Here is a 72,089-nt window from a genome sequence, read left to right on the forward strand (position 1 = left end):
GCAATACCATACCGCTGGGGGGGAGGGGGAGGAGAGGATATGTGGGAAGGAAAGGGCAGAAGAGGAGATGGGGGGAGTAGAAAAAAGCAGGGAGAAGAGGGAGAGAATATACAGTTAGTTAGAGAGATGAGGGAACTGAGAAAATAGGGTCCTATAGAATGGTTTAAATTTGGAAAGAAGAAAATGAAGGAAGACGAAAGAAACGAATAAAGAACATATAAAAGGGCAACGAATAAGGATGAAAGGCAGGACATGAAGAGGAGAAAGAACCCAACAAGAAAGAAAAAAAAAAAAAGTGACTATGGATAAGGAATTACATCAATGACTATGGATAAGTAATTACATCAACAAAAATCAAACAACATGGCGGGTGGGAGGGATCAAACGGACAGAGAGGGGTTCGGATCCTATTACCAATACCAAACCGCTGGGGGAACTGGAGGGTGAGGGAAAAATGAGGGGAGTGGGAGACTCAAATGGAAGACCGAAGGGAAAAAAGGAAGGGAGGGAGAGTAAAGGAAGAAGGAAGAAAAGGAAGTGAGAGCCGTGGAAGGTAAAGTAAGGGAGGAAGGGAGAGAAACATACTCAAAGGAAAAGAGAGAAAAGCGAAGGACCAAGAGGAACATAAATGAGGAAAAGTTCTGAAGGATGAAGAAGAAAAAAGGAGATAATTTGGAAGGAAGGATGATGGAGATAATGGACGAGAGGTATAGAATGAACTGAAGAGGAAGGAGAAAATATGGAGAGAGGGGAAGGACACGCAGAAAAATGAGATAGAAAAAGGACGGGGGGGGGGAGGGGGGGAGAGGAGATACGGAGCAAATAAAGTATGCAGGACGACAAAGGAGGAAGTCAGGAAGAAAATATAAGACCATAAGAACATAAGGAGAGGATAACTGCAGTAGGCCGGTTGCATGCTAGGCAGCTCCGAGAAGAGTAACTGAACTACTAGAATGAGATAAGGACAGCAAAGACAAAGGCTCTCCCCCGCCCTCCAGCCGAAGCCGGCAGGAAAAAGTCAGAAAGAACACGACGCAGTATAGAAAAACTGGCGTGGACATTTTATAGGAAAGCGTGAAAGGAGAATAGAGACCATCGTAGTGCAACTTGAAATGGAAAAAGTATGAATTAGTATTGGTTATAAGATTTGTTTTTTCTATACCCATCCATTATTTGTCATATGCTTATCTAGCCTATGCTTGAAACTCTCAATGGAAGAGGCAGCAACTACTTTACTAGATAGCTTATTCCATTCGTCTACTACTCTATTACCAAACCAATTTCTACTTATTTCCTTACTGAAACGGAAAATTTCTAGTTTGAAACCATTACTTCTAGTTCTATCCTGTATGCTCACTTTAAGTACCTTGCTAATCTCTCTCTTATTTATATCCTTCATCCACTTAAACACCTAAATTAAGTCTCCCCTTACTCTACACCTCTCTAGTGAATGCAGACTTAGTCTTTTCAGTCTGTCTTCATATGACAGGTTCCGAACATCATGTATCATTTTTGTCATTCTTCTCTGCACATTGTCTAACGAGTTAACATCCATTCTATAGTAAGGACACCAAAATTGTACTGCGTAGTCAAAATGTGGCATTATTAATGCTAGATAAAGTTGCAGTATTACTTTTGATGACATATTGCTCATGCTTCTCGAAATAAATCCTAGGACCCTATTTGCTTTATTTCTCGCATTAATACACTGTTGCCTTGGTTTAAGGTCGTTACTAACCATAACTCCTAGATCTCTCTCGCATTCCGATTTGTTAATTTCTTTATTTAAGCTGTATTTAGTATCTCCAGTGGTCTTACCTACGTTAAGTATTATACATTTTTCATCGATAAATTCCATTTGCCAAGTTTTAGACCATTTGATCAATACATCGAGGTCCTTTAGTAAGTTGTGGCAATCGTCAGTCGAGTTAATGATACGCCCTATTTTTGTATCGTCGGCAAATTTTCTGATACTGCTAGTGATTCCTAAGTCTAGATCATTTGTATATACTGTATATAATAAATAATATGGAGATACGGGAGAGGAAAAGTCAGGAGGAATACGAAAAGGAAAGATAAACATAACATGAGAGAGAGAGAGAGAGAGAGAGAGAGAGAGAGAGAGAGAGAGAGAGAGAGAGAGAGAGAGAGAGAGAGAGAGAGAGAGAGAAATTCCAGTGTGAATGAAGACATAAAAAGGACGTAATCTAAATAAAAAGGACCAAAGACGTCAGGGAGAGTGAAAAAAAAAATGAGGGGGGTAAGTAAGGGAGGAAGATGTATTATGTATGAGATGATGATAAATGTACGTAAGTATATATGCATACGATGGATAAGCGGAGATAGAGAGGGGAAGAGAAGAATACGAGGGAGAGGAACTGGTGGGAGGGAGGATAAAGCGACACAGGAAGACGACGAAGGGAGAGGGAGAGGGAAATGAAAGGAAGAAAATGAAGAAAAGTGAGGAAAGACGATATTGAAAGGTAGGAGAAATGGAGGAATGAAATAGAGGGAGGAAGGAAAGTTAGAGAAGAGGTTAAGAAAAGGGAGAGGAAGCAAAGGATAGAAGGAGGAGGAAACAGCGATGGAGAGAAGGAAGGGATTTAAGAATGGGTGAGGGAAGAAGAAAAGGGCAACGAAGGTGATAAGGGAGAAGGAGAATCGGGACGAGACATTAAAAAGTTAAAAGTAGGGGAGGGGAGGAAGAAGGGACGAAAGGGAGAGGGAGGAGAGGAAGACATATATATATATATATATATATATATATATATATATATATATATATATATATATATATATATATATATATAAGACGTTAAGAGAAGCAGGAAGGATGGAGGAAATGGAAAGGGAGAGGAAGAATAATGAAAGAAATATCGGAAGCGGTGAGACCAAAAGTGTATTATTTTCATCTCTTAAGGATCATACATCCCTCTCCACACTGTATCTTCCATCCACTATACATCCCTCTCCACACTGTATCTTCCATCCACTATACATCCCTCTCCACACTGTATCTTCCATCCACTATACATCCCTCTCCACACTGTATCTTCCATCCACTATACATCCCTCTCCACACTGTATCTTCCATCCACTATACATCCCTCTCCACACTGTATCTTCCATCCACTATACATCCCTCTCCACACTGTATCTTCCATCCACTATACATCCCTCTCCACACTGTATCTTCCATCCACTATACATCCCTCTCCACACTGTATCTTCCATCCACTATACATCCCTCTCCACACTGTATCTTCCATCCACTATACATCCCTCTCCACACTGTATCTTCCATCCACTATACATCCCTCTCCACACTGTATCTTCCATCCACTATACATCCCTCTCCACACTGTATCTTCCATCCACTATACATCCCTCTCCACACTGTATCTTCCATCCTTCTCCTCATATCTTCCTTCCTTCATCACTGGAATATTAACTACAGCCTTCATTGTACAGTATTCTCTCCTCCGTCAATTTCAACTTGCATCTTCCATACACATTCCATCATATTATTCATCACACTTCACATTATGTAGCACCTTACCCACAACATCACTGTCGCACATCTCGCCAACCACCTATATCATCATCATCATCATCATTCCTATACTGTAACACTGATGAAGACTGCATTACTTCCTTCCACCTCGCATTACCTCATCTCGCCTCACCCAATTCCACCACATCCTTCCACACCTCACCTCATCAATCATCATCTCTTACCACAATACCTCACGCCACCTCACTGTACCACACTTAACCCAACGCGACCATGCCGTACCAAACCTCACCTCACCTCAACACACATAACGCCACCTCTTTCAATTCCCTCACTTCAATACACCACACTTTACCTAATCCCACCTCGTCCTACCACACCCCACCTCACCAAACGTCATCTCATAGCACAATACCTCAACTCACTATTCCACACCTAACCTTATCTTACCTCAGCGTACAACAGCTCACTTCACCTCCAACCTAGCCCTAGTTACTTTAACCTCCTCACCTTATTATACAACACCTCACACAACTCAACCTCAACTGGCCTCATCCTAACTATACTTCACCTCATCTCATCCGGCTAACTGTACCTTAACTTGATCAATTCCAAGCCATTCAATTCATCCTATGGCATCTCTAAATTCACCTCTCAGCATCAAAACTCACTATACGGTATTTCCCTTCATTCCACCTCACCTCACCCCACCTGGCCACACACACCTTCACCTGGCAGTGCTGTTGGTATGCTTTGAGTCAGGTATTTTCTCTGGCATCAGTTGTATACACTTCAAAGTCCATCCGTAAAGAAAAACACTGGTCAGAGGTCGCCTGTTATTCACCTGTTTTTTTGTCATCTGTGTTTTGACTCGTTCTTGCCTTTGTGCAGCAGCGGTGATTCTCTGCCACTCTTTGGTCGGTTTAACTTCCACTCACTGACTCTTGTCGTAGTTTTTTTTATTTTTCCATCATTTTGTAAGGCAATTCGGTGTATTCATTCTCACTTGCCTCCGAATGAGTGACTGTCTAGCAAATAATTAAAAAAATTAATAATAATAATAATAATAATAATAATACTGATAATATGTGGTAGGTGGGGGCGCTCACCATCCACTCGGTCGATGAAGAGCTGCTCTCGGGTTTCTGCCCTTTCCTCTCCTCCATCCTTCTTTCCTTCCATCCTCTTCTGTCTGTCTTTCCTTCAGGGACAGTCGAGTATTATACTGACGGGTCAGTCACTGTTGAGGGGTCAGCAGGTGCTGCATTTTTCAGTGATGGCCGTGTCGAGACCTGGAGACTCCCCTCTGGGGCCACCGTGTACGAGACAGCTTGTTGCCATCTTAGGCGCACTCAGACATGCTAGTCTTTGCCACAGACGAATAGTCATACACTCAGACTCGCTCTCGTCTCTGCAAAGTCTTCGAGCACGACACTTCACTGACAATGTAGGTCTACTAACCTCTATTACAGCGGTGGTTGATTCCATCTCACGTAACGACTTGGACATCCTCCTGCACTGGCTGCCCAGCCATGTAGGTATAAAGGACAACGAGCTTGCTGACGCCGCGGCTCGCGCTGCCACTACACTCCCTAATGTGACCTTCCCCCTCAGGCCCAATCTCTCTCATATCAAATGACGAGCACGTGTGGCAACTGCCAGACTCACGCGTGCAAATCATGAGGACCAAGTGGCAGAAGGTCACGCTCTGCCACTTGGTATGCAAGGGCCACTAATTACGAGCCCCTCACTGCCCCTCCGCATACCCCTAACTCTTTCACAGTGCGATGACGCCGCCTAAGGCTGGGATATCCGTGCCTCACACAGACTGCCTGCAGGGATCCTGAACCATGCCCCCACTGACACCACTGTGATGAGTGGACCCTCTTACACTATCTCTAAGACTGCCCCTCCACCGCTGCCCTTCGTTCCACCTTACGAGGCAATCTCGCCAGACGAGGGTCGCATTTTGACACCGTTGCTGAGATCGTTGCACCATCCCCCATCTCAGCCCTCCTCAACACTATCTCCTCTTATCCACCACCTCGACAGTCACCCACCCCCTCTAATCCATTAGCCATTAGTTTCCCTGACGGGCTTCATCTGGCAGTGTCCATGCTATTTTAATAGATGGACGAATCTATACAAACAAACAAACAATCCTCGTTCTTCTGCCAACGGGTGACTTTACATTCCCTCTTCTGTCTTTCTTTCCTTCACTTTTTCCTCTTCCTTCTGCTTGTGGGTGACTCTACACTGTACACTAGGAAACCATTTACTACGCTGGGTGGTAACCACATAACCAAATTATGGCGCCTGGTGGTTTAGTGGGTAATTACGGCGCTCCAATCGGATTGAGCCGGTGAAGGTTTATATCCAAGGGGTGGTTGGGGTTTATTGTTCACGTAACGCCACTTAGGGATGAATGAGGCTGGTCACTCTCATCTTAAATGTCAGGACCAACTTGCCTAGCCCCGGGCTCCTACGCTCCTCATGAGGAAACGTAGAATCGGATGATGAATGAATGAATAATAATAATAATAATAATAATAATAATAATGATAATAATAATAATTCAGACGGTCTGTAGTTCGCTGCAATATATATTTGTCGTATACTGTTGGGATATGCTGAAAGTACTTTAATAGCATTATTCTGTGCAGACAGATATGGCATAGTTCTTTATTTAGCCAGACTCACCTGCATATGGAGTGGCATACTGAAATGTTGGGAGGATTGATATTTCAATGCTGCAACAATAGGGTTCGTGCAACATTTTTGGATATAGAGATAAACAGAAAATCAATTCTGAGAGTATATGCTTAAAAGCGATCATAGTGACGTCACTACTTAGCTAGCAATGACGTCACATCTCAGCAAGTGATGACGTCACTGCTACATCAGCCACACAGTTTGGAACCTTGTATGCATTTTTCTTTAAATTCCTGTAACCATTTTTAAAAAAATGTTCTGTAGTTTCATGACCTTGAAAGAAAGTGGGTTTTCGACTGCATGCCATACCATTCGAGGTTCCAGAACTTTTATGCACCCTATTGTTAAAACAAAAATCGAACACGGTTTTATGACAAAAATTATTCAACATCGCAAAAGTACGTAAAATATTTCACAACACTGGAACTATGTGGTCGAGGCAGCCACGCCCTTACGTGTAGCCCTCACGTGGACAGTGCAAGTACGCAAAATTCATTGGTATTTTGGAGACAAAATTGCCATCAGACTGAGTGGTGTTGAGAGGAGTAAGGGTGTTAACTCATGTTACGGATCCGCGCCTGCCATCACAGCGGCCACTGTGTGTGTAACCTCGCCCTCACACTGCGGTCACCGGGCACAGACACCACCACCCAGGACGCATACTTGTAGTTCAGTGCTGGAAGCCTTCATGTGCTGGCACTGATATAACCGGTCGGATCCGCTGCCTTCTTATACAACGTCCCTAATCTCTACTTGGTCCACGTTAAGAAGCGCCTGGGGCAACAACAACAACAACGCTAAATTTTCTCCTTCCAAGATGACCAATTTATACACGATTAACAAACCAACCCAACCCAGGCCAAACCAAACCTACCGTACCCTACCCTAACCAACCTAACCTAACTTACCTTACTCAACGTAACCTAACTTACACCTTACTGGTAAAGAAAAGTGCCCAACTCAACTATAGGTTGGAAACTGCTTCTAGTACACAAAATTGGGAGGAAAAGTTAGTACTCACTGATTGCTCGCTACAACACAGTTCCTTTTGTACTCACCTCTGCGTCTCCATTTCCTCTGTGCCTGTGTTATCAAGCCAAATCCATCCCACGCTTATAAAACCTAACACATTTACCTAACCCTACTTTAACCTCATCTAACCTAACTCAGCTACACTTCACATTACTAAACCTAACCTAACCTAACCTAACCTCACCTTACCTTATTTACCTCACTTATCATACTTAAGCTACTCTGACATTACTAAATCTAACTATATTTGCCTTATCCTACGAAAAGTACCCTAATCTATCCTAAACTATCAAAAGTTACTTGACCAACAGCAATCTAGTCACTTTTACCTCAGTTTGTTCTCGTACTGCACCCTCTTCCTTTTCTCACTATTTATATACATGTATTTACTTGCATTCTCTTTTTATTCAGCTTCATCTCAGTCTACTTCTTCTTTACATGTACGGTATTTATTTGAACTTCCTTTGTCTTCACTTTGTATTCAGCCTCTTCCCACTGTATTCCTTCCCCTCACCATTTCCAGGCATTTATTTGTATTCCCTTGGTATCTAGCCTCATCCCTTTGTATTCACCCCATCTGTAAAAATACCCCAGATATCCCCCAGAGTGACTCGCCGACAGGTAACAGGGGCTCCGGGGCATGACTGATACCTAAGGGGAGGAGCCATAGACATTCCGCCTGATTCCACACGACAGGTTACGAAGGGCGGTCACATGATGGGGAAGTGGGGAACGAGTGTTGGAAACAGAAGGGTGAGAGAGGAAGGGAGAGAGGAGGATGGGAGAGAGGAGGAGGGAGAGAGGAAGGGAGAGGGAGGGGGGAAAGTGGGGGTGAGAGAGAGGGAAGAGAATGGGGGTGAGAAAGAGTGGAGAGAAAAGAGGGGGACAGAGAGGGGGGGAAGACAATGAAGAGATGAAGGAGGGAAGAAAGAGAAAGAAAAGGAGGAAGGGAAGGCAGGGTGGAAAATGTAGGAAAAGAGGGGAAAGAGAGAAGAGAAAAGAGAGAGAAGGAAGAACCGGGGGGGGGGGGAGGAGAGTGGGAGGAATACAGGAGAGAAAGGAGGAGAGAGAATGCGAAGGAGGAGAATGAGGAGAAGTGAAGAGAAAGGGATGGAACAAGACGGTGGGGAAAGGAGAACTGGATGAAACACGAAGGTCGGGGGAGGAGAATGCGAAGGAAGAGAAAGATAAGTAGACGGAAGTGGCATGGAAGAGGTGAGATGAGAAGGGGGGAGAGGAGGAAGAGAGGAATAGGGGAAGGAAATGGAAGGGAACGAAACGGAGAGTGAGGGAAAAGGAAGAGAGGGGGTATGTGATGGAAAAGAAGGTAAAAAAGAAAGAAGAAGGCAAGGAAGAAAGAAAGGTTTGCAAGGAAGAAAGAAAGGTTTAGGATAAGAAAGAGGGGAGATAAAAACAAGGAGAGCAAGTCAAAAAGGAAAGAGTCGTACGAAAGACAGAATAGGGAGGGGAGAGAAGACGGTGAGGAAGGGAAGGGAGAAAGGAGAAGGAAGGAGGAGATAATGGGAAGAGAGAGGTGGCCTGCCTTGTAGATGAAAGTGGATGGAATAGAAGTTCGATATGTATGTTTGTTCTGGGAAGGGATTTGTGTGTGTGTGTGTGTGTGTGTGTGTGTGTGTGTGTGTGTGTGTGTGTGAGAGAGAGAGAGAGAGAGAGAGAGAGAGAGAGAGAGAGTGCAAATGGCAGGTCAACTGAGGTTGTGTTACCTTTTTAAAGTAACTCGGAGGGTACGGAAAGAGTGGGAAAAACGAAACAATACGAAAGAAAGGAATTGCAAAATAAAAGAAGGGAGGAAGGACGTGAAGGGGAGAGATGAATCATGGAACTCAGATGAATGGTGCAAAACGCATGGAAGGGAGAGGAGAATGAGTTAGGATGCATGGTTTTAGGGAAGAATATGAATGTAGAAAAGAGGAAGGATGGAAGGAGGAAATTAAGGAAGGGATGAAAGAAGCGACAGAGAAAGAGAGGAGGGTCTGAGGCAAGGAAAGAGAAAAAAGAAGGAAGCAGGAGTACCCGTAGGCAAGAACCTCCTGGCAAGGAATTCTAACACCTGTAGTACTCCAGAATGTATTACATTTATCCACTTTACTCCGTCAACCACGGACAGGAATGCCAGAAGAACAGCAACAACAGGTACATAAATTACAGCCACTACTTGTCTATACCACGGCCCATGAAATGTGTACGGGAACAGTAACAAGTACAGCAATCACAGCCGGTATCTGACGACTTGTATCTGTACTTCTATCTATGTCAACATCAGTCTATATTAGGTCCACTGCAGGACCGGACCAGAGGGAGGGTGAGAGCAAGAAGCAACCCTTCCCCATGTTGGATGGGTGCGAAAGGAGAAGAGGTGTCTGCAGAACGCATGTCAAAGCTGAAATGTTGTAATGGCGATGACAGTGTGTGCCAAAGTGTGTAGAACCAACACGGTGGGAACACATGCACGCATATAAGAGGCCATACCACCGAAATCCACTTTAAATGCCCGCCAGGGTTTAGATTCGAGCCTTAGTCTTAGGGTACACGCACCGCAAGACTAATGCGCCACCGCAGTTCACAGGCTACGAATGTCTACAATAACAACAACATTAAGAAGTAGAATATTACCGCAGATATTACAGCACTAACACTGCCTGGTAATGTTGACAAGAACAGTCACATCCTGTATTTCACTGCTGCGTTCAGCAATCCAAAGTCTGAGAATGTCCACAAAATAGTAACAATAAGAAGCACAACAAGCAATGCCTTTATTTAACTAAAGTACAGTATAATATCTCGCTCAGTAGTCCACATCAAGACAGTACCCACAAAATCAGTCAAAAAGAATGACAGCAATTACCCACAAAATCAGCCAACACGGAAAGCAATTACCCACAAAATCAGTCAACAAGATCAAAATCAGCCAACACGGAGGCCATCACCAACAGATCGTCCCACAATGACATAAACTCCTCAACACAAAGCTTCCCGGAAAAGTATCAGCAAAGCCGCCGACATGCCGTAAAAGCACCCCCAGTCCTGTACCAGACAAACCCTAGAATGTATTCAGTATGGATGGTGGGTATTAGTCTCGAAGTGGTAACATGTGGATGTGAAGTACTAAGAAGGACTACTGGGCCACAGGGAACAGGCTGTGAAATCTTTGTCCAAAGTCGGACACATAAGAAAGGTCATACTTTATCATTACTTCAACAGCTACCAATACAACATACACTAATATATATCTTAAAATTAACCACACAATACTATAATACCCAAAATCGACCACTCACAAGGCCTTACCCAATAACAGACCCTAAAATCAGGCCTTCACGGATAAAGCTGAATAGCCCACCATAATCCCCCGCCCCCCCAGCACACGCAAAAGTTTGAAGGACTCGGCAAAGTGGAGCCACAAACCCGCTCACCCATCAACAGCAGACACAAAAATGTCTATATTCACTTGTTGGGGCAGAAAATTTGGAACAAATGTGACTGACAAAACTATTATCACAAAAGGAAACTGGGAGAGTCCACTGAGGCAGCACATACAACAAAACCAAGGAAGAGAGGGGAAAGGGGAGAAGTGGGAAGGAGAAAATGGGGTGTGGGGTAGTAAAATGGGGAAATTGGAAGTAAAAATAAAAGAGGAAACGGGGATTGGGAGAAAAAAAGAGGGAAATGGTGAAAACGTGAAAAAAAGTGCAGTTGGGAAAGGGAGAAGGGGCGAACAAAGAAAGCGCTGCTATATAAAGAGAGTTCCCTTAGCCTTCTCACTATAATGAAAGACTATATATATATATATATATATATATATACCGGTATCTATCTATCCATTGCCAGACGCCATAATCCCGTAAGGGGTGGCCATTTGACTTTGAGTTACTTGTTTTACGGAGAGGGGCACTAACCCTCCACCAACCCACTTGTTGACACGTAGGGAGCACGTATGGTTTGGCTATATGGTTACCACCCAGCGTTGTAAATGATTTCTTGGCTTACAGGAAACCATTTGGCTTGTCACTCAGTGTAAAGCCACCTGTAAAGGAAAGAAAAGCAATAAGAAGTGACAGGAAAGATGGGAGAAATAAGAAGAGAGGAGGGCAGGCACAGAAAAAGAATGATAAAGACTAAGGAAGAAGTAGGCAGCACTACATCAAGTGAGTGGATGATGGTCGCCACCACCTACCACTATATATATACTAATTAAACACATACAAACACACACTAATAAATGCATGCAGAAATTTGCAGGCGTCGCACGACGCATTTTCGACAATTTTGCGTCGTCACGTCCCACGCGCTCACCAAAATTTTTGCTTCGTATTTTTCCTGACATTCCCTGGCATCGCTCCCACCCACTGCAAAAATAATTAGGTTGGCATCCATTACCGCTCTCGTGAAAGAAAAAGATAAATGCTCACACACATACAGTACACAGTTTTCCTTTATTATACCGTATAATATATACCGGTATATATATATATATATATATATATATATATATATATATATATATATATATATATATATATATATAATATTTAGTCTTTCTGATCAATGGCAGGTTTCACTGTTATCTCAATCAGTACTACGACACTGTTAGGACATTTTTGCTACTACCAGACGATTTTCTTCAATTAAAGACACTCCTTAGTGAAGGGGTTAATGAAGGCTGTAGCTGATTTCTCCATTTCGATAAGTCCTAACCTCCCACTCCCTATCCTCCTCCTAATCCTAATCCTCCCTCGTTCCTTCCTAACCTCTTCAATCCGATGAAGTATTTTTCATTATAACGGCACTGTCACCAGACGAATTTATTCCAGTACGGAAGAACCTCTTGCAGACAAAGGGGGTTAGTAAATGTTGTACTTACACTCCATCCAGTTCTAAGCTGCTCCCCCAACCTAAATAAACTTAAAACGTCATGGGACTGAAGGGGTTAAACCTCTCCACTGTACATTCAACACTGCATCTCCACCTTCCACTTCTCTTTCTCCTACTATCCTTCAACAATTCCCTCTATTAAATCACTTATTACTTTTCCTCTCCTACCATCTCTTTCTTCCCTCAATCCCTCCTCCCAAACATCTCTCACCTTTCATCTCTCCCCTCCTGTTTCTCCTCTATTTTTTATTACCTCGTTTTTTAACTCTCTCTCTCCACAATCGTAAATACCTCCATTTTCTTCTTTCCTTTACCTATCATCTTTATCACTTTTCACTCTCTTCTTTCACTCTTTCTTGTCTTTTCTTATTCCCTATTCACTCCAACTTCACTTCAGTCAAGTCTGTCCCTAATTCACTCTTGTAATTTACCCCTATTCAATCTCTCATACTCTCCTCTTGTTAAACTCTATTCACTCACTCTTCCTCTTGACACTGCACTATTCCTTTCCATCCTCCACCTCCTCCGTTTCATCTTCTCCTCCTCCTCCGATTCTTCCCTCTCCTCAATGAGTTCTTTAATTTTCTATCTTGCTTTTCTACCATTTTCTATAATTTTTTTTCTTCCCCCCTCTTCTGTTCCTCCGTCTTCCATATTCTCTTCTCTCCCCTTCTTCCATCTCTTCCTTTCTCTTCCATCTCCCCGTTCCCTTTTGGCTTCCCATCCTCCCTCTTCCATCCTCTCTTTTTCCTTTTATTTTTCCTTCCTTGCTTAGTTTCTTTCCTCTTCATCTTTGCTTGCCGCCTCTCCACCCTCTCTTCCTCCCTCCTCAGTCTGCTCATCCCTTCCTCCTCCCTCCTTAACCCTTCTTTTCCTCTTGTCCCTTTAATCTTATCTTCCCTTCCTCCTCCCTCTCTACCCTTCCCTTCCTCCTCCCTCCAGAATTTTCTCTTCCCTTCCCCCTTTCTCTTCAGTCTTCCTTTTCTTCTTCCTGCCTCATCCATCAAGACGCTCTTTCCTTTCTTCTCCTCCATCTCCATCATCTGCCTCTTCCCTCATGCTGTATCATAATATCTCCACTCTGTACCTTATTTCCTATTCATCCTCCTCCTTCCTCTCCGTTCCTTCCCTCCTCTCCATCCTCTCCTCCTCCTTTATTGTTCTATTTTGCAACACTTCTCTTCCTCGTCTATCATTCCTCTTTCTCTTCTTCGTCCTTCCCATACATTTCATTCCCCTGCTTCTTACTTCTCGCCTTTCATCTCCTCTTCTTCCTTCTCTTCCTTTCTGTATCTCCTTTTCCTTACACTTCTTTCTTCCTCTAAAATCCGTTTCTCTCCTCTCACCTCTCCTCCTTCCTTCGTAACTTCTCTCCATTCTTTCCTGTATTCCTGTGCTACTTTCCGTCTATCCCTCCTCCATTAATCATTATTCTCTCTCTCTCTCTTGCTTATTCTTCCTCCTCTATAATTAACTGCTTTGATTTTAAGTTCCTCCTCCCTTCTTCCTACCCCCATCCTCTCTCTGTCTCCCTCTCTCTCTCAACCTGTTGCTCGGGGATAAGGAAGTGAAATTCTGAGGAGGTAAAATGAGCCGGGTAAGCGAGAATGAGGAAAATGAAATGGGGAGTACGGAGAAAGAAGAAGTAAGGAAGTTGAGCAGAGTGGAGGGGGAGAGAAGGGGATGAGAACTGGGAAGCGAGAAGAAGAGAAGGGAAAAGGGGGGGGGGGAGAATAGAAGGGACAGATGGGAATGGACTGGAAGGGAACGGAAAGGAAGAGAGGGGATGGGAAGGGAATGAAAGGAGGGAATGGAACGGAGCGGAGAAGAAGGGAAGGGAAGGGGAAGGAAACAAGAAATGGGGAAGGATGTAAGCAAGGGGAGGAGAGGAGAGGAGAGGAGAGGAGAGGAGAGGAGAGGGGAGGGGAGGGGAGGGGTAAGGAAGAGGAGGGAAGAGGAGGAAAGGGATGGGAAGGGGGAAGGAAGGGAGAAAGAAGGTAAAGACTGAAAAGACGACGGAAGGGCAGGGTTATAGGACAGATTAGGCTGAATCTCAAGAGATGAAAAAGATCCAAGGAAGTGAAGTATCAGGGAAGAGGAAGGAGAATAAGAGACGAGAACCAACTAAATAGGAAAAAAGAATTGGCTAGGGGGAAATTGATGAAACAAAAGAAAAACAGATGGAAAAGGGAATGAGATAACGTGATGGACGGGAAGTAATGGAAAAAGATGGAAGGCTGGGAACGAAGGGAGTGGAAATCATGAAAGAGGGACAAATATAAATCGCAGAGATCAACACCCGCCCCTACTGTACGTATCTGGCTTTGTCCCGAGTGTTCTCAAAACCTTTACTTCATCCTCAACCTTCCCACCAACTCTGGTCCAAATCAGATCAAAACTGTTTGAACTGGCCACGCCCCATGACCCTCACCTTAACTCAATTGATCTCACAATCTAAAAACTACATCTTGCGTGTGTGTGTGTGTGTGTGTGTGTGTGTGTGTGTGTGTGTGTGTGTGTGTGTGTGTGTGTGTGTGTGTGTGTGTGTGTGTGTGTGTGTGTGTGTGTGTGTGTGTGTGTGTGTGTGTGTGTGTGTGTGTGTGTGTGTGTGTGTGTGTGATATCACACATGACTGAATAAAACATAAAAGGAGACGGAAGAGAGAGGAAGACTAAATCAACAGATGAGGAATAATGAATTAGGATGGAAAGGGAAGGAATGAATGAGTGGAAAAATGAAAATAAAAGGACAAGGGAGAACAAGACAAGACGTAACAGGAGACAGCATGAAAGAGGATGGGGAAGGAAATGAACGGGAAGTTACACAAGGACGAAAAGGAAAGGAAAATGGAGTGTTTATAAATTTGGAGAGCCAGTGTAGATTAATATGTAAGACAGGAAGAGAATGGACGAGGAGTAATGAAAAAGGATGAGGACAAAAAAAGTCTGGATATGATGAAAGACCAATCGAGAAAGAAAAACAATGGACTAATAATGGTGGAAGAATAATAATGATGGTGGAAGAATAATAATGGTGGTGGAAGAATAATAATGGTGGTGGAAGAATAATAATGGTGGTGGAAGAATAATAATGGTGGTGGAAGAATAATAATGGTGATGGATGAATAGTAATGGTGGTGGATGAATAATAATGGCGTTGGAAGAATAGTAATGGTGGTGGAAGAATAATATTGATGGTGGAAGAATAGTAATGGTGGTGGAAGAATAATAATGGTGGTGGATGAATATTAATGGTGGTGGATGAATAGTAATGGTGGTGGGTGAATAATAATGGCGTTGGAAGAATAGTAATGGCAGTGGAAGAATAATAATGGTGCTAGAAGAATAATAGAGTATAATGGCAAAGGAAAAATAATAAAGATGGTGGAAGAATAATAACGAAGAGGAAAGAATAATAATGGTGGTGGAAGAATAATAATGGTGGTGGAAGAATAATAATGGTGGTGGAAGAATAATAATGGTGGTGGAAGAATAATAATGGTGGTGGAAGAATAATATAATGGCGAGGGGTGAATAACATAATGGCGGTGGAAGAATATTATAAAGGCGCTGGAAAAATAATAAATTATAATGGTAGTGGAAGAATAACAGTAGTGATAAATGAATTACAGGGCAACTATGGATGAAATATGAATACATACATTCTCTCTCTCTCTCTCTCCCACACACACGATCTTTATCCTTCCTTACATTTTCTTATATTTCTCTCCCATTCCTTTCCAACCTCCTCTCCTTATCCTCTTCCTATTTTCCCTCCTTCTTCTTCCTCTTTCTAACCTTCCTCACGTTTCTCAGTCATTACTTCCTCTTTATTCCTCCCCTCTTACCCCTTCTCCCAGTCAGTTGTGCCTCTTCTTCCCTCTCCACTTCCCTCTCCTTTTTCCTCATTCTGCCCTCTTCTACTCTCTCACATCTATCCCTTTCTGCTTCCCTCTCTCTTTTACTTCTCACTTACTCTTCCTCTCCCTCCTATAATCTTCCCCCTCTTCCTCCTTACTGTCCTTCTTCCCTCTCACCTCCCCCTCCCTCTCCCCTTCCCTCCACTCTTATTTTCTCCTCTCACTTTATCTTCATTACGAGCACACACCACTCTCCTGTATCACTACTCTCCCTCGCTTTCTCTCACCATATCTCTCTCTCTCTCTCTCTCTCTCTCTCTCACACACACACACACACTCTCTCTCAGAATGTTATGAGAGGAAAGCCCGGAGAATAATTAACAAATATTTTTGTTTATGAAAAGTAAAGGCAGAGGAAAAGAGGGGAGATGGAGGAGATAAAGGAAAGAGGAGAGGGGTGAGGGGGAGACGGGTAGAGGAGGGAGGAGAGGAGGAGGAAAAGGAGTGGAGGGAAAGGGGAAGGAGGACAGGGAGGGGTGAGAGAAAGAGCTAGTGGGAGAGATGGGAGAAGGCGGGGGAGGGGGGAGAGGGAAGGAAGAGAGAAGGAATTAGAGAGTGTGGGAGGAGAAGAAAGAGTGGGAGGCAGAGGAGTGAAGAAAGGGCAATGAAGACGAAAGATCAGGGGTGGGAGGGGGGAGAATGGGAGAAGTGAGCGAAGGAAGCAGAAGGAAAGTGGGAAGAGGAGAGGAACAAGTGGAGGAATAACTGGGAACTTGGAGAGCAAGAAACAGAACTGGGAGAAAGGAGAGGGGAGAATGGAGAGGAGATAAAAATTGGAGAGACGGAAAGCGTAAAAAAAGAAGAAATAGTTGAAGAGCAAAGGGAGTGATAAAAAAAAAAAAAATTATAAAACAGGAAGGGAAAGTAAACATGAAAAAGAATATGATAAAGACAAAACAAATATCGAAGAGGTAAAAGAGGGAAAGAGGACGTTAAAGACAGTGAAAACAGGAACGAACGGAAAAAAGAGGAGAAAGAAGTGGGAAGGACGTAATATTCCAAACAGGGAGAAGGAAAAATGGATAAAGAAGAGGGTGAAAGGAAGATACAGGCAGAGAAAACAGGGAAGCAAAGAAACAAGACAGGAATGAGAAGCAGAAGACACTAAAAAGATGGGGAGACGAAAATAAACAAAGAAACAGGACGAGATAAGGAAACAAAAGGTAAGGTGTGCTGAAAAAATGGTGAAAAAAATGTGAAGGAATTATAAAATGAAGGAGAAATATGGAAAGGGGGAGGATAGGCGGGGGAGCAAGGAAGGAAGGAAGGGGAAGAGGAGGGAAGAGGTGGGGGGAGAGAGGGGAGGAGGAAGAGGGAGAGAAGAGGTGGGGGAGCGAGGGAAGGAGGAAGAAGAAGGGAAGAGGCGGGGGGAAGGAGGGGAGGAGGATGACTGGTGGAGGGTGAGGAAGGAAGGAAGCAGGAGAGACGTGGGCGAGGGAGAGGGTAGAGGTAAGTGTAGGGAAGTGAGATGGACTGGGGTAAGAGAAGAGGCAGGGGAAGGATGGAGAGAGGAGGAGTGGGGTAGGGGGAAGACAGACAGACAGACAGACAGACAGACAGACAGGAGGAGGAGGAGGATAAAAGTGGAAGAGAGAGGGTGGAGAATCATGGGTGGAAAGAACAAGGAAGAAAAGTTGGGAGCACACAAGGAGGAGAAAGTTTGGAGGGAAGGGTGAATAAGGGGGGAACTGAGAGGCAAGGAGGAGAGAGGAGGGAAGAGGGGGAAGAGAGAAGCAGACAAAGAAGGGAGGAACAGTGAGGAAGGAAAATGGCAGAAGGAACAGAGAGGACACAATGACGACGGAGAGGAAGAAGAAAGAAGGAATGGAGAGAGAAGAGAGAATACAGTGAGGAAGGAGGATGAGATGGGAGGAAATAGTGAGGAAAGACGGGAAGGAGGGAGATGGAGTTGAGAGGGGAGGGAGTAGACAGCATGTAAGGAGGGAGAGAAGGAAGGAGACACTGAGGATGGAGGAAGAGAAGGGAAAAGGAACGAGGATAAAAAGGGAAGAGACTGGAAGGAGGAGGAGAAGGAAGGAAAAACAAAAAGAGATGAAAGGAATTACAGTAATAAGGAAACAAGGAAAGACTGGACTGACACAATTAAGAAACTGGGGAGGAGAGAGACAAGTGAGGAGAAAGAGGAGAGGAAAGAAGAAAGTGAAACAAGGGAGGGAAAAGGAAAGAGAAAGCAGGGATGAAGAAAGACACAAGACAGGGAAAGAAGAATGAGAGAGAGAGAGAGAGAGAGAGAGAGAGAGAGAGAGAGAGAGAGAGAGAGAGAGACTGTGACAACACTGTCACGGCTGCCTCGCCTGACTTCCTTAATTAAAAAAGAAACAAAGCAACACTGGAAGGCCAAAAATAGAGCGAGAAAGGATGTAAAGAAAAAGAAAAGATGAAAGAAAGAAACAAGAATAAAAGATAAAAAGGAATTGGAAAAACGAAAAACTAAAACGAAAAAAAAAAGAGGTTAATATACAAGAAAAACTGAATACAAATATATACAGGTACAAGGTTGATACGCACTCCTCATTCTAAACTAATTAAATCATTGCCCCAAATATTAATGAACTGTTAAAATTAGTAAAAGAAATATTATCTGGATGGCATAAAATCGTCGGAAGTTAGGACTGCGTCAATAAAGCCTCCAGGGGACTAAAAGGATTCCTGAAGATTGTCAGACCCAACCAGTAAGATAAACAATTTTTTAGCTGAATACAATTGTCTGTCAGTTGCAAAAAACATTAAAAAACGTCATTAACATTTACATACTTGCCATCTCCAGACGCCTTAAGAGAGACATTTCGAGGAAGCAGCTGAAAAGGACAGTAATTGCTTGGAGGAATCCAGGACTGATTCATTTCTGGTTCTGTCTCTGCCTTAATCTATTCAATACGTTTGGTTCTGTCTCTGCCTTAATCTATTCAATACGTTTGGTTCTTTCTCTGCCTTAATCTATTCAATACGTTTGGTTCTTTCTCTGTCTTTAATCTATTTAATAAGTTTGGTTCTTTCTCTGTCTTTAATCTATTCAATACGTTTGGTTCTGTCTCTGCCTTAATCTATTCAATACGTTTGGTTCTTTCTGTCTTTAATCTATTTAATAAGTTTGGTTCTGTCTCTGCCTTAATCTATTCAATACGTTTGGTTCTTTCTCTGTCTTTAATCTATTTAATAAGTTTGGTTCTGTCTCTGCCTTAATCTATTCAATACGTTTGGTTCTTTCTGTCTTTAATCTATTTAATAAGTTTGGTTCTGTCTCTGCCTTAATCTATTCAATACGTTTGGTTCTTTCTGTCTTTAATCTATTTAATAAGTTTGGTTCTGTCTCTGCCTTAATCTATTCAATACGTTTGGTTCTTTCTGTCTTTAATCTATTTAATAAGTTTGGTTCTTTCTCTGCTTTTAATCTATTCAATAAATTTTTTATTCCTTGTCTGCCTTTTAATTATTCAGTAATTCTTTGGTTCTTTCTCTGCCTTTAGTGGTTTCCTGTAGAGATTTTCACACTGGAGGGATAAGACACTCTTCATATCCCCCTTCAAGACAAGAGGCCTGTCCCATGAGGAATGAAAGGCTGTAGAAAGACGTCATGATTTTCACTTCGTTAAAGAAAAAAAAAAAAAAAATGGAGTGTCAGAGAAAGAACCAAAGTACTCCTTCTGCTGCCCCGTCTATTACCACACACAATTATCCACTAACATGTGCCAGGCTGATTTTTAAAAATCTCTTCATGACCTAATCACGTCAGTACTTTCTATTGATTATATTATTCCTACTGCCACACTGTTTTCATAGAGAAGGGCACAGAAACATATCCATTATTTTTCATTATTATTATTATTATTTTAAACACGATGACGCCTCTCTCTCTCTCTCTTTCTGCTACCGCCGGAAGACTGTTTACCTTAACCTCTACCACAACAGCTACTTTATTATTCCCTATTTGTTACCGCCAGACATGTATTTTCACCAGAATCTCTTCAGTATGATGACTACCTTTCTTTCTATATATTGTCACAGCTCACGCGATGTTACCCAGCTTAGTAAAGAGGTTCTGGCAGTGAAGGTTATAGAATCATTATCTTTCTCTATATTGTCACAGCTCACGCGATGTTACTCAGCTTAGTAAAGAGGTTCTGGCAGTGAAGGCTATAGAATCAATCTGCATTACGGAGCGGCTCTGGTTGTGAACACACACTCGGTAGTTACTGGTGTGTTGGAGTCTGTGGTTATGGTGGTGAGTGGTGGTGGCAGTGTTAAGTGATGATGGTGCTGGCAATGGTGCTGTTAATCGTTGTACTAATGCGTAGTGCTGAGTGGTTTGTGGTGGTGGTGGTGGTAACAGTGCTGATGTAGTGGTTGTGGTCTTGAGTGGTAGTGGTGGTGGTGGTAACAGTGCTGATGTAGTGGTTGTGGTCTTGAGTGGTGGTGGTGGTAACAGTGCTGATGTAGTGGTTGTGGTCTTGAGTGGTAGTGGTGGTGGTGGTGGTAACAGTGCTGGTGTAGTGGTTGTCGTCTTGAGTGGTAGTGGTGGTGGTGGTGGTAACAGTGCTGATGTAGTGGTTGTGGTCTTGAGTGGTGGTGGTGGTGGTGGTAACAGTGCTGATGTAGTGGTTGTGGTCTTGAGTGGTGGTGGTGGTGGTGGTCTGGGACAGCTGGGGTTTCTTTTCAAAGTTTCCTCTTTTGTCTGGTAGTGGGGAGGGAGACAGCATGTTTTTTATTACCTCTTCCACTCTGTCTCCCTCCTATCTACCCACCTACCTTCTTCTCTGCCTTCCTACATCATACCTACCTTCTACCTACCCATCTCAATGCCTCCCTCCTATCCACCTTCCTTTTCGTAGCCCTCCTATCTACCTGTCTCTGCCTGCCAACTTGCCTGCCTGCCTCCTACTTGCCTCCCTTCCTACTTACTCTTCTTCCTGCTATTTCCTTGCCTCCCATCCTACCTAAATCTTTGTCTGCATCTCACATGCATATCTCTTGGGAGTCCTCCAGCCTTCCCACCTCCCTGAATACTTCTTTGCCTCCCTGCCTTCCTCTCTGCCCCCCCCCCCCGCCTCCCTGCATACATCTCTGCCTTTCTGCCTACCTCCTACCAGTATACAGCTCTTCCTCCCAGCCTACCTCTCTGCGTCCCTGCCTTGCTCTTGCGTCTTTACTTACCTCCTTACATACCTACTTCCCTGTCTATCTGTCTCCATGTGAGTAACTCTTTACAACTCTGTCCGATGCCCCTCCTAAGATGGGGAAAAAAAAAAAAAAAAAAAAAAAAAAAAAAAGACTGGTGGCAGTAATAAACAGGTATCTCTCTCCTGTTCCTCTTCCTACTGCGGCTTTCATATTTATAAATCTCCCCTTAATCTTCTTCTTTCCCCTTTTCCTTTTTTCTTCCTATCCCGCTACCTCTCCCATTCATATTACTATTATTATTATTATTATTATTATTATTATTATTACTACTACTACTACTCCTACTGCTAGTATTGTAGTCTCCTCCGTCTCGCTTTCCTTCCTTATTACATATCTCTTCTTCCTTTTAATTATTCCTCTGATTTAATCTTCACCTTCTCCCTCCCTCCCCTGTCTCGCCCTTTCCCCTCTCATCTAAGTTATATTTAAAGATGGTGGCGGTGGGGGAGTGGGGGAAGGACACGAACATGGACTCAGCCCCCTCGCCGGGGCGGAGGGGGGCACCACACGTGTACTAAAATATTTTTCCATTAGGATAAAAAATGAAAATTCACACTCTACTGTAAAATGAGACAGAGACTAAGGCCGCTGTTTTGAAATTGCGAAATTCTTGCAATGTGAGAGCATGGGATTTTATGTATATATTACACAGTTTAAAAAATATAATTACTAGTTCATTAACTGATTCACTATTCACTCAGGCAACGAGCAGTGACAAGAAGCTGGAGGATACACTCAAAGAATTACAACACAATACTTTTAATATGAATCACAATCCCATCCTACCCATCTATAAACGCTCCTGTGCCTCCCCCTCCCATGAATCACTATCCCATCCTACCCATCTATAACGCTCTTGTCCCTCCCCCCCCCCCTAGCATCCCTTCCTAGTTACCCCTTCACCACCAACTCAATCATTAGACTAACCATCACCACTTCACCCTAAGCATCCATCTACCCATCACCCGGACCTGCCCCAGCACCCACTACCAACCACCTAACTCACCACCACTCCCCAGTACCACCACCACCACCACCACTACTTCCCATTACTACCACCATCATTATCCATCACCTCCACTCCGCAGTACCACCACCACCACCACTACTACTTCCCATTACTACCACCATCATTATCCATCACCACCACCACCACCATTCCCATAATTACAACCATCGCCACCATCCATCACCACCACAAATACCATTACCATCACGACCTCCATCACCAAAACAACGACCACCACCACCACCACCACCACCACCACTCCTCTTTCCGTCATACTGATTCTCTTATCTAGGCATTCTTTCAAAGAACTGCAGTATGTTATTTTCTTACTTGGTCAGACTGAAAATCTATATTACTGGTATATACTGACCTACATTTCACCTTCCAAATAGTATGTCTGTCTGTCTGTCTCTCTCTCTCTCATTTCACGAATGCATTTCTTTCCTAACTCACCCTCGTCATCTCTTCACTCTCTAAATCTCACTCATTCACTCACTCACTCATTCACTATTCCAATCTTTTACAACTTATGTCTCATCCAGTTACATTCATCTACTCAATGATTTGCACATCACTGTATTTCCCAGCACTTATCCATTGAAATCCATTAACCCACCATTTACACCCATTAACCCACCCATTTACGTACCCGGTTACAGCCACTTACGCCTTTAGATCCACCTACTCTTTGATTTACTCACCTCCAGCCCCACCACCACCACCATCCTCACTTACACCAACTCACTCACTCATTTCCACCCACTGACTTCCCTTCTTGATCCAACTACCGACCGACTTACCCTCACCCAGCCCAACACACCCATTTAACTCGCTAACCCACCTATTTCCACCCACTAACCCATACTGGCTCACTCATTTAGATCCGCCTACTCAAGAATTTACCTCCCCATATATTTCATCACACTAATGTCTCTATATAAATCTTGTAATCTCCAGTCTTATCCGCTATCACCACAATTATCTCGCCTCTCCATCTTCATACATCAATATCCCACCCCCTCTCTCTGATATTTAGTCTTACTCTTCCCCAATAATTATTTCGTTTCTCCTACTCCTAACCTGACTCCTTCACCTCGTTTTACCTGAAACTGTTTTCTCGCTCTGGAATTCCCTTGCTTATGCTTCTAAACTCAATCGTTTTCCAACTACTTTTCTCCTTCCTTCTTTCCCCTCGCATTTCCTCTTTGTTTCCTAACATCTCTCTCTTTTACAATGTCTCTATGATCCCTTCTCCCATATAACCTAGTTCTTCCCACTCCTCTTCCTCCCTTACTCTATGTCATTCCCTGTCTTCCTCCCTTTTCTAACTATTTTCTCCTTCTGACCATTCCCCTCCGACTCTCTCCTCAGTCTATTCATCTTTTCTTAATCTTTCTCCATGCCTTCCTCATACTCATCCCCATCACACTCATCTCTAATTTTTTCATCCTCCTATGATTACTCCCCTCAATTTTTCTTTCCTTCAACTTTATAATTTTCCGAGTGTCTTATACTATCTCTAGCTCTTCTCTATCACTATTTTTCTTCCTCGTCTTTGCCTCTAAATATTCCTCTTAGGCTTTCGTTTCGTTTTCTTCCCATTCATTTTTCCTTATACTAGCTTTCCCTTCCTAGCCTCTTCTCCCACCTCCCCAACCCCTCTAATCTCAAGTTCCTCTCAGCTCTCTCCATGCGTTTTCCTCATCTCACCACTTTCCTCTTCATTCTTAACTTTTGCAAATGATTTTTCTTCCCCTAAGAAATTTCTCCCTCTTACTTCACCGTGAATGCTTGTCTTCTTCTTTTCCCCCTTCCTTTCTTGCGCCTCCCATCTTTCTTGTCACTGTTCACTTTTCCTTATTTTTTTCTTGTCTTCATCTTTTTATTTTTCATTCACCATTCTTCTTGGACCTTCCTACCTTCGTTTCTTTTGGACATTATTAATTTCTTCTTTCTCCAATTCTTTTCCTTTTCTCCCTTGGAGTTTCCAACTTATATTTTAGTCTCTCGCTCGTGGACCTTCCTACTTTATTTTCCTCCTTGCTCTTGCATTCGTTTTCTCTTTTTCCTTTTTCTTCCGTGGGTTCCCTTACCATCATCTTTCTCTACTGCTTTTTTTGTTGACCTACTAACGTTCCTCTATTCCTTCTTCTTCCTAGGGCTTTCCTAACTTCCATTTCTATTCCTTCCTTTTCCTTTGGCCTTCCTACCTTCATTTCATGCATCTCCTTTGGGTCACACAACCTTATTCCGTACCTTTTTATTTCAGTTCTTCTTCTCATAGGCCTCCTAATTTTATTTTCCTTCTTCTCTCTTGGGCCTTCCTATCTTCTTTTCCTTTTCTTTCTTCACCTTCCGTAAGTCAACCCACTATCTATTTTTTTCCTTGGACAGCCTTCTTTGTTACCCTTGTCTTATTCTACTGTTTAGTTACACTCTTGAATGAGCTGTCTAGCATAAGCCAACTGGTCTATTGCAAATATCCTTCCTTCTTATGCTCTTACATTCTCCCTCAGGCCTTCCTTCTTCTTCTTCTTCTTCTTCTTCTTCTTCTCCCTTCCTATCTTTTCGTTCCTCTTTCTTCTCCTCCTCTCTTTGGCCTTCTTACTTTCCCCCTCCCAGAGGCCTTTCCTAACTTCTCCCCGGTCCCTTTCTGAAGTCCATTTCCACAATCGCTAGTGTTTGTTAAGATGCCAACCAACGAATTACTCACTCCTCTGTTTCTGCTTCCACAGTCAGTTGGTGGTGATACTGGTCAGTGTAAGCACCATTATCCTTACCTGAACGGTTACCATGGAATCCTTTCTGAGATCCATACATATATTAAGATGCCTACCATATCAGAAGATTCTTTTTGTGGAAGTGACCCTAACTCTTCCTCTATTCCATTTTAACCCGTCCTTTATTACCAGTCACATCCGTAAATCTTTCTACCCTTTCTCCTATCACTTTCCTGAACCCTAATCCTCCTTCTATTGTGTTCCAACCTTCTCATTTTCCGAGTCTTCACCTATTCCTAACCTTTGCTCTAGCACTTAAGTGTTTTATTTACCCTTTGCTGATCCTTTCCCTATTCCTAATCCCTCACTTATCCCTATTCCAATTCTTCTTGTCCCTCTCCATTCTTCTACTTCTCTCCAACTATTACCACATTCCATCCTAACCCTTTCAATCAGATGACTTTACTGGACAATCTTCATACTTCCAGGCTATTTGACTCACGCTAACAAAGACATCTCGCACTAAAGGAATTAAGGAAGGCTACAGCTAAACCCTCCAGCTCAAAAAGTCTCTCCTGAACCGAATAAAATCGACAAAATGGAAAGAATAGACAACAAATGATGTCCTTGTGCTGAAGGGGTTAATTATTCTACCCCTTTCCATCCCTTTCTCCCCGACACAACCACAGGCTAACCAACTTTGCCTTCCCGTCCTGTAATCCTTCCTACACAAAACCCAAACTAGGCCACAAGTTCCCGTCACACAGGACAACAACTTAGTCAGATATTCTACGCTTCCATAATTAGTTTCCTCAGGGCAGGGTAGGGGGAAAGAGTTTGAAAATTACATTACTCGTAAAAGAAATGCCGTCTTTGGAATTTTAAGCCCTTCAGCCTAAGGACATCATTTGTATTTTATTCTTGTTATTCCCAAGCGATATTATCCGATTTGCGTCAGACTTCTATCAGACAAGAGGCTGATGAAGGCTGAGTCACTCTCCCCCAGTTTAAGTCTCATCAAAGCTGAATAAACTAATCTGGTGGTAACACTACTAGAATATAAAGCACGCCATCGGAGTGAAATAGTTAACCCCTATAGCCAGAAATTAAGTTTTTCTTCCTGTTATTCCCAAATAATCTTATTTAGCCTTGAAGAGACCTTTAAAGCGCTAGAGATTACTCAAGACTGTTTCTAACCCCTTCCCTGCGACAAACCTTTTCGTACTGAAGGACTTAAAAGACTCCTGAAATAAAGACCCGTGGTGAAAGTTTAGCTGCATATTGTTCACGCCTCATTAAAATACAGTGAAGTCTAAGAGTTTATGTTCTGGACGTTTTTGGTTTGTGAGGATTTGCATACTAATGTATTCTCCGGGAGGATGGATGAAACGGTAATTGTAGCAGTTATAGTGGCCAGCCGTGGTAGGACAGTGATGATGTGTTAGGTGTTTGGGTAGTGGTGCAAAGCGTAAGGCGGTGGGTGTCAGGCTTTAGGTTTGTGGTGTCTGTCTGTCTGTCTGTCTGTCTCTCTCTGTCTCTTCCCCAGTGGCTTTGACCTACAATGGCCACCACTTTCCCCTCGAGTCCCTTCTCGCCTACCTGCCCGCCTCACCACTGCCTGCATCTAGTTCCTCTCAGCCTGTCTGCCTCAACTGCCTGCCTTCCTGCTTTCCAGCCTTCCTAACTTTCCTGCATGTCTGCATCGATGCATATCTTCTTGCCTGCCTTCCTAGTTATATCTGCATACCTACCTACCTATCCACCTGCCTCCCTCTACTCTCTGTCTGCCCTCTTCCTGACTGCCCGCGTGCCTGGCAATCTGCCCGCCTCCCTGGCAATCTGCCTGACTGCCTAGCCTCCTGCCTGACTGACTGCTTTCCTACCCATTTGTCTGACTGCCTACGTGCCTGCCTCTCTGCCTCACTGCTTGAGTGTCTGCCCCTATGCCTGACTGCCTATCCCCCTGACTGACTGACTACCCACCTATGCTCCTACCTGAATGTGTGACTGTCTATTTCCTTGCCTGACTTTTGCATGCCTGCCCTCCTGCCTGTCTATCTCACCCGCCTTCTTATCTACCTGCCTCCTTCCCTGTCTGTCTGTCTACCTGCCTCCCCACCTGTCTGTCTGCCTGCCTTTCTTGTCAGCCGACCTACCTGTCTTCCTGCATCCTAAGTCTACCTTTCTGCCTCTCCTCCTTGCCTAAACCCTGCTTGATTGCCTGCGTGCGTGCCTTGCCTACACCTGAGTGACTTTCATCTGCACAAGATTACCGCCCCTCTCCCCCCCTCTCTCTCACTGTACACACACACACACACACGGCAAAACGGCCACCAATTTCCGACGCTAACACACATACCAAATCTGACAAACTGGGGAACGACAGTAAAAACCGTGAAGAACAAATTAAAGGCACTTTATTCCCTCACACAGGCCTCACTCGAGCTAAATTTAGTCGTACATGCTCATGCCAGACATTCTCACAGGTAAAACTCACCCTACCCCTCACGCTAACACACTCCAAGAACTCACGCACCCAACCTGAACGTCTATCCCCCTCACTCTGTCTATATCTGTCTTCCCGCTGTCACTATTGCTGTTTCCTTTCATCGCTACATTTGTTTAATTCATCTTTTCTTTATCAACCTTCTATGCTTCGTTTTTTACTTCATTCCTTAATTCCTCCTCTCTTCGTCATCTACTATACTGCTTCCTTCTTTCCTTCCTTTTCACGCATCCCTAGTTTTTCTTCCTTTCTTCTTTCCATACATTTCTTCCATCGCTAATTAATTACCTTTACCGGGTATGTCTTTTCTTCCTTCCGTGTTCCATCAGTCTTTTTTCTCTGTATTTTTCCCATTTCTATCTTTTATTATCTCTTATTCGTTCTTGAAACTGTTACCCTTTTTTTCCCTCCACTTAATCCATCCGTATTCAATATTTCTTTTGTGTTTTTCTATCTTCATTCTTCCATTATTCCCCTTTCTCATTCTTCATCCTTCCATCAATTACTTTACTTCTGATTTTCTTTCTTCTATTATCTCCCTCTCGTTCGTAAAACTATTTCCTTCCCTCTCACTCACCTAATCCAACAGTTCTTTCCCCCGACTTTCTTTTTCCTTCTCTCCTTCTTTCGTTCGTCCTCTGCCTCACATCCTGTTTGTCGTTAATTCGTTCGTTTGTTCCCTCTTTTACTCGTTCGTTCGTCCTTTAACTGTCTTCTTTCTGTCATCATTCCTTTTCTAACTTCCTCTTTCCTTCCTTCCTTCCACCTCTCTTACCCTTCCATCAAGCTTCACTTTTTCCTCACTTCTGATCATCTCCCTACCCTCCTCCCCTAAACAACTCCTTCCTTCCTTCCTTTCTGTTATCCTCCCTCCCTTCCTCTCTCACTACCCTTACAACCTACCTTCCTCCCTCACTCCTTTCCTTGATTCTTCCTTCCTCCCCTCACATTCCCTTCATCCTATCTTCCTGCTTTCTTTCCCTGTACTATCACCACTACACCTTGTCCCATATACTTCCTTTTCTTATTTCAGCTTCCTGCCTTCCTTTTCCCTCCCCTATTCCCTTCCTTTCTTCCTCCCTCCTCTCTCATCTTCCCTTCTTCATTCCTTATACTGTCACCACTACACCTTGTCTCCCATACCCTTCCTTTCTCTGACAATTCACCTTCCTCCTTTACCTTCTCTCGTTCCTCTCTTCCTATCCTCCATTTATTTACTGTCACCACTACACCCTGTCTCTCTCACTCTCACATAGTACCACCACCATTGCCACTTCCACTGTTGTGTTATTTGGTCAGGCTTCACACACGAAACAGTATAAGCCATATCCTACAATGATACACACACACACACACACACACACACACACACACACACACACACACACACACACACACACACACACACGTTCTCGCTTGCCATCTGGTAGACGGAGTTCAAGTCTCGCTCAGGTTGCGAAAAGTTTCACTGACAAGGGTGGTTACTGTCCCCCTTGAGCAAGGGGACGGGAGTGTGAGTGTGTGAAAGTCATAGCCTTGCCCTTAGATCGGACTATATGAGCTCTCAGCTCCCTTCCCGGAGGGTAAAAGCTGACGATCACGACCATCAAGTGATCCTGACCGACCCGGTGAATTACACGCACGCACGCACTCACTCAGTCTCTCTCTCTCTCCCTTTTTTTTTCTTGTCTCTCTCTCTCTACTACACCCACACACTCCCAGGCAGCAAAATCGTTCTCCATACCCCAATACCTCCCACTACCAACCCCATCTCATCCACCCCCTCCCCACTAAACTCCCCACTCCCCACCCCCAACATCAACCTCTACTCACATCCCACACCCCACCCCACCCGTCCACCTGGTCCACAACTTGGTCCAGCCAAGAGCCCCGCTTCCAGCATCGAACCCACCAACATTTGTACCCAAAGACCCAGCACAAACCTGCAGCACCGATGGACACAAACGGCACACTTTATGGAATGGGACGACTTTCGACACGCGGCTGGGAACAAATGAGACGACTTCTTGAAACACGACGACTTCTGAAACACCGTAATGACGACTACCATGACGACCACATCTGAATCACCGAGACGAAGATTTCTGGAACACTACCAAGACGACTTTTAAACACTAAAACGAGTTCTGAAACACCAGAACGAGTTTTGAAACAACAGGAAGACTTCTGAGACTAGGCAATTTATTCTAGTTTTAAATACCTAATGTTTAGAGGAAAGGGAAATATGAAGAGCTAAGATAATATTTTTTTGCAGAGAGAGAGAGTACTGAACAAGTATTTACAAGAAAACTTCATGACAATTTCTCTCTCTCTCTCTCCCCATAAGCCTGCAGGAATACGTATAGTGAGGACAAACTGACCGCTGCAGGCGGTAAAACGAACAGCAATATTTTGCGGAACGGGGGACTAAATCCAGCATATAAATTTTAGGATAATCTGCACAGAGGGAAGACGGACGGAGGGGAAGAGGGAAAGCGAGAAAGAAAGAAGGAAAGTGACAGACAGACATACAAATAGATATAAACTGATATAGACTGACAGAGATTGATATATTCACACACACACACACACACACACCTACGGCATTATGCTGGAGAGGGTGGATGGGCTGATGAGAGAGAATGGATGGACAGAGTACACGACCAACGAATATAACACCAAATGACAGCTGGGTGTGGAAGAACTAATGGACAGACTGCAGAAAATGGATGGATGGACTGCAGAATATGGATGGACGGTTGACTAAGACTAGACAACGGATGGACAGGCTGTTGAATATGGAAGAATTAAAGGAAGTCAGTAGGTGGTTGGACGAACGAATAACTGGATTGCAGAAGATGGATGGATGGATGGAATGAGAGGTACTGTACACCACACTGACTGCACACGACGGATGGATGGAATGATAGGTACTGTACAGTGACTGCACACGACGGATGGATGGAATGATAGGTACTGTACAGTGACTGCACACGATGGATGCATGGAATGATAGGTACTGTACACTGACTGCACACGATGGATGCATGGAATGATAGGTACTGTACAGTAACTGCACACGATGGATGGATGGACAGAATGATAGGTACTGTACAGTGACTGCACACGATGGATGGATTGACAGAATGACAGGTACTGTACAGTGACTGCACACGATGGATTGATGGACAGAATGATAGGTACTGTACACTGACTGCACACGATGGATGGACAGAATGACAGGTACTGTACACTGACTGCACACGATGGATGGATGGACAGAATGACGGGTACTGTACACTGACTGCACACGATGGATGGATAGACAGAATGACAGGTACTGTACACTGACTGCACTGCACAAGATGGATGGATGGACAGAATGACAGGTACTGTACAGTGACTGCACACGATGGATGGATGGATTTTAATTAACTCTGATGTCCCTTCCTACTACTAAGGAAAAGTGGTTCGTGAAAGATGCAGGTGACTTAATGAGAAAGCTTCAATAATCCTGTCACTAAGATGACTCCTTTTAATTATAATCCTGCCACCACCAGACCACTGTATTCAGTTTAAGAAGGAAGTCTACTATTCCCCTTCGTTTCTCACCAAGACGAATCTTAGGTTAGGTCATGTTTGTCCATTCGTACGTCCGTTTGTCTGTACGTCCGTTCCACGCTGTATTTCAGAAAACATTTGTTGGACTTTTCTCATATTTTGTATGACTGTAGGGCCATAGATGAGGCTGATGCCCGTCATTTCGAAATTCTGAAAGAATCCAAGATGGGCAACTTATTACCAATTTTCTGTTTTTGAAACTTTAAATCTTTTATATCTCCTTTACTTTAACAGACAGGTTTACAGGCTGTAATAAACTTATATAGGAAGTCATATAGAGTGAGTCTTCAGAAACCTGCTTGTTGTTCTCCATATAATTCATTTTGTTGTACTAGCACAATTTAGTAAGTGATTCAAAAGTCTTTTTCTTTGAAATGGAATACAGTCTCTCTGGGACTTGTTAGTGATGGGGTTACAGTAATGAAGTCTGTATCTATCTGCCTGTGGTTGATAAGGTTATTAGTGGAGGGATTGATGAAGTCCCTATCTATCTGCCTGTGGTTGATAAGGTTATTAGTGGAGGGATTGATGAAGTCTGTATCTATCTGCCTGTGGTTGATAAGGTTATTAGTGGAGGGATTGATGAAGTCAGTATCTATCTGCAATTGGTTGATATGGTTATTAATGAAGGGGTTAATGAAGGCTGTATCTATCTCCCTGTGGTTAATATGGTTATTAAACAAAGGGTTAATGAAGTCTGCATCTATCTCCCTGTGGTTAATATGGTTATTAATGAAGGGATTAATGAAGTCTGTATCTGTCTGCTGTGGTTGATAAGGTTATTAATGAAGGGATTAATGAAGTCTGTATCTATCTGCCTGTGGTTGATAAGGTTATTAATGAAGGGATTAATGAAGTCTGTATCTATCTGCCTGTGGTTAATATGGTTATTAAACAAAGGGTTAATGAAGGCTGTATCTATCTGCAATTGGTTGATATGGTTATTAATGAAGGGGTTAATGAAGGCTGTATTTATCTCCCTGTGGTTAATATGGTTATTAAACAAAGGGTTAATGAAAGCTGTATCTATTTCCATGTGGTTAATATGATTGTTAGTGAAGGGGTTAATGAAGGCGGTATCCATCTGCCTGTTGTTTGAAAGGTCTTCCCAATGCTTAATAAAACCATCTGGATAACATGAATAGAATACAAAGCAAGTCCTCGGACTGAAAGGAATTACTGTTTAACTATTGTACGCAAACCTTCTCCTCAGTCACCTGGGAAAGGTGCTGGAGAGAGACGCCTTCACGTGGTGGCATTTAATAAAACTGGACGAGGCAGCTGCCAGGTTATACAAATGTAGGTAAACTCCCTCACTCTACCCTGAAAAGATGGTGGACTGCAAGAAAAGGACAATTTCAGCCAGCAGTCCAGCGGGTCACGTTCAGATAAGCCTGGGAGTTGCAATTATTACAACAACAACTACCAGGAAAACTCCACAAAAACTCCCTACTACATTATAATTTAAACTCAGTCCACTCTTGCCCCCAAACTCCCTCCGTCGCCTTTAGTTAAGCGCCAACAATCACAAACTACAGCCACCTATTTATCTTTCAAGGCTGCCAGGAATTGGTAAACAAAGATACAGGCTGCACTGAGCACATCTCTCTTCTCTAATCTCTTCACTACCAAGGCTTTATCCTTCTCTTCTCTAATCTCTTCACTACCAAGGCTTTATCCTTCTCTTCTCTAATCTCTTCACTACCAAGGCTTTATTCTTCTCTTCTCTAATCTCTTCACTACCCAGGCTTTATCCTTCTCTTCTCTAATCTCTTCACTACCAAGGCTTTATCCTTCTCTTCTCTAATCTCTTCACTACCAAGGCTTTATCCTTCTCTTCTCTAATCTCTTCACTACCAAGGCTTTATCCTTCTCTTCTCTAATCTCTTCACTACCAAGGCTTTATCCTTCTCTTCTCTTAATCTCTTCACTACCAAGGCTTTATCCTAATCTTCGTAAAATCGTCTGGCGACATAAAACAGACATCGTATGACACAGGTTACTCAAGCCTTTAACTCCTTTACTTCGAGGGGACTCAACAAAGTGGAATAAAACCCTCTGGTAACGGTCTATTGCACTTACCCTCTTTCTTCTCGTGTATCAAGAACAACAGATAGAAGACATTACCTTACCGAAACGGGCAAATCTCTTCCCTCCCCTTTAACTTTGATAAGAAAAGTAGAACTCCATTCTAATACACTCTTCCCTCCTTCTCAACTTAGAAACCCCAAAGAAAAATAAATACAACAACGCAAGTTATAGCAGATTACTCACACTGTTCCCCTCCTGGTCCCCCGTGAGTACTCCACTCACCTGAAAAAAAGAACACATAATTAGAGGAATACATGATGCAATTTAACAGTTAAAAGAAACGCCAACTACAAGGAAAAATAAGATGGAAACAAACTTGGAAGAAAACAAACACTCCAACTGGAATAAAGGAGAAGTAACCCCTTGTCAGAAGAAAAACAACATCCATTAGAAGAAAATGGGGAAGAACGAGAAAAAACTCTAGCCGGGAAATACAACTTCAATTAGAAGAAAATGGGCAAGAACGAGAAAAAACTCTAGCCGGGAAATACAACTTCAATTAGAAGAAAATGGGCAAGAACGAGAAAAAACTCTAGCCGGGAAATACAACTTCAATTAGAAAATGGGGAAGAACAAGAAAAAACTCTAGCCAGGAAATACAACTTCAATTAGAAGAAAAAAAAAAGGATAATTTGTTAAACAGAAGATTCTAAAAAACTCCACTACGAGAAAAAAGGCTAATTACTATTCTCCCCGGACACACACACGTGCTGATTGCTTTTTATTGTTTATTCAACATACACATAAAACTTAAAACTCTAAGAAACGATGTCGGTTAAGGAGACAAGAATATCATCCCAACAAGAACAAAACATAAAGTGTCCCGGTGGTGAAGGGGTTAGAGAGGTTGTATGGGATGTCGGGTGTGCAGACTTTGTCCAGGGAGCGATACACCTGACGAGAGAGAGAGAGAGAGAGAGAGAGAGAAAGAGAGAGGGGGAGGGGGCAGGATGATGGGGCGGGGGATGCGTTATGTCAGCTATGATGTATTGCTTCACCAGAAGGAAAAATACATTGCCTGGTTTTACAAGACGAGCCACGGCTGGGGGTGGGAGAAGACAGGAGGGCTGGGGTGCAAAACTGTGGGAGGGGGAAAAGGGGGGGAGGTAAAGGGGGGAAGGGTGTCAAAATGGGAAAGGTGAATGGGAAGGGAGGACTATAAAGGAAGAAAGAGCAAGGGGAAGGGACAGAGAAAATATTATATAGATACCTGGTAATAAAATAAAAACAATTAAATGGCAATAAAGGGTAAACCAAATGTAACAAAATATCTGAGGTGTGACGGGGGACGAAGACAGAAGAGAATGTGATAAGAAAACACTACCACTTCCATCCCGCAGGTAATGGCCAAAAAGAATGGATGCTAACTGGCAATAAATCTCGTCTCCCAACTCCCCCCTACCTTCTTCCCTGTCTCTTCCCCTTTACCTCCCCCTCCCCCACCCCAGACCCTCGCCACGCCCACACCCACTCCCAAATCCACATCTACATATTCGTCCACACCGACGCCTACACCACACCTACACCCACATCCATACCACACCCACTCCCACATCCACACCACACCCACACCGACATCCACACCACACCCACATCCACACCACACCCACATCCACACCACACCCACATCCACTCCCTCATCCAAACCTACACATTCGTCTACATCGACACCCACACCCACACCCAGATCCTTATACACCCACGCCAGCACCACACCCAAACTCTTATCCACAATCACACCTACACCCAGACCCATCTTTCAAATACATAATCATACCCATTTCGTGACTGATTTATTCACAGCTACATTCGGTATACATTCACCTCATCACTCACTCATCAAACCCAGTCCCACCTGGTCAACTCCGGGACAATCTTCCTCAGTCCGTCTCTTCCTCCACCTATGACCTTCAGTCCTTTATATGCATTTAGTCCAGGCAATGTATCTTCTTTTTGGTCTTTATATCTGAACTGTTGGAGGAAATGATTTTTATTCAAGGAATTCAAGCCCTGATTCCTCCCTCCCTCCTTCCCTCCCCTCTTTCCAATTCTCTTACCTCAATCATTCAAGTCCCTTTGATTCTAGTTTTGCTATCTTTGTCCTCAGCTCACAGAATTACATATGATAGGCATAGTCTTCTTTGTAACAAACAGACCCGAAAGGACTCTTATGCATGCTGCTGTTTGCTTTACTTTACATCCCGCTTTCCCCGTTACCTATCCTCTCATCTCTTCATTTCTCTATCCTCCAAGCCCTTTCCTTTCCTTCCTTTCCCCTCCTCCTTCAATCCAATCCCTTCCCTTCCCCTCTCCATTGCTTCAGTCCCAGATTCTCTCCCCTCCACTCCCTCCCTCCCTCCCCTCAGGCGGTGACACCCACTCCCCTCGTCGTCAGATCAATGGAGAGATACCCAGGCAGTAATTTTTACCCTCGTGGGATAAGGGGAAAGAAACGGGAAGGGCACGTGGAGACAGGCCAGAGATAAAGGAGAGAAGAATGGGCGAAGGAGTGTGGGGACAGAGAAGGGGAAAAAAGAGATATACACAGGAATGAAAAGTGGAGGACAGAAAAGGGAGGGGAGGAAGGAGAAACACAGACAGAAGAGAAGTGGGAAGAGATAAACGGAGGAGAAGAAGGGGAAACACAAGGGTGGGGGAGGGGAGGACAGACGAGGTGTAAGAAAAGGGGCGAGACAAATGGAAAGGCAGATGGGAGAAGAGAGAGACAGGAGAGAGGGTAGAAGTACTGACAGGAAAGATGGAAAGGGAGATGAGGGATGGGAATAAGGAGAGATACAAAGAGAAGAAGGGGATGGAGGAAAAGAAGAATAAGGTAAAAGAGAGGACAGGTGGGGAGGGAGGGGCAATAAAGGGAAGGGAGAGGCGAGGAGAGGGCAGAGATATTAGGAATAGGTAACGTGGAAAGGAAAATGAGAAAGGGGCAGAGATGACGAGGGTGAGGAGAGAGGATTTGGAGAGGGAGGAGAAGAAGGGGATATGTTTGGAGAGAGGGGGAGAAATAAAACGAGAGAGAGGGAAAGACGGCCAGTCAAAGTGAGGAGTATGAAAAGAGATGGAGGAAGGTTAGGTAGGACGAAAGGATGTGTACAGAGATGGGAGAATAATAAGAGAAGAGAGAGAGAGAGAGAGAGAGAGAGAGAGAGAGAGTAAATGAGGAACAGAGAAAAGAGGAAGAAGACTCTGAAGAGGAAAAGAGAAATACAGAAAGACGAAGGTATAGATATAAGGTAAAACTGATGACTGATTGACAATAAAAATATGGAAAGGGCGGTAAACAATAAATGAAAATGAGAAAGGGGTCAATGAAAGAAGGAAAAAAACTGAACGAAGACTATGAAATGAAAAGCAAAGCAGGAAAGTAACAATGAAGAGACAGGAAAGGGGAAGATGCAAACAGAAACAAGAGGGAGAAAAGTGAAAGGCAGAACGATGGATGAGGGAAAATAGAGAGGAAAGGGGGTACAAAATAATGATAAAGGAAGGGGGAACGAGAAGGGAAAATATGGAGAACGAAAGAAGAGAAAATAAGAGGGATGCTTGTTTGAATTTGCCTTGCTGCTTCGTTGATTAGGTGATGGGGGCGGTGATGGGAGTGAGAATATGAGTTTTACAATGAGGGAATGGGAGTAGGAGTGAGTGGTAATGGTGGACAGAATGAGAGAGAGTGGGAAAAGAAGGGAATTAGAGTGGAAAGGAGGGAATGAGGAGTGGGAATGTGTGGGCAGGGAATGGAAACGAAAATATGGGAGTGGAAATCAGTGAGTTGGGAAGGAGTAGGAATGTGGTAAACAGAAGTGGGAATGAGGGAATAAGAGGGGGAATGAGTGGGGTGGAAGTGGGAATGAGTGGGGTGGAAGTGGGAATGAGTGGGGTGGAAGGGGGAATGAGAGAATGGTGGAGGTGGGAGAGTAAAGCGCGGAAAACTGGGGGAACTGGAAAGTAATTCACTTTACTTACTTTCCCAAACTTTCTCCCTACGATTCTCTCTCTCTCTCTCTCTCTCTCCCCAGGTATCAGTTTCTTTCCCTTTCACCCCTCTCCCTCACCCTCCCTGAAGACTCCTCCATCTTCATCTCTCCCTTCACTTTTCTCACACACTCTTCTCCGACTTCTCTCCTCCCCTCCATTATTCTTCCCTTCCTTTTCCTTTGCCCTAATTGCAAATTCCCTCTCTCTCTCTCTCTCTCTCTCTTAGTCAGTGATATTATCGATATGTACGATGACGCTACATTTTTTATGTAATTTATCTAGAATTTCGGACGACATTCGGTAAAGTTCCCAATAAACGTCTTCTTGAGAAACTTAGAATCTCTGGTATGAGAGACAGTGTACAAAAATGGACTGAAAATAGTCTTACGGAACATAAACAGCGAGTCGTACTTAATGGGAAAGAATCAGACTGAATGAATGTCACAAGCGGAGTACCACAGGGTTCAGTTCTGGGTCCTGTCCTGATCTTTAATTGTACAGATGATACTGATGAAGGTTGTGTTGCAAAATATCGAAATTTGCTTCTCTCCCCTCAAGCTTTTCCCTCTCAAACACTTCCTCTTCCCTCACTCACCCCTCGCCATTATGTTTCTCCTTTTCCACTCATTTGTCACCCTCTCACCCCTCCTCTCCCCTCACAATACCTCTCTTGTTGTTCATATTCTCCACCTACAAACGTCCTTCCCAGCCCACACTTTCTTATATTTATATCTCACTCCTCTCCCCTCATCAATCACCTCTCATTATTCCTCTTCCCTCAACATCACCTCTCAGATTTTCTCTCCCCTTTCCCTCACACCTCCTTCCATCCATATTCTCCCCTCACTCCCCCTCTCCCCTGGCCATTCACCCCATCCACCCTCCCCTTTACAAGTTTTCACCGCACCACACAACCTGTTGAATGCCATTACCCCCCTCTCTCGCTTCCCCTCCACCTCCACCACCCTAGCTCCCCCCCCTCTCTCTCTCTCTCACACACACACACACACTCACACACAGGATGGGAAAAGACTTCAGCTCATTGCTATTTTGCGTGCAACTCATACCAGGCCCTCAGGTGGATAACACAACAAACACCACACCAACAGAAAACATGAAAACAGCAAACACCCTGACATCAAAACAAAGACGCAGAACATAAACATCCAGACATCAAAACAAAGACGCAGAACATAAACATCCTGACATCAAAACAAAGAAACGTAAATACCCTGACATCAAAACAAAGAAACAAAACAAACACCCTGACATCAAAACAAAGAAACAAAACAAACACCCTGACATCAAAACAAAGAAACAACGTAAACACCCTGACATCAAAACAAAGAAACAACGTAAACACCCTGACATCAAAACAAAGACGCAGAACATAAACATCCTGACATCAAAACAAAGAAACGTAAACACCCTGACATCAAAACAAAGAAACAACGTAAACACCCTGACATCAAAACAAAGAAACAAAACATACACCCTGACATCAAAACAAAGAAACAACATAAACACCCATACATCAAAACAAAGAAACAAAACAAACACCCTGGCATCACAACAAAGAAACAAAACATAAACACCCATACGTCAAAACGAGAAAACAGAACATAAACACACTGACATCAAAACAAAGAAACAAAACATATACACCCAGACATCACAACAAAGAAACAAAACAAACATACTGACATCACAACAAAGAAACAAAACATAAGCACTCTGACATCAAAACAAAGAAACAAAACATAAACACTCTCTGATATCAAAACAAAGAAACAAAACACAAACACCCTGCCACCACAACAAAGAAACAATATAAACACGTGACACCACAAAAGAGAAACACGACACAAACACCCTGACATCACAACAAAGAAGCAACACAAACACCGTGACATCAAAACAAAGAGGCAACACAAACACCCTGACATCACAACAAAGAAGCAACACAAACAACGTAACATCACAACAAAGAAGCAACACAAACACCCTGACATCATAACAAAGAAACAACACAAACACCCTGACATCACAACAAAGAAGCAACACAAACACCCTGACATCACAACAAAGAAGCAACACAAACACCCTGACATCACAACAAAGAAGCAACACAAACACCCTGACATCACAACAAAGAAGCAACACAAACACCGTAACATCACAACAAAGAAGCAACACAAACACCGTAACATCACAACAAAGAAGCAACACAAACACCCTGACATCACAACAAAGAAGCAACACAAACACCCTGACATCACAACAAAGAAGCAACACAAACACCCTGACATCACAACAAAGAAGCATGACACACTTACTGTAGCAATCCCCCTCTTGCCTCTCTCAAAACCATTTAATCCCAAACCACAAACAAACACTAACCCTTCCAGCCCGAGGACACCATGTATATTTTATTCTCGCTGCCTCCAAGCAGTCTTATTTACAAGCAGTGACCTTCCATTGTGCCGGAGTTAGAAATTATCTAATGATACTTTCGGTACGAGAGAACTTTTAGGTCGAGTAAAACCGTCTGCAGGTACCCAGGTTGAAAAATACATTATAGTACTGAAGTGGTCAAGAGAACTGTTTACCTCTCATCTCCATTCACATTAACCCCTTCAACCCGGTGACGTATTTTACTGCTGAATTACTGCTACTTCTAAACCATTTTTATTCAACCAAGGATATATTTCTCATACTTAAGGGGCCAATAAGGGTATATTCAGCCCCTCCTGTTCGATAAGTATCCTAGGGTGAAGACAACGGTGTGGCGATAGCAGGAATAAAATATAAAATACGTTATTGTAATAAAGGGGTTCAAACACCACTGTAAATCCCACACCAATACAAACCAAACACTTTACAGAATTCAACCGACCCCCATTTGTTACCATGTATTCTTGACATTTTGTACATCACACTTTAATATTCTCATATATGTTAATTATATCCCTTTTATCCTTTGCCAGCGTTACTGTGCATTATATTTAGGTTGCCGACAAACGTTTGTACTATACTCACCGGAAATCCAAGGCACCAAAAATGTTAACTACCATGCATCATCGTTGTATTAAAACACAAAAATACCTGCTTACAAAGGACGATTTTATTCGTCAAAGAAAAAACTTTGCATAGTCAACGGGTTAATATGAAATACTGTAAATGCCATACATTACAATACTAAAGTGCCACATGAGTACTGTATATAAACTAGTAGGGAAGAGGTGCTGGAGGGTATCGTACGAGGGTGAATGTCCAGGTATGATAAAACACTTAATGAGTTGTATTACTTATCATAAAGTTGTAAGGATGTAGTGGCAGTGGAAGGAGCAGACGGTGAGGAAGCTTACTTCAGGAGAAGGAACAAGTATTGGGCAGTATTCTGCAGGTAATGGACAATCATACAACATACACAGCCAATACAATTTACCAACAGTAATTTATCAGGTATGGGTAAATGTTGACGCAATAATCCCTTTACGGTGCTGACGACTCATTGTTGTTGTTATTATTATTATTATTATTATTATTATTATCCATCCATCCATCATCCAATCCTACACCGCCCCATGAGGAGCGCAGGAGCCCGGGGCTAGGCAGTTGGTCCCAAAATTTAAGATGAGGGTGACCAGCCGCACTCATCCGTAAGTGGCATTAAATGAGCAATCAGCCCCAACCATCTCTTGGATATAAACCTTCACCGGCTCAATCCGACTGGAGCGCAATAATTACCCACCAAACCACCAGGCGTCCAAATTTGGTTATATGGTTACCACCCAGTTTAGTAAATGGTTTCCTGGTGTACAGGAAACCATCTGGCTTGTCACTCATGTAGAGTCACCCACAGGCAGAAGGAAGAGGAGAGAAGGAAGGAAAGAAAGACAGAATAGGGAGTGTAAAGTTACCCGTAGGCAGAAGGACAAGGAAAGAATGAAGGAAAGGAAGACAGAAGAGGATGGAAGGAAAGAAGGATGGTGGAGAGGAAAGGGCAGACACCCGACAGCAGCGCTACATCGAGTGAGTGGATGGTGAGCGCCCCCACCTACCACATTATTATTATTATTATTATTATTATTAATTTTGTGGTTGCTATTATTATCATTATTAGTCTAAAGCCTTACGATTTGATAAAGTTTTCAAAAAACTCATCTTTGTGCAGTAGTTCAAAATATTCCCCAGTGCTCTTTTCATTACCAAAGCAGAGGCACTGACAATAAAACCTAAATGCGTCACTGTAGTGAAGGGATTATAAGCATCGTTTATAGTACAATTAATGAAGCTTAATCTAATGCAGTAAATATTTTATGATGATGACGCACTTCAGTTTATCCTCTTTTTAATGCAGCAATGGAGCTTATCTTTTTTATCATTATTATCATTTATATAACTGTCTTCCTTTTATTACCTTTAGGTTTGTCTCAGCGTCACCATTCCCCCCCTCCCTCTCTCTAGCTATCTGTGTGTGTGTGTGTGTATGTGTGTGTGTGTGTGTGTGTGTCTTTCCCTGTATCTCCATCACCCTCTCTTCTCTTGTCCCTTCCACCCTCTCATCATCTTGCCACTGCTCTGCTAATCCCTTCTACCCACACAGTCCTTTATACCAGCACATTCATCCCCTCCTCTCCTCTCCCCTTTATCAACAACCCCATCGCTTCTTAACCATTTATTAATATCATCCCTCTTCTCCGCTTCCTGCCAACACATTTTCTTCTTCCCTGTCTTTCTCCTTGTCTTTCTATAAACTTCTCTTGCCTTTGCCAACAAGATCAATGCCTCTTACGTTTTGTTAATATCATCCCTTTTCTCCGATTTCTGTCAACACATTCTTCTTGCTTATCTCTCTCCTGACTCGACACAAACACTCTTCCTCCTTACATTTCTCTTCTTTTACTTCTATAATCTTCTCTTATTCTCCCTTCTTCCTTTTATCATCAATCCTATCCCTTCTTACACATTTATTAATAACATTCCTCTGTCTCTTTTCTGCCAACCTAATTTTCCTTATCTCCCTTTTCGCTTTTTACAAACACCCTTTATCCTTACTTTTCCTTTCTTTTATATTTATACTCTAGCCTCACTCTCTCCTCTTCCTTTTATCAGCACCACTATGCCTTCTACCATTTATATTAATATGATTCCTCGTCTCCCCTTTCTGCCACTCAGATCTCCTTCCTTAACTTTCGAACTCTTTACACTTTATTTTTTTCACTCTATCTGTCCTGCTCCTCCCCCTCCTCCCCCGTATCAACAAACCAACCGCTTCTATCAACCTTTCAGTATGATGGTCATACAAGTTTTTCTTGCTGCCGCTAGACGACTTATTCCACTTCCAAAAAGCCTCTCGTACTTCAGGGGTTAAAGATGAGCATATCTAATCCACCAGTCAAACAGCCTCTCCTGAGCTGCATAAAGTCTGGACGTGATACGAATTACCCGTTAAAACGACATCGTGCTGGGTTAGGTTGACTCTCTCTCTCTCTCTCTCTCATATCAAGGAAAACTGCTGACCGTGACCCACTGGTAATGAGGTTTGCAACTCATCACTGGCCTCAGTTACCACTCTTAATTATTCTCTCTCTCTCTCTCTCTTTCTCTCTCTCTCTCTCTCATATTAGGTACAACTGCTGACCCTGACCCACTGGTAATGAGGTTTGCAACTCATCACTGGCCTCAGTTTCCACCCTTAATTTTTCTCTCTCTCTCTCTCTGCGCTCAATGACCACTCACAATTAAAGTAACACACTGTACCCTCATTCTTACTAATAATCACATAACAAATACCTGTAAGATAATCGGATGCCAGGTACTGTATATAAACGGGTTATAGAGGATTAATTTCATAACAGATCAGCTAATGATAACCGATGACTTCAATTCGTTACCATTCAGTTTTCAACACATGTTTCATAGTTTACTAATATCATTATCTTACCTAGATGATATATTCAACTTTTCATTTCAAGCACATATTTAAATACAAACTGTTATAAATTACAGACTACATAATAAAGGCAATGGATCAATGCAATTATTATCTACATCGGTTCAAATGGGTCTAAGGAGGATGAGAAGGAACAAGGAGGAAAAGAGAAAGGGGTAACAGAGTGGAGGAAGAGAGGAAGGGGTGGAGGAAGGAGCAAGGGGTGAAAGAAGAGAACAAAGGTGGACAGTGGAAAAGAGCAAGGAACATGGAGGTACAGATGAAGAGGTAAATCACCGAGAGAAGATCAGCAGGGAGGAGGGGGAAGAGGTGAAGGGGGGATGGAAGAAGAGAGGAGAGGGGAAGCAAAAAAAGAAAATGGACATGGAGGAAAGTAAGAATGCATACGGAGGAACAGAAGAAACATGGTTGGTGAATCAAGAGGTGAGAAAGGAAAAACAGTAGTGTTCAGCTAGATGACTCGGAAAGACGGAGGAAAAGAACAGAGACTATGAGGGAACGAAGACAAAAAATGAAGGAAGGTACAATGAAGAGAGAGGTGCGAGAGGAAAAGAGGTGAGGGAAGAAGCTAAGAAAAAAGGTGAGAGATTAACTTTTTTTTTTTTTTTTTTTTTTCCTCGCTTCAGTGGGCCATCCGGGTCCAATCGATTTTCCATCAGGGCCATCCAGGGCTTCTTTTATTAATAAGGGCGACTTAAAAGAACTACCCAAGTCTACCTCATTTAACTTTTAATTACATCTTAATTAACAGTTTCAGGCTCGTATCATTAGCCCTTCGCTGACGAACAGCGTCTTGTGTCAGTCAAAGTATAATATAATAGTTGACAAGACCGTGACAGAGTTTGGGTGACAGTATTAACAATTTAGGATGTACACTTACTCTCAGTTGACTCCAATTGTCACGCATTAGATGGAATAGAATATTACAACTGTCCCGACAATGACATTGTTAATGGTGCCATAAAAAACTACACGTTTACCACAGTTAACTTTTTATATCCTCTTAATTAACACACACGTTCTTAGGACTCATTTGTAAATAGTCTGGTGTTACAAAGAATACAATAACAAGATGCTGAGGCGACCATAGCAAGGTTAATGGCCCATAGCAAGGTTAATGGTGCCAGTATTAACACTAGTACCCAAACCTATCTATTAATTTACCTACAGCCAGACGCAGGAATCCCGTAAGGGGTGGCCACAAACAATGCTTCTACTTCGCCCTGTCCTCTACCATTTGGCTGCCCTCCCTCCAACTCACCCACTCTCGCATACAGTACGAGTATATCTCTCCATCCCATCCCTACATCTCATCCTTTGCCTCCCCCTCCCCTTCCATTTCACTTACATACACTCCAACGGTTATTTTCATCCTTTCCACATAGCTAAACCATCTCAAAGTGCTTATCACGCTTTCAATCACATTCACATCAATACCACAACTATCATTTATTTCCTCATCAAAAATAAATTAGGCCTAATCCAAATTAACTCCCTCGTGGTGTAAGGCACAAGGATACTGCAGGCCATCGTATTCCTCAACCAGTGAGGACAGAATAACGCGCTGTGCACTTGGCGGCGCTGAAAAACCTCCAAAGGATTCTAGCGTTGCACGAAAGGCACAACCGCAGCGCACTGTCGCCTGACGAAAGCAAGAAAAAATAATACACAAGTCATCGCACTTCTGGTGATATACAGTAAAGATTGTATCAATCACTTCACTACGATGGCCATCTCCCAGGCTGAATACAAGTGTCTGAAGGTAACAAAGTATAATATACCGCACAGGTTCAAAGTAATATACTGCACAGGTTCAAAGTACAGTAGTGTCTGACGGTAACAAAGTATAATATACTGCACAGGTTCAAAGTACAGTAGTGTCTGAAGGTAACAAAGTATAATATACCGCACAGGTTCAAAGTACAGTAGTGTCTGGAGGGAGGCGAGGTAGGCGTCGTTCCTCTCCTTAACACTACTTCAAATCATCTGCAGCAATAATAATAAGATATACAAGACCTGGTGCTGCTTAAGGCGTTAAAGGCAGGGTGTGCCTGAAAGGAGGCAGGATGGGGGGGGGGGAGTTCCTGATCATCCCTTAATCCATTCAGTTCTGTGATGTATTTTACAAATATTCTTGCTACTTTCAAACGATTTATTCACCTTAAGGGCAATAAATCAGACTGTCAATGGTAGGTTAATGGACATCTGTTTATTACCCTGTCACTACAAATGGTTCCAGAGTTAACAAAATCTATGAAGATATCAAGAAATAACTATTTTATCTATCATATATATATATATATATATATATATATATATATATATATATATATATATATATATATATGGAGCCTCTGTGGTACAGTGGTAGAGTGTGCGTTTCGCACGCTGAGTGAGCGCGGGTTCGCCTCCCGCCAGAGTTGTAAAAACTCTGGGAAGCGTTCACCTAGCCACTTGCTACTTTGGCGGACACAAGGGGTGCTGTGGTTGAACCGGTATCGCATACTAGTATGCTTGCACCCACTCGGCTAAAGGCGGGCCGATTACACTTGGTTCACAGACTACACACACATCCCAAGCCACTACAACACTACAATTACACTCACAAGCACTTCTCACCCTACATACAGTCTCTATCAGACAGCCTAAGCCACTGGTAGAGATACATTGGCTGTATCATCCCTGCTTCGGTAGGGATAGGCAGGTCCTGCAGTGGACCTCAACGGCTGCTGCTGATATATATACAGTATATATATATATATATATATATATATATATATATATATATATATATATATACACAGTATATAAGTCTGCGGATACACGGTGTCAAGTTGAATAAAATCACCTGAGGGCTGAACGAATAAAGGTAAAATTTCGTCATGGTGAAGGCGCTAAAAGGTGTGTGTGTGTGGGTGGAATGAAGCGAGGTTGAGGGCAGTGAAAACCGTACACCATTACACGTTTTGGCTTTTTACACTTACTTAGTTTTCACGTCGCAACCCCACACACGGAATCACAGAAATGATAAGAACAGTACAGATGTAGAAACGAAGAAAAACGGAGGAAAGGAGAAATGCAAAGGCAAAAGAGAGAGGATAAAAATGGAAAGGGGAGGGGGACACAGGAAGGAAAAGTTAACAGAATAATAAGAGGAGGGGAAAAAGGAGGAAAAAGAGAAGCATGAGACATGAGACGGAAAAGAGGAGGATTCAGATGGAGAAAGAGAGGGACAGATATAGAAAAAGGAGCGTTGTGGTGTGGATGTGGATGTGATAGGAAGCGTTATGAGGAACAAACTGAGGTGGTTTGGCCATGTGGAGAGGATGGAGGGCGAAAGACTGACGAAGAGAGTGTATGTGAGTGAGGTGGAGGGGGGAAGAGGGAGGGGGAGGCCGAGGATGAGATGGAGGGATGGGGTGGAGAGGTAGATGAGAGAGGGGGGTGTGAGTTGGGAGCAGGGCAGTGAAATGGCGGGGGACAGGGCGACTTGGAGGCGATTTGTTTGTGGCCACCCCAAACGGGATTGAGGCGTCTGGCAATAGATAGATAGATAGATAGAAACAGAGGGAGGGAGAGAGAGAGCGATAAATACAGAGATAATGGGCCAACTGATAAAGCGGTAGACAGAACAGATCAAGAAAGAGGGGGTATACAGATGAAGAGAGAAAGGATAACAGATGGAGGGCCTCTCTCTCTCTCTCTCTAGACTCGAGAGAGAGAGAGAGAGAGAGAGAGAGAGAGAGAGAGAGAGAGAGAGAGAGAGAGAGAGAGAGAGAGAGAGAGAGAGAGAGAGAGAATAAAATAATTTCGTCTGGAATCAGCAGGTAAATAAGCTGATATCGCGGACACGTTAAGGTGCACACGGTACCATAACAGCTTCCTAATTTCCAAAGTTTCCCGTCACAATAAATAAATAATATAAATAAATACTGTGCTGCAATAACGTTGTAAACGTTTTCATTCAGAATTGGATATCTGCACAACGAAAAACACCTTCACGTGGACAGGGGAGGAAAAAGGTAAATAATAGTGGCGCGTCAATTAAGGCTCCGTGAATATGGCAAGGAAGCAGGAAATCCGACAAAGGCCAAGACCCAACTTCCCTGAGGCGATGCCCTGAGCTGACATTCCCGTGGGCTGAGGAGGCTCCCTGGCACTCCTTCCTTGACCCTCTCATGGTCGTGTCTCCTACGTCATTCCAGCTAAACCCAGACGATTTTATTCCGCTGAGACACTCACAGGAGCCTGAGTGTCTGGGTTGGTGTACCATTTATCCTCTCCTTGCTGGGACTGTGCAGGGCGGTGAGGGAGAAGTATTATATACAACTGATTAAGGGAGGGAGGGTGAGGAGGGTGCGATGGGGTGTACGGGTGGCGGTGTCAGGTATCAGGTGGCATGTATAAGTTACCACAACACTCACCCCTCCATGAGACCTCATTACCTACCTAACCTCTCTCCTTTCTCTCTCTATTCTCTCATCTCTTCTTTCCCTCCTGTCCTTCCTCCTTGCCCTGTTCCCCTCTACACTCAACGGGGCAGGGAACAGTTTGACACTTGAGTTGGGCTTTAGGAAACTTTACTGACCCTTCTCCAGACACACGGAAATGTCATAAAAACACCCTCACTAATACCACTACACCAGTCTTGAAAGTGTATTCAATATGGACGGTGGGTATCACCATTTAACCCCCGAAGTGACTACATGCGAGGATTATGTGGCCTGTGGGAGGACTGCTGTGCCTTAAGGAAAGTACTAACAAGTCTACGCGATGAGTTGAACAAATAAACATCAGTTCCACGACCTCCTTTTTAGTCTTTCCACCGTCAGACGACTCTACTGAGGTTAGGAAAGACGCCTCGCGATGAAGGGGATTAGCAGAGGAAAACTGAGGAGGAGCAAGAGGGGAAAAAGAAGGGGATGACTGAGATACAAGAAAGGCAAATATGGAGTAGGGATAAAGATATACTGAATTAAAAAGGAATAGGAGAAAAGCGGAAATGAGGAGTGGGGCAAAATGCAGGGAATAAGTAAAACAGTTACGTGTGTGTGTGTGTGTGTGTGTGTGTGTGTGTGTGTGTGTGTGAGAGAGAGAGAGAGAGAGAGAGAGAGAGATGAAAGCTAGCTTAATGGGAAGAATGGGATGAAAGCAGAATAAGCAAGAGAAAGGAGGAAGTAATATATACGAATACGCCAGAAAGGGGACGCATAACAAAACAGACGAAGGGCAGAGCAAGAGGAAACAGATGAAAGAGGAGATGAAAACAATGGAAATGAGGGGAAAGAATGAATGAAAACAGATGGAGGGGTGAATATTAAAATGAGTTAGGGAACTGGAAAACAAATATATGGATTGGTATAAAAATGAGTTACACGAGGGCAAAAATGAAGAAAGATGGAGGAATGAAAAAGACAATGTGTGGAAGAGGAGGGGACGATAATGAATACACAGAGGGAAGGGTGGGGATGAAAAGGATTAGAAAATAGCGGAAGAAAATGGACGCAGACAGACGGAAGCGTGGAAAGCAAAATGAGTGGAAAAGAAGGAACGAAAATGAATGAAAAGGAGGGATGTTGATGAAAATGAAAGAAGAAGAAGAAAAAAGGTGATATTGGTGTTGTGGCCCCAGGCACATCTAGACGTGAACCCGGAGGACTGCATGAAACCGGCCATTTCACACGAACGCTCCCTCAGATTTTTTGTTGAAGGATTATGGAGGGGAGCACTGGCACAAAGCCACGCCCCTGGAGATGGATATAGCACAGTGAAAACAAGAGGCATGGTGGTAAGAGGAAAGGGGAGCAGATCTAAACGTCAAGTGTACAAAATATACAGCTGTACATAAAACAGGAACAGCGAAAAGTGAATATCGGAACAAAGGCATAGACAACGTTTGTCTATAGTTAAATACAACCGACTGGTGGTAACAGGAACACAGTAAAAAATGCGTCACGGTACTGAGTGTGTTGATGGAGACTTTCTAAGCTAATCAATACGAGGCGCCTCACCTGACTTACATAAAATCGCCTGGAGACAACAAAAATAATGCTACAAAGCCACCGGTTTAACGAAGAAGGTAAAGTGTAGATGAAAGTGAAGACAGACAAACTAAATACAGGGCCGTATTCTGGGTACCACTGGAGGATCTGTAGCACATTTTCTTTGTGATTTATCAAGGATATTACGCCTTGATATTCCCTTTTACGTTAATTCATACATTTCTGACACTGATATACTTTGAATCTCGTCTACAACTTGCAAAATGATAATGAGATTCCTAGGTGTAATATGCAGAATAAACCTGTAAGGATGTGGTGTTAGGAAGTCTGCAAAGCCACTCAGAATATTACCCGTAATACTAATGTCTGGCGCCGCAGCTGCAGTCGGCCTTAACCCCCACCATCCTCGTCAGCTAATTACACACACAACACCAAAATAACTCAAACTTAACCTGATCACTTTCCACCACCACCACTACTATCATCATTGCCACCACTGCCATTACTACTACTACTACTACTACTACTACTACTACCACCACCACTGCCATTACTACTGCTGCTACTACTACTACCACCACCACTGCCATTACTACTACTACTACTACCACCACCACTGCCATTACTACTGCTGCTACTACTACCACCACCACTGCCATTACTACTACTACTACTACCACCACCACCACTACTATCATCATTGCCACCACTGCCATTACTACTACTACTACTACTACCACCACCACTGCCATTACTACTACTACTACTACTACCACCACCACCACCACTGCCATTACAGCTACTATCATCATCATCCCTACCGCCATTACTACCACCACCACCGTGAACACTACTACCACCACCACCACTGTCATTACTACTACTATCACATCAACACTGCCACTACTACCACCACCACCATCACTACCACCACCACCACCACCACCACCATTACTACTACTATCACATCAACACTGCCACTACTACCACCTCCACCGTGAACACTACTACTACTACCACCACCACCACTGCCATTACTACTACTATCACATCAACACTGCCACTACCACCACCACCACCGTGAACTCTACTACTACTACTACTACCACCACCACCACCACCACCACTGCCCTTACTACTAATATCACATCAACACTGCCACTACTACCACCTCCACCGTCAACACTACTACCACCACCACCACTGCTATTACTACTACTATCACATCAACACTGCCACTACTACCACCACCACCGTGACCACCACCACCACCACTGCCATTACGACTATTATCACATTAACACTGCCACTACTACCACCACCACCTTCTGACATCTTCAGCCCGTGGACACAATTTTTGGGATAATTTTGCTGCTCGCTGACGATGACATGCAGCTAAAAGGAGACATCTGGCAGTGAAGGGGGTTAATGGAGAAGACTCCTAACCCTTCCAAATAGAAAAGTTTATAATGAGGTAAATAAAATCATGATGTGCGCAAGAATAAACTAGAGGGACACTCACTGAAGCGCAGCTCTCCGACCAGGGCAACGTAATTTCCAAACCACTCTTCATAATAGGTATTCTCATCAATAATTACGGTTTCACAAAAAATGTTTTCCGGATCCAGAATCTCTAATACGATACGGATCGGTCCCCAAAGTTAATCGATTGTTCTCCGGGACATGGGCTAGCTACCCACCATACTTGGTCCAAATCTCTCTTTTAGTTTTTGAGTAATCCTACTAACAGACAAACAGACAAACAAAAAAACAGGGGTGAAAACATACTCTCCTTACCGGTGAGAAAAATACAGTCATCGGACTGAAGGAGTTAAGTGAGAGTGGGTGAGATATAAGGGTGTGAGTAGGTACCAAATGTACAAACTTTCTTAACTTACGCTGTGAACAAGACTTGTTTATACTGTTGTCTTCAATCATACGGCTACCATACACTTCACAAATCATAGCGAATATTAAAGAGAAAAAATGCAACAAATCAAATGATTCTGATGCCTTGTTTTTAATTTTGTTTTCACTAATACAACTACCATACACTTCACAATCAATCAGTTTATCTATCTACTGCCAGACGTCTCAATCCTGTAAGGGGTGAACATAAATCGCCTCCACGTCATTCTGTCCTTTGCCATTTGGTTGCCTTTCCTTCAACTCACAAACCCCTCCCTCAAGTATCTCTCCACTCCATCCCTCCATCTCATCCTTGGTATCCCCCTCCATCTCACTCACGCACAATTGTTAGTCAGTGTCTCATTCGTCACCCTCTTCCCATGGCCATATAATCTCACAATAATTTCTCATTACATTTTCAATCACATTCACATCAACACCACAAGGCTTCTTTACTTCCTCAATTCTCTGTTTCTCAGTATGACTACACACGTTCCTCTCAAATAACTAATTTCCATTGTTCTTGCACTTGACCTGTGTCTATCCAAAAGGGTCCAAGCTTCACTTCCATACGTTAGAGTGAGGATCATAATACTGTCATGCAACATATTTTTTACTTCCATGCTCACTTCCATATTCCTTATTATTGCTTTCAAAGAACCAGCAACCTTTCACAATCAAACAAGCGTCAACATTAAAGTGAAAAATTATGACAATGACAATTATTTTTTGTAAAAGTAAACTGTTACAGACACTTAATTCTCATGAAAACTGCATATCTGTCCAACGAACAGGACAACTCTGGAACTGTATTCCAGCCAACACCAGATCATTTCATGATGTTGAATATGTCATGAGAGCATATGGACATTAAAGGTTTTCCCAGTTATTTATCTCATGATGCATGACAGGGAAAACTCTAGTATTTTATTGTATTTAATACCAGATCATTTCATGGTGTTCAGTGTGAGCCATTAGAGCCTAAGGATGTTAAAGGCTCACCATTAAAGTTCTCATGATGCATGATGAGGATAACTCAAGTATTTTATTGTGGCTACCGTCAGACTTCCTTATTCAGCCACAGAGTCACAGATGCTCGAGTGTCAACCCCTTCAATACAATGACATTTCTGCCATTTCCACACGATTCAGTTCAGACAAAGCGAGACTTCTCTAACAGGAGGAGAAGCTGTAGTTTTCATTCACCCCGTCACAGTAAAATGCGTACTGTTAGATATAATGTATGGCTAATGCAACACCAAGAAACTTCTAAATAATCACATGAAGGAAAAAAAAAAACGAAAAAGCCAACGATTTCTGAAAAGTTAACTAGGGATTTGGTAAAACTTGCTGAAAATCCATGATAAATACAAACCCTGGCTCAGCTTCCCCACTTAAAAGATCCTTGATAAATACAAACCCTGGCTCAGCTTCCCCACTTAAAAGATCCTTGATAAATACAAACCCTGGCTCAGCTTCCCCACTTAAAAGATCCTTGATAAATACAAACCCTGGCTCAGCTTCCCCACTTAAAAGATCCTTGATAAATACAAACCCTGGCTCAGCTTCCCCACTTAAAAGATTCTTGATAAATACAAACCCTGGCTCAGCTTCCCCACTTAAAAGATCCTTGATAAATACAAACCCTGGCTCAGCTTCCCCACTTAAAAGATCCTTGATAAATACAAACCCTGGCTCAGCTTCCCCACTTAAAAGATCCTTGATAAATACAAACCCTGGCTCAGCTTCCCCACTTAAAAGATCCTTGATAAATACAAACCCTGGCTCAGCTTCCCCACTTAAAAGATTCTTGATAAATACAAACCCTGGCTCAGCTTCCCCACTTAAAAGATCCTTGATAAATACAAACCCTGGCTCAGCTTCCACACTGAAAAGATCCTTGATAAATACAAACCCTGGCTCAGCTTCCCCACTTAAAAGATCCTTGATAAATACAAACCCTGGCTCAGCTTCCCCACTTAAAAGATCCTTGATAAATACAAACCCTGGCTCAGCTTCCCCACTTAACAGAGCAGGTCACACTGGCAGGAGGGCACGACTACGCCAAAGTTACGGACACTGGAGTTAGGTTTTACAATAAGATAAGTACTGCAACTGGTATGAGGAACAATGACTACAATCTCCCTCTCTCTCTCTCTCTCTCTCTCTCTCTCTCTCCACACACACACACACAACGAGAAATAATACACCCAGTGCCCCATGGGAAAAGATCAAAGGTCGGGAGGAAATGGAGACAGGATCATTCAGAGATCTGACACCTGAAGACCTGGTTTTTCCTCCATCCCTTTTCACAACAGGAGTAAATAACTTCCTTTCGTCCTTTCCCATAAAATTCCGTGACAGTTTTCTTGTGCTGCTTGGTATTCATTGCAGTAATTTCCTGCTGGAGGGTTTGATGGGCAGGGAGAGTCTTTTTCTTCACTAGCCTTGCCTTACTCGTGAAGCTGAGTCATACCCTTAGTCAAGAGCCGCCTGTGAGCTGCCCTGTCTACTGCAGTCATCTTCTGTTCTTATATTCTTAGTCACAATATTGTACGATGTATCAGAAATCATTAACCCATCCAGTGTGACGATGTCATTTCTATATTACTCTGTCGTCCTCCTGACCGCCGCGGTGGTCTAGTGGTTTGCACTGCCAACTCCGAAGCTGCCGGCCCGACACCACCAGTGTTCGAATCTGGTATGGATAACTGGTGCCACGCGACTTAGGTGTCCATCCTAACTGTAATAACCCACAGGATGCGATGTCCCTGTATCCCAGGACAGTGGAGGAATAACCCTCCACTTCAAGTTGAGATGAGCACCGTGGCTAAGCGCCTGATAACGTCTGCTTCCACCTTTAAGTCTTTACTTCCTAACTATTATATTCAGTTCAGATAAGGCTGCTTCGTCGCTCAGGGGTACAACAATATTCCCATTAACCATTTTAAGTCATAACCCCAGACATGACTGTGGTCTTGCCATAACCAGACGATTTCACTCATCTTGGTAAGAACCTCATAAAAAGCGGGTTAATAACACCAATGGCAGGACTATTGCACAATTCAATGCAGGACAAAATTAAGGAGAGTGTGTAGAAGAGAGAGATGGGAAGAGGGGAAGGAAGATAGAGGGAGAATGAGAAGAAGAAGAAGGAGAGGGATGGGGGGGCAGGAAGGGGCGAGGGTAGGAGGGGGAAATGGTGAGAGGTAGAAAGAAGGGGAAGGAGTAGGGGGAACGAGAAGGAGAATCGGGAAGGTGGAAATAGGAAGCGAGGATGGGGGGAGGTACACGCCACGAACTGGCATGTACAGTCGGATACAAAAGTTGGCCTACTATTCCACTGCGCATCCTTCAAACTTACGGCATGTCTGCCACTCTGCTCCCTGACACATCATATCAAAGAGAGACATCTATGGGAGGAGAAACATACCAAGCCTCTCTCACCGTAAGAGTATTAGCCAGCTAAGGAAAGTGAGAAGTATAAGCTGAAATATTAAAAGAACTTTTGTCACCGGCTGTACGTAAAACAGGAAATCGATGTGTTCAAATGAAAAAGGACCAACATTTTCTAGAGCTTTTTCAGTATTTTGTGTGTGTGTGTGTGTGTGTGTGTGTGTGTGTGTGTGTGTGTGTGTGTGTGTGTGTGTGTGTGTGTGTGTGTGTGTGTGTGTGTGTGTGTGTTACTGCGATACTCATGTGGAGGTCAAAGAAGGGAACAAGGAGATAAAAGCAGACACTTGGAGAGAGAGAGAGAGAGAGAGAGAGAGAAAGGAGTGGACGAGGAAGGATGGCAAGTAAATGATGAGGAAGCAAGAGAACATGGTGAGAAAATATAGTATGAAAAGAAAATGAAGGAAAGAAGTAATTATGGGGAGGTGAAGAAAGAGGAAAGAAAGGAGAACAGAAAAGAACAACGACGGGGAGAAAAAGAACGAAACGGAAATGAAAGGAAAACAGGAAAAACAACATGGATAGAAAGTCAGAGACAGGGGAGGCGGGTGGGAGCAAAATTCCCCTCCTTTTCCCCTAGTCAACCCCTCCTTCCCTTCCCCCAGTAATATTCTCCGTTCCCCTTCCACCACTGAAATTCCTCCTTCCCCCTCCTCCAGTCAAATTTCCCTCCCCTTCCCATCACTAAAATCCCCCTCCCCCTCCCACAGTCCTCCTCCCACCAGCTAGTATCCTCGTCTCCCTCTCCTTCTCCAGCCAAATTTTCCCTCTTCCTCAAAGCCAGATACCCCCTACCCCTTACCCCCTTCCAAGTTCCCCCATCACCTCATTCATATTATTCCACCTTCCTCCCCTTCTTCTTGTCCCCCTTCCAAATTTCCCCTCCTTCTCCCCAACACATAGTCTACCCCTCTACCACGAAAGTTCTCCCTCTCCCTCCCCTCAGCCAAATTTCCTCTCCCTCCCCCCCTTGCCTGACATCTAGATGCTCCCTCCCCTATACTATCCACGTCAAATTCTCCCTTTTCTCCACCCCTCCCCAATCGAATTTCCTTTTTTCCTCCACCTCCCCAACCAAAATATCCCCTCCCAATTCAAATTCTCCCTCCCCATCGCAATCCCTCCCACCCTCCGCCCAAATGTCAATACCAAGTTGGCGACGAAGAAACTTGACACAGGAAAAGAAAGTCAGTGCAAAAATGAAGGAAAAGATTTACAGAAAAAAAATTGCCTGAAAAATGGGAAGCCACCAACTTTGATGAAGGTGAAAAACTCGTGCCAGTTGGGCGGCATTTTTTTTTTTCTATTGAGGTGGGGAAGGGGGAAGAGGAGGAGAGGAGGGGGAAGAGGAGGAGAGGAGGGGGAAGAGGAGGAGAGGAGGGGGAGAGGGAAGGGGATGGGGAGTGGATGGAGAAGGGGATTGGGAAGTGAAGGTGTAGGACTTGGAAAGGGAGAGGAAGGGTGAAATGAGAAGAGAAGTGACAGAAGGGGAGGGAAGAGTGTGGAGGGGAGGGAAGGTGGAGAGAGGTGATAAATACGGAGAGATGAGATTATAGGGGAGGGGAGGAGATAAGGGGAAAGAATGATGAAGAAAGGGAGAAGAACTGATACAGAGAGAGAGAGAGAGAGAGAGCGGAGGGAAAGAATATGAATGAGAAAGATACACATGAGTCTGGGAAAAAAAAAAGAATAAAATGGTGCAAGGGAGAATACAAACCAGTCTTATATACAGTGTGTGTCGGCACTTGACGTACTAACTTCATTAGTCATATATACAGTGTGTGTCGGCACTTGACGTACTAACTTCATTAGTCATATATACAGGGTGTGTCGGCACTAGACGTACTAACTTCATTAGTCATATATACAGGGTGTGTTGGCACTTGACGTACTAACTTCATTAGTCATATATACAGGGTGTGTCGGCACTTGACGTACTAACTTCATTAGTCATATATACAGGGTGTGTTGGCACTTGACGTACTAACTTCATTAGTCATATATACAGGGTGTGTTGGCACTTGACATACTAACTTCATTAGTCATATATACAGGGTGTGTTGGCACTTGACATACTAACTTCATTAGTCATATATACAGGGTGTGTTGGCACTTGACATACTAACTTCATTAGTCATATATACAGGGTGTGTTGGCACTTGACATACTAACTTCATTAGTCATATATACAGGGTGTGTCGGCACTTGACGTACTAACTTCATTAGTCATATATACAGGGTGTGTCGGCACTTGACGTACTAACTTCATTAGTCATATATACAGGGTGTGTTGGCACTTGACGTACTAACTTCATTAGTCATATATACAGTGTGTGTTGGCACTTGACGTACTAACTTCATTAGTCATATATACAGGGTGTGTCGGCACTTGACGTACTAACTTCATTAGTCATATATACAGTGTGTGTTGGCACTTGACGTACTAACTTCATTAGTCATATATACAGGGTGTGTCGGCACTTGACGTACTAACTTCATTAGTCATATATACAAGGTGTGTCGGCACTTGACGTACTAACTTCATTAGTCATATATACAGGGTGTGTCGGCACTTGACGTACTAACTTCATTAGTCATATATACAGGGTGTGTCGGCACTTGACGTACTAACTTCATTAGTCATATATACAGGGTGTGTCGGCACTTGACGTACTAACTTCATTAGTCATATATACAGGGTGTGTCGGCACTTGACGTACTAACTTCATTAGTCATATATACAGGGTGTGTCGGCACTTGACGTACTAACTTCATTAGTCATATATACAGTGTGTGTCGGCACTTGACGTACTAACTTCATTAGTCATATATACAGGGTGTGTCGGCACTTGACGTACTAACTTCATTAGTCATATATACAGGGTGTGTCGGCACTTGACGTACTAACTTCATTAGTCATATATACAGGGTGTGTCGGCACTTGACGTACTAACTTCATTAGTCATATATACAGTGTGTGTCGGCACTTGACGTACTAACTTCATTAGTCATATATACAGGGTGTGTCGGCACTTGACGTACTAACTTCATTAGTCATATATACAGGGTGTGTCGGCACTTGACGTACTAACTTCATTAGTCATATATACAGGGTGTGTCGGCACTTGACGTACTAACTTCATTAGTCATATATACAGGGTGTGTCGGCACTTGACGTACTAACTTCATTAGTCATATATACAGGGTGTGTCGGCACTTGACGTACTAACTTCATTAGTCATATATACAGGGTGTGTCGGCACTTGACGTACTAACTTCATTAGTCATATATACAGGGTGTGTCGGCACTTGACGTACTAACTTCATTAGTCATATATACAGTGTGTGTCGGCACTTGACGTACTAACTTCATTAGTCATATATACAGGGTGTGTCGGCACTTGACGTACTAACTTCATTAGTCATATATACAGTGTGTGTCGGCACTTGACGTACTAACTTCATTAGTCATATATACAGGGTGTGTCGGCACTTGACGTACTAACTTCATTAGTCATATATACAGGGTGTGTCGGCACTTGACGTACTAACTTCATTAGTCATATATACAGGGTGTGTCGGCACTTGACGTACTAACTTCATTAGTCATATATACAGTGTGTGTCGGCACTTGACGTACTAACTTCATTAGTCATATATACAGGGTGTGTCGGCACTTGACGTACTAACTTCATTAGTCATATATACAGGGTGTGTCGGCACTTGACGTACTAACTTCATTAGTCATATATACAGGGTGTGTCGGCACTTGACGTACTAACTTCATTAGTCATATATACAGTGTGTGTCGGCACTTGACGTACTAACTTCATTAGTCATATATACAGGGTGTGTCGGCACTTGACGTACTAACTTCATTAGTCATATATACTGGGTGTGTCGGCACTTGACGTACTAACTTCATTAGTCATATATACAGGGTGTGTCGGCACTTGACGTACTAACTTCATTAGTCATATATACAGGGTGTGTCGGCACTTGACGTACTAACTTCATTAGTCATATATACAGGGTGTGTCGGCACTTGACGTACTAACTTCATTAGTCATATATACAGGGTGTGTCGGCACTTGACGTACTAACTTCATTAGTCATATATACAGGGTGTGTCGGCACTTGACGTACTAACTTCATTAGTCATATATACAGGGTGTGTCGGCACTTGACGCACTAACTTCATTAGTCATATATACTGGGTGTGTCGGCACTTGACGTACTAACTTCATTAGTCCTATATACAGGGTGTGTCGGCACTTGACGTACTAACTTCATTAGTCATATATACAAGGTGTGTCGGCACTTGACGTACTAACTTCATTAGTCATATATACAGGGGGTGTCGGCACTTGACATACTAACTTCATTAGTCATATATACAGGGTGTGTCGGCACTTGACGTACTAACTTCATTAGTCATATATACAGGGTGTGTCGGCACTTGACGTACTAACTTCATTAGTCATATATACAGTGTGTGTTGGCACTTGACGTACTAACTTCATTAGTCATATATACAGTGTGTGTCGGCACTTGACGTACTAACTTCATTAGTCATATATACAGTGTGTGTCGGCACTTGACGTACTAACTTCATTAGTCATATATACAGGGTGTGTCGGCACTTGACGTACTAACTTCATTAGTCCTATATACAGGGTGTGTCGGCACTTGACGTACTAACTTCATTAGTCATATATACTGGGTGTGTCGGCACTTGACGTACTAACTTCATTAGTCATATATACAGGGTGTGTCGGCACTTGACGTACTAACTTCATTAGTCATATATACAGGGTGTGTCGGCACTTGACGTACTAACTTCATTAGTCCTATATACAGGGTGTGTCGGCACTTGACGTACTAACTTCATTAGTCATATATACAAGGTGTGTCGGCACTTGACGTACTAACTTCATTAGTCATATATACAGGGTGTGTCGGCACTTGACGTACTAACTTCATTAGTCATATATACAGGGTGTGTCGGCACTTGACGTACTAACTTCATTAGTCATATATACAGGGTGTGTCGGCACTTGACGTACTAACTTCATTAGTCATATATACAGGGTGTGTCGGCACTTGACGTACTAACTTCATTAGTCATATATACAGTGTGTGTCGGCACTTGACGTACTAACTTCATTAGTCATATATACAGGGTGTGTCGGCACTTGACGTACTAACTTCATTAGTCATATATACAGGGTGTGTCGGCACTTGACGTACTAACTTCATTAGTCATATATACAGGGTGTGTCGGCACTTGACGTACTAACTTCATTAGTCATATATACAGTGTGTGTCGGCACTTGACGTACTAACTTCATTAGTCATATATACAGGGTGTGTCGGCACTTGACGTACTAACTTCATTAGTCATATATACAGGGTGTGTCGGCACTTGACGTACTAACTTCATTAGTCATATATACAGGGTGTGTCGGCACTTGACGTACTAACTTCATTAGTCATATATACAGGGTGTGTCGGCACTTGACGTACTAACTTCATTAGTCATATATACAGGGTGTGTCGGCACTTGACGTACTAACTTCATTAGTCATATATACAGGGTGTGTCGGCACTTGACGTACTAACTTCATTAGTCATATATACAGGGTGTGTCGGCACTTGACGTACTAACTTCATTAGTCATATATACAGTGTGTGTCGGCACTTGACGTACTAACTTCATTAGTCATATATACAGGGTGTGTCGGCACTTGACGTACTAACTTCATTAGTCATATATACAGTGTGTGTCGGCACTTGACGTACTAACTTCATTAGTCATATATACAGGGTGTGTCGGCACTTGACGTACTAACTTCATTAGTCCTATATACAGGGTGTGTCGGCACTTGACGTACTAACTTCATTAGTCATATATACAGGGTGTGTCGGCACTTGACGTACTAACTTCATTAGTCATATATACAGTGTGTGTCGGCACTTGACGTACTAACTTCATTAGTCATATATACAGGGTGTGTCGGCACTTGACGTACTAACTTCATTAGTCATATATACAGGGTGTGTCGGCACTTGACGTACTAACTTCATTAGTCATATATACAGGGTGTGTCGGCACTTGACGTACTAACTTCATTAGTCATATATACAGTGTGTGTCGGCACTTGACGTACTAACTTCATTAGTCATATATACAGGGTGTGTCGGCACTTGACGCACTAACTTCATTAGTCATATATACTGGGTGTGTCGGCACTTGACGTACTAACTTCATTAGTCCTATATACAGGGTGTGTCGGCACTTGACGTACTAACTTCATTAGTCATATATACAAGGTGTGTCGGCACTTGACGTACTAACTTCATTAGTCATATATACAGGGTGTGTCGGCACTTGACGTACTAACTTCATTAGTCATATATACAGGGTGTGTCGGCACTTGACGTACTAACTTCATTAGTCATATATACAGGGTGTGTCGGCACTTGACGTACTAACTTCATTAGTCATATATACAGGGTGTGTCGGCACTTGACGCACTAACTTCATTAGTCATATATACTGGGTGTGTCGGCACTTGACGTACTAACTTCATTAGTCCTATATACAGGGTGTGTCGGCACTTGACGTACTAACTTCATTAGTCATATATACAAGGTGTGTCGGCACTTGACGTACTAACTTCATTAGTCATATATACAGGGGGTGTCGGCACTTGACGTACTAACTTCATGAGTCCTATATACAGGGTGTGTCGGCACTTGAACTTCATTAGTCCTATATACAGGGTGTGTCGGCACTTGAACTTCATTAGTCCTATATACAGGGTGTGTCGGCACTTGAACTTCATGAGTCCTATATACAGGGTGTGTCGGCACTTGAACTTCATTAGTCCTATATACAGGGTGTGTCGGCACTTGAACTTCATTAGTCCTATATACAGGGTGTGTCGGCACTTGAACTTCATTAGTCCTATATACAGGGTGTGTCGGCACTTGAACTTCATTAGTCCTATATACAGGGTGTGTCGGCACTTGACGTACTAACTTCATTAGTCATATATACAGGGTGTGTCGGCACTTGACGTACTAACTTCATTAGTCCTATATACAGGGTGTGTCGGCACTTGACGCAATAACTTCATTAGTCCTATATACAGGGTGTGTCGGCACTTGACGCACTAACTTCATTAGTCATATATACAGGGTGTGTCGGCACTTGACGTACTAACTTCATCCCATTATTCTTGGTCTGATTAATGAGTACAAAATGCCTTATCAACATGGGTCCAGTTCTCAACCGTTACGGAGCTACAATTACTATTGTCCTTACCAGCAAAAATGTCTCCTTCATAATTCACTCCTAAGGTTATCAGTAACTGTAGGTCCGTAACGGTTGAGAATTGGACCCATGTTGGTATAACACGGTTGAGAATTGGACCCATGTTGATATAACACGGTTGAGAATTGGACCCATGTTGATATAACACGGTTGAGAATTGGACCCATGTTGGTATAACACTGTTGAGAATTGGACCCATGTTGGTATAACACGATTGAGAATTGGACCCATGTTGATATAACACGGTTGAGAATTGGACCCATGTTGGTATAACACGGTTGAGAATTGGACCCATGTTGGTATAACACGGTTGAGAATTGGACCCATGTTGGTATAACACGGTTGAGAATTGGACCCATGTTGGTATAACACGGTTGAGAATTGGACCCATGTTGATATAACATTTGTTACTTATAAGAGGTGAAAGAATTGGACCCATGTTGATATAACATTTGTTACTTATACTGGGTGCAAGAATTGGACTCATGTTGATGTAACATTTGCTACTTATAAACGGTGCATGAATTGGACCCATGTTGATATAACATTTGTTACTTATACAGTGTGGAAGAATCCCCTTGTAAAGTCAGTGCGTCAAGTGCCGGGACATCCTGTATAAAAGAAATAAGGCAGGTAAGTACAAACAAAAAATACTGCCATGTAATTATCCTCCTAAATACCATAACTCATTATAGTTTATTCTGGCTACTACAGTATTTGCTGATTTTATTAACACTCAGCACGATATGGTTTTACTGAAGGGGTTGGAGAAAGTATTTATCTAACGCATTCTACTGGAAAAGTCTATTCTAAGATGAATACAAGCGTCTGAAGACAAAGAATAACATATAATTATCAATGGTTTGAAAGGACTTAATCTATTAAGAGAATTACTGAGAAATCTAACATACTACGTAATTCCCCCCCCCCCTCTCTCTCTCTCTCCATCGACCAGCCTTTGTCTAGTGTTCTTTGATGCCGTCTGCCTTTCACACACACAAGCATTCTGTCATTACTTTTAACCATTTCTCCCTCTGTCCTACGTCTTCTGATCTCAGCAGTCTTAAACATTTACAGAGCTTCTTCACTATGAGTGATTCTCTCCTAAGCAGAATAAATAGGTCTAAAGGCAACGTGAATGGTAAGACATACACTCGTACATGGGACTAACACAGATTTATTTATAACCCCTTCAGTACGAGTTGCCACATTCTCGTAAGCTCAGGAAGCTTTCAAGTACCTTTGTTTTAGTGACAGATATTGTATAGTATAGCTTAATACTTTTGTTCTCCCGTGCACGAAGGATTACTATGGTAATAGTGGCATGTAGGAATATTATGGTAGTAGTGACATGTAGGATTACTATGGTAGTAATGGCATGTAGGAATATTATGGTAGTAATGGCAAGTAGGAATATTATGGTAGTAGTGGCATGTAGGATTACTATGGTAGTAGTGGCATGTAGGAATATTATGGCAGTAGTGGCATGTAGGATTACCATGGTAGTAGTGGCACGTAAGAATATTATGGCAGTAGTGGCACGTAGGAATATTATGGTAGTAGTGGCACGTAAGAATATTGAATACTGTGGTAGTAATGGCATGTAGGAATATTACGGTAGTGGTGGCACGCAGGAATATTATGGTAGTAGTGGCATGTAGGAATATTATGGTAGTGGTGGCACGCAGGAATATTATGGTAGTAGTGGCACGTAGGAACATTATGGTAGTAGTGGCATGTAGGAACATTATGGTAGTAGTGGCATGTAGAATAAGAGTACTATGGTAGTAGTGGCATGTAGAATAAGAGTACTATTGTAGTAGTGGCATGTAGAATAAGAGTACTATGGTAGTAGTGGCATGTAGAATACGAGTACTATGGTAGTAGTGGCATGTAGAATAAGAGTACTATGGTAGTAGTGGTATGTAGAATAAGAGTACTATGGTAGTAGTGGCATGTAGAATAAGAGTACTATGGTAGTAGTACCACACATTGTTAATCATCTTCCCCTCCCCCCAGTTTGCCTCCACGATGTATCACGTATTGAAGATACATCATTGCAGTAGCCGGCCATCTGTTATGCAACCTTGCACGCACAACAGGCCAACGGTGAAGGTAATGCTCAGAAACTTCCTTCAGTAGCCGGCCATCTATTATATAACCTTGCACGCACAACAAGCCAACGGTGAAGGTAATACTCAGTAATTTCCTTCAGTAGCCGGCCAACTGTTATGCAACCTTGCACGCACAACAGGCCAACGGTGAAAGCAAAGCCCACCAATTTCCAGGGTTCTAAGTCCCTTTTCCCTTACTAAAACCTTCATCCCTCCAGTGCGTCACTATTTATGGACGCTGTGTTAATGTAACCATGACACCTTTTGTTGTCCGACTTTGTGGATGTTACGTCACTAGCTGAGCCACCTCTGATTCTGCCACTCTGTACACTTAAGTCTGGGAAAGGGCCAAGTCTGTTAATTTTCCAGGGTACACATTTCCCTCCCTCCTCCCTTCACTACCTGCGTATGTTGTACCTCAGTAATCGGTCAGAGTACGGGCGTGCAGCTTCACATTCTCAAACTGTCAAGGATTTGGGTCCTACCTCCTCCATCCTAGCCAATACGCATCACTGCTTGGGGATGTTTTTACACACCAATCACGCCACCTTTGCTTGTTCTGCTGCACACACACAACAGCCCCATGGTAAAGGCCAAACATATTGATTTTCACGGTCCTAAGGTCCTGCCACCTACCTGAACCTCCTCCCCCTCTCACCAAACAGCTTGTGAACACAGTACCTCAGAATCTGGGTTATCATTGGCTCAGCAACTATACATACACGACAGACACTGGTAAAGCTACAGCAGCTATACCGAGTTACAGGATTCTAAGTCTCCCTCCCCCTGCCCTTTCCAATCATCCCCATTCCCTCCCACACACCGTAACGTATCTTTAGGAAAGGGTGACATATCTTGTGGAATGGGTAACATATCTTGTGGAAGGGGTATGTTGGTAACCGAGTCACCGTTTGTCAAGATACCTTACACACACAACAGCATTATGGTAAGTGTCCAACATACTGATATTAACACCTTTCGTGTCATAACACTGCACTTAATTCTCGCCACCTTCCAACCACTCTATCCAGCTTGAGACTTTCTACGAATTGAAGGGGTTAGATACAACCTATATTTGTCCCTCACGTACGAGAGGTCTGTCCTAAGTAATACAAAATCAATGTCGGGTACCACTAATGAACCAATAAAATGTCACGAGATTGAAGGAGTAAAAGGTTCATTGTAATGAGCTATCCAGTGAAATGACCACAGGGGTTGTACTGACATTTGATATTCGGCAAACGGATTGAGTCTGGTCTCTTGTGTGGTAACTCTCAGGCTCATATGACTCACTATCAGATAAATATACTATCGTCTGGTGCTGCGGGAATAGAATACCTGATTTGTTTCGACCATGAGAAGGTTATTGGTGACTACATTAACAGTGTGACTCCTATGACTCATTCTCAGCATGACAGAATCGCCTGGAGTTTGCTGGAATACAACACCAGGCTTATTCCGACAACGACAGGGTTAATGGTGACAGTATCAGCTATGGCTCCTATGACTCACTCTCAATATAATATAAATCGCCTGGTGTATGCTGGAATAGAAAATATGAAGTATTCCCACCACGAAAGGGTTATTATTTTTTTTTTTTTTCCGACAAGGACGGCATGATCCAGAAGAAGTATAAAAGTGCACTATGCTGTAATTAAATATTTTCTAAAAATGGGAAAACCTTGTAAGATGGATAATACGAACTTTTACCTGAATAAAATCACCTGGAAACATCAATACTCCAATGAAAAGCATTTAGTCGTGCTGAAAAGATTAACTGATGTTCCTCTCTTGATAATGTCATTCATAATTAATTTTCCTCTCTTCCCACTCCCCTCCAATTCCCTGCTAATTCTCTTAATCCCTGTTCTAATCTCTACTATGCACATAATTCTCTCTCTCTCTCTCTCTCTCTCTCACACACACACACACACACACACACACACACACACACACAATCACACAACCTTTACTAACACATTCCACTTACAAACATCTAATCTCTCAATCTTTATCTCTCTCACTTTCTCTAATCCCGCTCTCTCTCTCTCTCTCCCACGACCGTCTTGAAGTTGGCAAAATTACAATGAGCAAGACATGAAAACAGCCATTTGGAAAACTTGCACAGAAACTTTCTCTTCCGAAACTTGTCTCAAAAACTTACCTCCTGGCTCTCTCTCTCCACTGTCACAGGAAGTCAGATTAACACCTTGATCCTCTTATAAATGTTCTCTTACAGTTTAAATCTCTGACTGTGTAGTGTTTCTCTGCACAGATAATTATATCGATCAAAAACACCCAGAATATAATGCTTTAATTCTACTGTTGTTGTGAAAGCATTTTAAGAGAGATTTTTACCCCGTCATTGCGATAACGGAGTTGGTATTTTATTACTGCTGCCACCACACGAATTTATTCAGCTTTAGTGAGACTTTTGGAACTGAAGGCGTTAGATACTGTGTTCCTTAATCCCTTCGCTACTACACGTATTTCTGAAGCTGAACAACGTCTGGTGATGGACAAGAATAAAGTTAACAAAAACGTCTTCTTAATGATGACGCCAACCATACATCTGTGTAGGGCTGAATATAATCAAATGGAGGCAGTAATAATAAAATAAATGAAAATATTTATTGCTTTGAAAGAACTAACACCTAACTATACACAAGTCTACTTTCCAACTCCACAGCGTCTGCAAGGAGCCAGACATGGTGTTCCCTCTTCGGGGGGGGGGGGGGGGGGGCTGATAAGGATGATGATACAGATTGAAGAGGTTTAGAGAAAGCGTTGCCTTGCAATCGGGGGCATTCCGTTACAGAAAACTGTTATAGGGGTAATTGTGGTATTGTTACTGATTTTTTTTTTTTAATGCAAACTATGGTTTTTAGGCTACTAATTGTGTTTGCTGTAAGCCTGTAGGCTACACAGTCTGTTAGAGTGGAGTACGCCTGAGCAGTGTTGCCGTGCTTGTTTAGTTTACTCTTGCTACTGCCATGCGATTTTATTAAGCTTCGAGGAAAGTAGACTAGACCAACTGTTGAGGACTGAATGTAGCTTTCATTTACTCTTTCAACGACAAATGCTATAACCAAGTTAGATATAACCGTCTCAATTAAATAATACGAACCCTCACCGTCACAGTCAAAGTGAATTGCCTGAAGGAGGGATAAAAATACAGCCGTCAGTGTAATGGAAGGGTTCATGTTGAAATCCAATATGCTCTTGAGTTTCCTGTCATCTCAGGGGCCTTGATACAAGTGCTCACTTAACGTGATTGCTTCCCTGACCTGCCAGTGCGATGACCTTACCAGAATCAATGGTACGTCACGGCAGCACTGACACGACATGGACGTTACTGCCACAACATGGACGTTACTGCCACAACATGGAAGTTACTGATAAGTCATGGGAGTTATTGGTACGTCAAGGGAGCATTAGTAGGCTACGTCATGGGAGCATTGGTACGTCATAGGAGCATTGGTGCGTCATGGGAGCATTGGTGCGTCATGGGAGCATTGGTACGTCATGGGAAGATTGGTGCGTCAAAGGAGCATTGGTAAGTCATGGGAGCATTGGTAAGTCATGGGAGCATTGGTACGTCATGGGAGCATTGGTACGTCATGGGAGCATTGGTGCGTCATGGGAGCATTGGTACGTCATGGGAGCATTGGTAAGTCATGGGAGCATTGGTAAGTCATGGGAGCATTGGTACGTCAAGGAAGCATTGGTACGTCATGGGAGCATTGGTACGTCATGGATGCATTGGTACGTCATGAGTAACACTGATATATCATGAGAATTACGGGTGGTCGTGGAGTTACTGGTATGTTATGGGAGTTGATGGTCAATCACGGAGTAACTGGTGCGTCATGGGATTCATTTGTAGCCATGGGAGTTACTGGTATGTCATGGGAATTACTGGTACGCCATGGGAGGTACTGGTATGTCATGGGAATTACTGGTACGTCATGGGAGTTACTGGTATGTCATGGGAATTACTGGTACGCATTGGGAGTTACTGGTATGTCATGGGAATTACTGGTACGCCATGGGAGTTACTGGTATGTCATGGGAATTACCTGTACGTCATGGGAATTACCTGTACGTCATGGGAGTTACTGGTACGTCATGGGAGTTACTGGTATGTCATGGGAATTACTGGTACGCCATGGGAGTTACTGGTACGTCATGGGAATTACTGGTACGCCATGGGAATTACTGGTACGCCATGGGAGTTACTGGTACGTCATGGGAATTACTGGTACGCCATGGGAATTACTGGTACGCCATGGGAGTTACTGGTACGTCATGGGAGTTACTCGTTCGATACAGGCTATTGGCACTTAAAAACACGAAATTGTTGTGGTGTATCAGGAATAACAAGAAAAAAAAAAAAACCATTGCACTGAAGGGTTCAGTTAACAGGCAATACTATATCAATGTATTTCTACCGTTTCGAGGGGATTTCTGTTGAAATTTTTTGTTAATTGGACATCTGAGTAGAGTACATTTACTTATTTATTTATTTATTTCTTAAAAGTAAGCCAATATATTATGATGTTTTAGGTTTTAAGGATGTTATTGTTGCCTGACTGTTCATAATTGATTTTGACTCGTTTGATCTGAGAGAGAGAGAGAGAGAGAGAGAGAGAGAGAGAGAGAGAGAGAGGCTTGTCCTTAGAACTTCACCTGTAAAGAAAGAGAGAGAGAGAGAGGGAGAGAGAGGGGGGGGGGTTGGTACTAAGAACGTCACCTGTATAGCCAGGGTTTTCTAATGTACCATTTGCTCGGCCATAAAAAATTTGGTGCCATAAATGTGTTCTTATTGCCAACGATAAAAATTCTTTACCGTCGCATTTCATGTGTGTGTGTGTGTGTGTGTGTGTGTGTGTGTGTGTGTGTGTGTGTGTGTGTGTATGTGTGTGTGTGTGTCAGATTTATTGAGAATATTGGTGAACGTGTCGTCTCGTACGATCAAATAACAAAAGCATCATTTCACGTTCTTATTCCTCAGTCAGCGTCATATTGCCGTTTATGCATGTTTTGTTTTCATTTTATTTTCTGTGTTTTCCTTATGTGACGGTAAGCCATCTAACTCGACTTATCTCTGAAGTGTGTGTACATAATATCGCGCGAGCACGCACACGCACACGCACACGCACACGCACGCACACACACACACACACACACACACACACACACACACACACAACGAGAGGAGTATGAAAAGGGGAGCTGGGTATAGGGTATAGGGTAAGTTGGTTAGAAATAGGATAACGAGGGCTAGGACAAGGATTAATTAGAGGCTCTAGGAATGGGATACGTGGCTAAGAATAAAATGAAGGGAGTTGGGAGTAGGATAAAAGGGCAGTGGGTAGAATATGGGTAGCTATGAGTAGGATATTAGAGGAGATAGTGGTGGGATAAGGGAAAATAATTAGTGTAGGATAAGGGGAGCTGGGAGTAAGGAAAGTAGTAACATTAGGGGAGGTAAGTAGGATATGAACGGCTGAGAGGGTCTAGGAAGGCAGGCAAGTAGGATAAGGATGAATGGAATCATTGACAAGGAATCAGGCTGGCAGGAAGGTAGAATATATCGAGACGAAAAGTTTGACGGGATATCATAGCAGTAGTAGAAGGTTGGGTAAGTAGGAAGTTGGAGTAGAGGGTAAGATATCAGGTACCGGTAAGAGGTTGGGTAGACAGGTAAGCAGCCGGAGAAGGAAGGTAAGATATCGACACAGTAAGTTTGCCAGGATAGCAAAACAGTGATAAAAGATTAGATATGTAGAAAGTTAGAGAAAGAACGTTGGATATCGAGGCAAGAAGTTAAGAAGGAGAGCAAAAAACAAAACGGCGGCAAAAAACTTTGGTAGGATAGAGGGCAGGAAGGTAGGATGTCAAGAGAAGGCAGGAGAGCAACGCAGAAAGGGGCGAGGTAGGTAGGGGGGAAGGCTGTGAGACAGAGGATTAGGCAGGCTGGAGGCAAGGCAGGAAGATAAGATGTTATGAAAGCAGGTAGATAAAGGAGATAATTAGGGTACCCCTGGAGGCAGTGGAGGAAGGGTGTATAATCAATTGTAAATTAGACACTGTTGAAAGTCGTGTGTACTAGCCTCGCCGGGGATGGTATAGGACTGCCTGGCCCGGGACTTGATGTGCTAGTTTTAGAATATGATTATTGGGTTAATTTTGAGTAAAAAATGGTTTATCAACATGGGTAAATTTTTCAGCTGTTGCAGAGATTAAATTACTAATGGTCAGTTGCGTGAATTATGAGGGAGACCATCTTTTCCTCAATAAAATCATCAGTTATTGTAGTTCGGTACCACCTGAGAATTAAACCCATGTTGATGTGGGATTTTTTTGTTTTACTCAAATTGCCCCAAGACTCACCATTTCAAGTTAGTACATCAAATATAGGAACAGCTGTATATTAACGAGTACTCGTGGTCAGCGCGGATGAACTCTGCCTGGTGTCAGCGTCAGTTAATATTTGCCACAAGTTAACAAACACCTGGGCCATTCTATCCATTCTGGAGGGTGTGACGCGCCGCCCCACACGGAACACCACTCCCGACCCGCACTGCACAAACTCAACTGTTTCACTCAGAATTCCATCTTTTTATATGACCCAGAAAAAATGTAGTTTTTTCGTAAATCCGATTTGTTGTTTTTTTACACACACACACACACACACACACACACACACACACACACACACACACCTATCTATCTATCTATCTATTGTACAGTGTCTTTTTAAATTTAATTATTTTACTGCCGCCAATTTTAATAAACTCCGGAAAGTAGCTCTTAAGAGATTAGTTCACTTTCTTAGAAGAATAGCTCTCTCTCTCTCTCTCTCTCTCTACCTACCTACCTACCTGCAGTACGTGTCTCAGACCAGGATCAGACATCACCCATATTACTCCTGTCATACTCACATCCCAGCAGTAAAGGAGCTTATTACGCGCCAACCTGTTACGACACACACACACACACACACACACACACACACACACTGTGGTATGGAAATCAGAATACATATTCAGCCTTTCACAGTCAACTCTATTACCCCTAATCGGAGTTAATCGCATGAAACACACGCACGCACACACACACACACACACACACACACACACACACACACACACACACACACACACACACACACACACACACACACACACACACACGGCAAAACGGATATATAAGCAAATGTATGTAAGAATGCTCGTACTAAAACTCTGTCACATACAAAAACAGTGACAGTATTGGAGGATGTGGAAGAGCGTATGCTAAAATATACCGTATGTTCACCCTTATAGCAAAACACGTAAACTAGAGTGTGTCGTAACCCATGGCAAAAGAAATACAGACATACTACAGCAAATTTAAATTAAAGGTATTACCTGCAGCACATACCAGATCAGACCAGAGGAAATGTGTAGGACATGATCATAACGTGTTGCCCGTACCAAAACACACACACAACCATACCAAACACAGTGCAAGGGAATGAACAAGAGGGCTTAACAAATACACACAGCCATACCATAACAAGCACAGTGCAAGGGAATGAGCAAGACGGCATGACAAATACACACAGCCATACCATATCAAGCACAGGGCAAGAGAATGAGCAAGAGGACTTAACACACAGCCATACCAAACACAGTGCAAGAGAATGAACAAGAGGATTTAACAAATGCACACACAGGCATACCAGTATAGTCACAGTCGTGGTAAGGTAGTACAACTCATGATGCTTCTAGAAAGTTAATATCTTTTGATGTGAATGTCTGTAAGATGGGAAATGTCTCAATCTGCCAACGTCGAGTAGGATCATTGGGCATTTCGCAGTGTCCCTTTTCCCTGATGTCAGTTTGCTTAGCGCGAATTTCCACTGACCGTTTTTTTTTTTCCCCGAGTGTATAGTTGGGCACAAATGGTAGCTAACAGTTCCGGTGCGTGTACTTCACAGTTACGATATGTTCATTACTTCCATCACATCAGGAAAATCATCAGTGGGCAGAGATATATGCCACGCCTCCCTCACGAATATCAGCCAGCAAATTAAAGTGAAAGCTAGAAGAGGTGAAATAT

Source organism: Coenobita brevimanus, chromosome 29 (genome assembly GCF_032717465.1).
Source record: "Coenobita brevimanus isolate Jiangsu-jjx chromosome 29, ASM3271746v2, whole genome shotgun sequence".
In the NCBI taxonomy this organism is placed as follows: Eukaryota; Metazoa; Arthropoda; class Malacostraca; order Decapoda; family Coenobitidae; genus Coenobita; species Coenobita brevimanus.